The sequence below is a fragment of the Aulonocara stuartgranti genome, assembly GCF_965226115.1.
Source record: "Aulonocara stuartgranti genome assembly, chromosome: 8".
Classification (NCBI taxonomy): Eukaryota; Metazoa; Chordata; class Actinopteri; order Cichliformes; family Cichlidae; genus Aulonocara; species Aulonocara stuartgranti.
Window position 1 is genome coordinate 28,977,162 of NC_138959.1, and position 68,771 is coordinate 29,045,932.

The window sequence follows — 68,771 nt, forward strand, 5'->3', positions numbered from 1 at the left end:
ACGTAGACTGCTGGGAGATTCCCATGAGGTATTTATTATTTCCTTTTCAGGCACCTTTCTCACTCAACATGTGTTAACAGACCTCTCTGCTGAACCATACTTGTTATTAATCTCTGTCTCTCTTCCCACAGCATGTCTTTATCCTGTCCTCCTTCGCTCTCCCCAACAGCAGATGGTCCCGCCCCTCCCTGAGCCTGGTTCTACCGGAGTGGGCCCTAACAGTGGGCTAAGATTTTCTTTGCCGCTGTCGCCAAAGTGCTTGCTCACAGGGTTTTTTCTCTCTGTATGTATTATTGTAGGGTCTAACTTACAATATGAAGCGCCTTGAGGCAACTGTTGTTGCAATTTGGCGCTATATAAATAAAATTGAATTGAATAGGGAAGAAAACATGGCATCCCTGTGCCAATAAAAGCATGCTGCTGCGTTTTGTGAAAGAGGGATAGAGGGAAGAGAACCTGGAATCCTGGTGCCAGAAGGGCTCATTACTGCTTTGTAGTAATAAACCCTTCTGGCAGACAAACTGGCAACTCTGTGGTAGGAAGCTTGCTGCATATTGCGAATGATGGATAGAGAAGAACCTGGAATCCCAGTGCCAAACTTGCTTCTGCACTTTGCGGAAGGAGGGATAGAAAACATCAAACCGATTTTAGCCTAAACAAATGAAATGAAAATATGAACCTGTTTTGAAAATTGAAGTTGAGTAGAAAGTACAGATGTTTGTTTATAAAAGTAGGGAGTAAAAGTAAAAAGTGATCAGAAAAAACTCCTTACATAAAATAGAGATACCTGAAAATTATACTTCCCACCTCTGCATGTGAAGTTAGTGATTCAGACTTGGATGACATTGAAAATTAATATTCTATACATATTAATTTCAGAAGATCATTAAAAGTGTTGTTTATTAAGTAATTGATAACATGTATTTTAATACTTTAACACTGAAAAATGTACACGTTTTCTCCTTTTTCACACACTGAAATTTACATGTTTGAACAACACTAAAACACATTTTATCAGCTCTTTGCATCAAAATAACACATCTTTGTGTGTTAAAAAAGAGCCGTTTGGATCCAACTCAGCTTAAGAATTATAGGCCTATCTCTAAGCTTCCATTATTATCGAAAATTCTGGAAAAAGTAGTTGCAGATCAACTTACCACTTTTTTAGAAAAACATGATATGTATGACAAATTTCAGTCAGGTTTCCGTAAAAGTCACTCAACAGAAACCGCATTACTTAAAGTCTCTAGTGACATTATGATGTCAGCTGACTCAGGAGCATCCTCAGTCATGGTTTTGTTGGACTTGACATCTGCCTTTGACACCATTAACCATACCATCCTGATTAACAGGCTCCGGGACATAGTCGGTGTGTCCGGTCTGGCTCTGGAGTGGTTTCGGTCGTACCTCTCCAACAGATCTTTTAGTGTTTTTGTCTAAGGATCTGACATGTGGGGTACCACAGGGCTCAGTTCTGGGTCCTGTTCTTTTTCTTTTGTACATGTTACCTCTAGGACTTATAATTATTCAGTTCCCTGAGGTGTCTTATCAGCCGATGGAAGTCCATAAACTGTCCTCTTTAATTAAATGTTTAGCTTCCATTGAACAGTGGCTTGTTGACAACTACTTACAGTTGAACTCTGAGAAGTCAGAAACATTAATTATTGCCCCCGACAACCAGATATTTCTAATCAAACAGCATCTTGGTTCTCTTGGCTCATCTGTTCACCTGAGCCTCAGGTACCTTGGTGTGATGTTTGATTCTGCCATGTCCCTAGAACAACACTCTCGCCAGTTGATTAGGAATTGCCTTTTTCAGCTAAGAAACATCTCCAACTGCGAACTTTACTGTCTAAATCTGAGTTAGAAATGGTTATTCACGCTTTTATTTCTTCTCGCTTAGATTATTGTAACAGCCTTTTTCTGTGTTTGAGCAACAGGAATATTGACCGTCTCCAGTTAGTCCAGAATGCTGCTGCTGAAAGGCTTTTAACTAAGACACGAAAAAGAGAGCACATTACACCAGTGTTACGTTCATTACACTGGCTTCCGGTACATTTTAGAATTCATTTTAAAATCTTGGTACTGACTTTTAAAGCTTTGAAGTGTGATGCCCCTGACTACATTTCTGATCTTTTAGAACCCTACGCTCCCTCTCGCAGCCTGAGATCATCTAATCAAAGGCTGTTGGTAGTCCCACGAACTCGTTTTAAGACTAGAGGTGATAGATCTTCTAGAGCGGTGGCCCCCAGGTTGTGGAATGTTCTCCCTCCATCATTACGTTGCCTTGACTGTATTTATTCTTTTAAAAAGCAGTTTAAGACTCATTTATTTAGATTGGCTTTTAATTAGATTTGTGCTGTATGTTTGATTATTAATGTATTTTATGTATTTCTGCTTTATATTACTGTGAAGCACTTTGTGGTTTTATCCTGTGAAAAGTGCTATATAAATAAATTGATTTGATTTAATCTAATCCCACAAAAGAGATGAAAGTTAAAAGAGCACACAACATGCATTGTCCCTGAGCAGATGCAGCACATGTTAAAATTTAACACACTATGTAGTGTTTTAACACATCCAAGAGTGTAGATGAATTAAAAGACTTGGAATCATCCAAAGCAAGCAGACAGTGCAGAGAGAAAGACTAAAGAACAAAGCAAACTATGAGGAACACGAAAACAGAAGCTGAGGCAGTGCCTGCGTTGTTCTAAATATTGGTGGGGGGGGTGTCACGTTTTGTTGTACGTGTACAATAGTTTCTTGTTATATCAATAAAGGCTACCTGACACCCATCCGCCACCACGTTACCATAGCTGTATCGGAAGCTGTTGATTATGAGTTTATGGATGATAACACCATAACGTCTTCCTCCGCCTGCACTTTTGTTTTTTCACCGGCTCTTCCCCGCCTAGGCTCTCCACGTCACATGCGGCGCATCGTTGCAGGCGAATGGAGCCGAACCGCTATCTTCACTGACCTGGATTGTGGAGGGTCTCGATTCTGCCCAGCTCAGCGGAGAAGATAATACTGCAGGTAAACCCGGTATTTTCTTTTCATCAAATAACCACCTCAAATATTACATCTTATCTGTTTTTTGTTTTTGTTTATTTTGCGCATGGAAGGCTTCGGCTGTGGCAACAAATAAATTGTGTATGAATAATCACAGCATGAGCACACATGCACGCAAACACGTACAGTCCCGTCATTGTAATCGCCACGTTTTTAGGCAGAAGAAAACATTAGGACGCTGTATTGGTGCCTCTTTATAATATGTGCCGCCAGTGCCATTGCTGCTTTAAGATTCATCATTATTTATTTAAATAATCATTACATTTTTTTTAAACAACTGTTTTCATGATCGTCTTATATCTCACCGCCAACATTCGTGGTTACAAAAAGATGTAAAGGCAGATGAATCTTGTCTCTGATCTGCTCCGCCTCGCAGATGGAATCTTGACGTGAACGATGCCGCTGCAGGGCAGCGCTGTGCCAGGAGCGTCCGCCGAGCTGAAGGAGGAGCCGGCTTGAGAAATTCCAGTAATCGTAACACCCTTAACTACACCTGGATTACAGCAAACTCACCTCACTGTTTGCACATCGATCTTCTACATGGATATGGAGGGAGCAGGATAGCGGGAAGATGAGACCAGATCTTCGCAATTTAACGCACCAACGTAGCCAATGGTAAGTTTGTTTTTTTGTTTGTATTTTTTTCAGGTTCAGGTTACCACAAAGCACGTGCAACACGTACACTGTATACTGTATAGGTTAATCAGTGTGTAAACATACTCTGATTAAGCAAGATCATGTGTTTATGTCAGATGCAGAAAAAAATCCTTTAAATGCATTAATAATAAACAAGCTATTTTATTTACTGAATATGAGTACACTGAAAAATGAAGCAAGTAAATTTACTAATGTAATATCATCTTGAACATGCATATTTCCATTTTATATCACTAACAGAACTATCACACACTATACAGTACAATAAGAATGTAACTAAGCATGCACTGAATCTCCTTGTACTTTTTAAAAAGGCTAAACAATATGTTTTTAAGTTTTCAAAAAGGGACTCTGCCTCATACAGTAGTTTGGTACTCTGCCTACCATTCCCTAACGTGAAACAGAAACCGGATGCAAGTGGGTATGGACACTGAGCTGTTACAGGGCCTGTCATATTTTCTGGGTTGACCCATTGAGACTGATTTGGGTGATTTTCAGTGGAAAATATGTCAAGAGTCACACTCTGAATTTCCAACATGTTATCTTTCAGAATGTTGTTTGACATTAAGTGACTGAACCTCAATCTGTGAACACATTTTAACATAAAATGTTCAGAAACTGACTGTCTGCAGGCTGCATTTAAAACATCATTTAAAACACATTTAGTTCAATGTCAGAGTTCTAAAGTTATTTCACCCTCGTCTTCACTCAAATAGTCACATCAACCCCCAGCTCCAACTGTGACACACCTTTTTCGACAAATGACTGATCATTGATCAGTGTGTAACATACAGTAAATGTTTGCACTGGCAGTGCTGTTGTCCACAATGTCAATGCGTGGACTATAAATGTAATTCAGAGCTGATTATAAATCTGTGATGTTATTGCTGTCTGCAGTCCTTTTACACTGGTGACTGTAAAAATGTTCACGTCAAGTACGCAAAATATAAAAGTAATTGAAATTGGGGGCTTTATGAATGAGGAAATGAATCCAAGTGTCAGTCAAAGGTTCAGGTGTAGCAGGAGGGAGGGATGGAGGGTGGGAGGTCAGAGAAAAACTCTAGGTTTTGGTATCACAGAGTCTGTTAGGTTCACCCAGTCTGTTACTCTGTAACTGACTGTGTGAACTTAAGTCTATTCACAGATTGTTGCAAAAAGAGGCTGGAAAAATAAGCTATACTAAAAAAGAAATATTGTGGAAAATTCTGCAACTAAATAGATGAATTGGAGCAGGTCAGTAACATGGTTAAGTTAAGAAACACATATTAGACAGGGAAGAGATTCTCAGAGGTAAAGATGACCTGTGTGTGGAGATGAGAGAGATGGATGTGAATATTAACAAAAAACAAGCCTTTATTTAGGGCTACACACAACTATAAACAAAAGGCAAGGGAAGACTGAGGTAAACTAAACTAAACTAACAAAACAAAAGCAGAAACACCTAAACACCAGATATATCAAGGAAAACACAAAGACTGGAAACCCTGAAACTTGGAAACACAAGAGAAGACAGGCAGATGGGCCAACAACACACGGAGGAGAAGAACTAAATACACACAGGGACAGGAAACAGGAGGGAAACACAGCTGGGGCTAATCAGAAACAACGAGACAGAGAGGAAACAAAAGCTAATGCCCTCAAAGTTTGATTAATCCCCAACACTAACTTAGTCTAATACACTCAAATGACAAACTGTCATGAATGCTGGATTTAGCTTGTACATGTTACATATGTGAACAGCAGTATGCAAAATCCAAGTAATAAGAAAACATTAGTTATCTTATCCAGATGAATGTTTTGTATCTTTCCTAAAAAAAACACTTGACTCTGACACCCTGAAAAATTTTGTTTTTACATGCACAAAGGCAAAAAAAAAAGCTAAATTGCAATATCTTATGTAATGGCACAGTGTCTAGTTGGTCATCCGAGACAAGTGGAGTGTTATGCAGAGCTCTACTGCTGCTGTGTGTGCATGCCTGTGTGTGCATTTTTTCATATTATGGGATCTGCAAAGGATTTTATCAGTCATGCGCTGTCTAATAGATGGGTTGTTCAGTGGCGCGTAATGAGAGAGCATGCTGTCTGAGAGAGAGAGAGAGCGAGAGAGAGCGAGAGACAGAGGAAGAAAGATGAGAAGATGAATCATGACAGTGTCTCAAAAATATAAAGGTTTGGAAGGCAAAGAGAGAGCGAGTTGACACTGTCGTGAAGATGGGGCCAAATTAGCTTTTGATTTCTGTTTCTAAAGGACTTTTCAGTTTGAATTATACAAATGCAGGAGTGTATTCCAGTGAAAGAACATAGATGGTTTAAATGTTTGGAGCCATGTTTTTCCTCCTAACAGAGACGTGTGCTAAGCCTGCCCAGGACATGCACATCGCTTACTGTCTGTGAGTCACTTTTTCAAAGCCTCCTCCACATTCCTTGCTCCTCCAGGACTAAGTGATCTTAGCTTGGTTTAAATAACACCAGTATATTTGTTGGTCTGAAGTAATCTAAATGCGAAATGCGTTTTTTAATCAATCAGATTAAACGATGATACAGATATCATTTTGACTGATTGCACTCATCACATTTCTTATTGTCCAGATTCACTGTCCAGATCCCAGAAAACTGCACATCAATTACAAGACAATCAAACAGAACTTCTTTGGACTAAAATATTGTTTAAACTTGCCAACAGCATGCTAACATGCTAATGGCTCAACTAAGACCTCCATGTACACATAGTGAGATTATGACATGATTAGCATTTTTTTGCAGGTCATATTTGCAGTTGGGTTAGAAAATCAGCACTGCTCAGTGTTAGTCATTGTTAATCGTTAACATTGACTAGGTTACTGTTAGAAATATAACACTGTCAAAAGTATTAATTTAACACTCAAAAGAGTGGACACATATAGACACTTTCTAGTGTCAATTTAACACTGGAGATTTTGCAGTGTTTGTGTCAGATTTTATGAGGACTTTAGATTTCTCGTCTACCATGCAGGAACTGTAATGTTGTTTGTCAGTTCTGTGAATGTCTTTCTGTAGATATTGTGAGAAAATCTCAGTGTTAACACACTCATCTCCAAACATCCTCCAGGTCATTGGTTGTTCTAGCGTTAGTTGTGACATTAAAGTTAGATTCACTCGCTGGGCCCACGTCCTCATTTTAGGTTTGACAGCGTTTTAGTAGATAAAGGTGAATGCCAATCTCTTCACATTGGAAGCAAGCATAATCAACACGGTCCACATGTTATTTCAAAATATTATAGATTCAACTCATCAATCCCTATGGGGTTTGCTAAATTATGTTTATCTAGAACTCCTCTCTGTCTCTAAATTTTGGAGAATTTCATGCTTGGTGTCACAGTTTAGGAGTTTGACCATAGGTGACATTTATGGTGTTATCACCCCATCGGGGCTTACCTTTCCCACTTTTCGATGATATTCCTCCCTCGACCATTTGACATTACCCTCCTTTGGCGGCGAAAAACTGATGGTGTGGCCACGTGGGTGCTATGGGAAACAAAAGCTCAGGACAAAACAGTTATTAGTCACGTGCTTCATACAAATTTTGCATATATTTTGATTTCATGTTGATTCACTGAGTGTAATGGCACACTTTAATTTGAATTTAACAAAGTTCAACACAATGGCTTTTCTTTATTTTGCTTCTGTTCTTTTTGCAGTACCACATCCTAGCACATGCCCCTGTCGGTTGCATTCTACTTTTAATAATTGACTATTTTAACAGGAAAAGACCTCAGTCACGTGGACCAGTGTTTGTTATTACATAACTCTATTTTGAATGTGACAAATCTACCATTCCCCCTTGCTATTCATAAATATTGTTTTGGTTCTGGCTATTTTCCTCTATAAAATTTAATTGACTTTTTACAGTGGCCCGCTATGGTCAATAGTAACATATTCCAGTCATAAGTGATATCAAAGGTTTTCTCCACTGTAGCATTTGGCATTCCCAACAATAATGTGATTCCGTAATCAAAACACAGCCGATAAAACACAATTTTCCTAATGCAAACATCAGTAACTCAAAATTGGCAGCCAAAGGGTTAAGTCTGCAGCTCCACACTCTCATGTGAAGCTACAGTCTCCCCCTCTGGTCCCTCTTATCCTCCTGCTCCTGCAAAACAAAACAAAGCATCCTCCCTTTTCTTACCGGCTGGGTGAATTGTTTGTCAGCATTTACTAATCCTACGGTAGGTGCAGTCTCTCAGTATCAAGTCAGTCAAAACTTTAGTCCACATCGTCACTCCATCACAGTCCAGTCACACGCATTCATTCACACACATCCATACCAGATATTGCTGATAGTGGAGTCTCACGTGCAACCAACCTATTCCAGTCTCCATCAACAGCAAGATGATGTCATAATTTTTAAAAGGAAAACAATTCTTTATCATTTTGGACTGGATTGACTCGCTGCAATCCTTTTAGACTCAGGACTTACCATCTAATGTGGTCAGTGTCCCATATAAGTGAATTTCTCCAAAGCCCATTATAATCATGGAAAAGCACTTTGCACACCGGTGGGTCACACCTGTCAGATTTCTTATCTCAGTGCACTGTAACAAAAGCAAAAACAAAAGTAAACCATAAAATAATAATAAAATAACAAATACTAGGGCCAGTTCCAGACAAGTCCAAGCATAAAACCGTCTCTCTCTCTCTCATAGAGGAAGAAAACAACCCAAACCTCACTGATAAAATCAACCTACTGTTAAGAAAAATCAACAGATAACTCACAGGAGTTCCTCATGAAACAATATTGTTTGGGAATTAGAACCTCAGGTGCCGTAGCATGCAGAGTTGCATTCACTGCTCCTGGCTTTAATTAGTTATTAATTAGTTTCTGATACTTTCTTGGTCTGAACTCAGACTTAAGTGTCACTCCGTGACTCTCCAATTGCGAGCTCTGTTACAATCGTCCACAAATCTGCCCAGGTCTTTCCACCTGCTGTCACTAGACCTATCAAGGGGAAATGCACCTTCTTTTGTTCCTCCAGGAATTAAATCTCAATCATAGAAAATGCAGTGCCCCGAATTAAACACTACACAGTTAGTTTATCTTTTTCACTCTGTACCACTGCTCCTCATATCTCTCACCAGGCTGTGTGAGGCACAGTCCAGGCCTTAAGCAGCCATAAACATCCTGAGGCATGCAGTCACGTGCAAGAAACTCCACTCTCTCACTACACACAGACAGACACAGCAGAGAATTATAGACCTTGTTTGTTAAATGTACTCTCTGGATGTATATGTGCTCTCTGGATGGCATAAAATATATTATATTATATTAATATTATATTTATTCCCAACAGTTTACATTTTTGCAAAAACTCAAATCCTCGATTTACAATTCAATTCAATTCAATTCAATTTTATTTATATAGCGCCAAATCACAACATAAGTCGCCTCAAGGCGCTTCATAGATACAGAGAAAAACCCAACAATCATATGACCCCCTATGAGCAAGCACTTTGGCAACAGTGGGAAGGAAAAACTCCCTTTTAACAGGAAGAAACCTCCGGCAGAACCAGGCTCAGGGAGGGGCGGGGCCATCTGCTGCGACCGGTTGGGGTGAGAGAAGGAAGACAGGATAAAGACATGCTGTGGAAGAGAGACAGAGGTTAATAACAGATATGATTCAATGCAGAGAGGTCTGTTAATACATAGTGAGTGAGAAAGGTGACTGGAAAGGAAAAACTCAATGCATCATGGGAATCCCCCGGCAGCCTATGTCTATTGCAGCATAACTAAGGGAGGATTCAGGGTCACCTGGTCCAGCCCTAACTATATGCTTTAGCAAAAAGGAAAGTTTGAAGCCTAATCTTGAAAGTAGAGATAGTGTCTGTCTCCCGAATCCAAACTGGAAGCTGGTTCCACAGAAGAGGGGCCTGAAAACTGAAGGCTCTGCCTCCCATTCTACTTTTAAATACTCTAGGAACAACAAGTAGGCCTGCAGAGCAAGAGCGAAGTGCTCTAATAGGGTGATATGGTACTACAAGTTCATTACGATAAGATGTGGCCTGATTATTTAAGACCTTGTATGTGAGGAGCAGGATTTTGAATTCTGGATTTAACAGGAAGCCAATGAAGGGAAACCAATACAGGAGAAATCTGCTCTCTCTTTCTAGTCCCTGTCAGGACTCTTGCTGCAGCATTTTGGATTAGCTGAAGGCTTTTCAGTGAGTTTTTAGGACATCCTGATAATAATGAATTACAGTAGTCCAGCCTGGAAGTAATAAATGCATGAACTAGTTTTTCAGCGTCACTCTGAGACAGGATATTTCTAATTTTAGAGATGTTGCGCAAATGGAAGAACGCAGTCTTACATATTTGTTTAATATGTGCATTGAAGGACATGTCCTGGTCAAAAATGACTCCAAGGTTCCTCACAGCGTTACTGGAGGCCAATGTAATGCCATCCAGAGTAGGAATCTGGTTAGATACCATATTTCTAGGCTTTTCAGGGCCGAGTACAATAACCTCAGTTTTATCTGAATTAAGAAGCAGAAAGTTAGCGGCCATCCAGGTCTTTATGTCTTTAAGACATTCCTGCAGTTTAACTAATTGGTGTGTGTTATCTGGCTTCATGGACAGATAGAGCTGGGTGTCATCTGCAAAGCAGTGAAAATGTATGCTATGTCTTCTAATGATGCTGCCTAAGGGAAGCATGTATAATGTAAACAGAATTGGTCCTAGCACTGAACCCTGTGGAACTCCATAATTAACCTCAGTGTGTGAAGAGGACTCTCCATTTACATGAACAAACTGGAGTCTATTAGATAGATATGATACAAACCACTGCAGCACAGTACCTGTAATACCTACAGCATGTTCTAATCGCTCTAATAGGATATTATGGTCGACAGTATCGAATGCTGCACTGAGGTCTAGCAGGACAAGCACAGAGATGAGTCCACTGTCAGAGGCCATAAGAAGATCATTTGTAACCTTCACTAAAGCTGTTTCTGTGCTGTGATGAGCTCTGAAACCTGACTGAAACTCTTCAAATAAACCATTCCTCTGCAGATGATCTGTTAGCTGTTTGACAACTACTCTTTCAAGGATTTTTGATATGAAAGGAAGGTTGGAGATTGGCCTATAATTAGCTAAGACTGCTGGGTCTAGAGATGCTTTTTGAGTAAAGGTTTAACTACAGCCAGCTTGAAGGCCTGTGGTACATAGCCGATCATTAGAGATAGGTTGATCATATTTAAGATCGAAGAATTAATTAATGGCAGGACTTCTTTGAGCAGTTTTGTAGGAATGGGGTCTAAAAGACATGTTGATGGCTTGGAGGAAGTAATTATTGAAGTTAACTCAGAAAGATCAATTGGAGAAAAAGAGGCTAACTTAACATGAATGGTACTAAGAGTAGCTGTAGATAATATTACATCTGTGGGATGATTATTGGTAATTTTTTCTCTAATGATTAAAATTTTATTTGTGAAGAAGTTCATGAAGTCATTACTAGTTAACGTTAAAGGGATTGTTGGCTCAAAAGAGCTCTGACTGTTTGTCAGCCTGGCTACAGTGCTGAAGAGAAACCTGGGGTTGTTCTTATTTTCTTCAATCAGTGATGAATAGTAAGATGTTCTGGCTTTGCGGAGGGCTTTCTTATAAAGCAGCAAACTATTTCTCCAGGCTAAATGATGATCCTCTAAATTTGTGACACGCCATTTCCTCTCCAGCTTACGAGTCATCTGCTTTAGGGTACGTGTTTGAGAATTATACCACGGAGTCAGGTACTTCTGATTAGAGACCTTAGTTTTCACAGGAGCTACAGTATCCAGAGTCGTACGTAGTGAGGAGGTGAAATTATTAACAAGATAATCGACTTCTGTTGGGGTAGCGTTCAGATACCTGCTCTGCTCTATGTTGGTACAGGGCATTGAAGATGATAACAGTGGGTGGATTATATTCTTAAACTTAGTTACAGCGCTTTCAGAAAGACATCTACTTTGATAAAGTCTACTCTCCACCACTGTGTAATCAATTATTGTAAATGTAAATGTTATCAGGAAATGATCAGACAGGAGAGGGTTTTCAGGAAACACTGTTAAATGTTCAGTTTCTATGCCATATGTTAAAACAAGATCTAGAGTGTGATTAAAGTGGTGGGTGGGTTCTTTTACATTTTGAGAGAAACCAATTGAGTCTAATAACAGATTAAATGCCATGTTGAGGCTGTCATTTTTAGCGTCTACATGGATGTTAAAATCACCCACAATAATTATTTTATCTGAGCTGAGAACTAAATCAGATAAAAAGTCTGAGAAATCAGACAGAAACTCTGTGTAAGGCCCAGGTGGACGATAGATGATAACAAGTAAGACTGGTTTCTGAGTTTTACAGCTGGGGTGGACGAGGCTAAGCATCAGGCTTTCAAATGAATTAAAAGTCTGTCTTGGTCTTTCATTAATTAATAGGCTGGTGTGAAAAATTGCTGCCACACCTCCCCCTTGGCCTGTGCTTCAAGATTTCTGGTAGCTAGAATGACTCGGGGGTGTTGATTCATTTAAACTAACATAATCATCCTGCTGCAACCAGGTTTCTGTAAGGCAGAGTAAATCAATTTGTTGATCAATTATTAAGTCATGTACTAACAGAGACTTGGAGGAGAGAGACCTAATATTTAATAATCCACATTTCACTGTGTTACTCTTTGGTTCAGATGTGGATACTGTATTGTTCTTTCTTTGTAATTGTTTATGTTTAAGTTGTTTGTTGCTGGTTTTTAGTTTGTTATTTGTCTTTTTGGAAGCTGACACAGTCTCTATGGAGATGGGTTTTTGGGGGGGTAGCAGGAGGAGAGAAGCTGCAGAGAGGCGTGTAAGACTGCAACTCTGCTTCCTGGTCCCAACTCTGGATAGTCATATTTTGGGGGGTTTAATAAATTTGTCCATATTTCTAGAAATGAGAGCTGCTCCATCCAAAGTGGGATGGATGCCGTCTCTCCTAACAAGACCAGGTTTCCTCCAGAAGGTTTGCCAATTATCTATGAAGCCCACATCGTTTCTGGGACACCACTCAGACAGCCAGCAATTTAAGGAGAACATGCGGCTAAACATGTCACTCCTGGTCTGATTGGGGAGGGGACCAGAGAAAACTACAGAGTCCGACATTGTTTTGGCAAAGTTGCACACCGATTCAATATTGATTTTAGTGACCTCCGATTGGCGTAACCGGGTGTCATTACTGCCGACGTGAATTATGATCTTACTGAATTTACGTTTACCCTTAGCCAGCAGTTTTAAATTTCCTTCAATGTCGCCTGCTCTGGCCCCTGGAAGACAATTGACTATGGTTGCCGGTGTCTCTAGCTTCACATGTCTGAGAACAGAATCACCAATTACCAGAGTTTGACCCCCGGCGGGTGTGTCGCCGAGTGGGGAAAAACGGTTAGACACATGAACGGGTTGGTGGTGTACCTGGGGCTTCTGTTTAGGACTATGCTTCCTCCTCACCGTGACCCAGCCGCCCTCTTTCCCCAGCTGCTTGGGGTCTGCCGGGGAACAGCTAGCGAGGCCTACGCTATCTTCGGCTGCACCAGCTACAGGGGCCTGGCTAGCTACGGGTGAACGAAGGGTGCGAAGCCGAGTCTCCAATTCAGTAATCCTGGCCTCCAGCGCTGTAAATATGCTACATTTGTTACAGATATCATTACTGCTAAAGGAGGCCGAGGAGTAACTAAACATCTGACACAATGAGCAAGAAAGTGCAGGAGGGACAGGTGTAGCCATGGTGCTAACGAGTCGGCTACGAGATAAGCTAAGCTAGCGAAACAGTACAGAGACAGTGAGTGAATACTTTGGCTATAAATTAGGTAGTGAGTACACAGAAAGTGTGCTTCGGATGAAGCACGTGAAGATTATACTATGAAAGAAGAATGTATTTAAAAGTTGTTAATTAAATTGCTAAGCAAATAAGCTACTCAGAAACACCACTGTGTTTGAGCAGGAACAGGAAGTGATACTCTACCGCAGAGCGAGCGAACACCAAGTGACATTACTTTGCTTTGTGTAGGTTGAAGATGTGTAAAGTGTGAAGGTTGATCTATAGGCTCTGTAATCAGCAAACTGTGTCGTTGGCCACTTGCACAGCAAGATACAGATTCAGACCGGATCATATCCAGATCCAAAACTGTACTGAAGTATCCAAAATCTCTGAAAGTTGAGACATTTGTAATATATTCACCTTTTCCTGTGGTTGTCAGGAAGCCATTATCTACCATTGAAAGCTAATATTAAATATAATTATAAATGCGTATGTGGTGCCCTGAGTATTTTGCGCATTAAGAACAAGTCTCAGATGTGTTCCTTATGTGTTCGTGCCCACCCCCCATCATCATTTTTTGCTATTTGTTGTGACAATAGTTTGCATCATAACACAGAGCGAAAAGCTCATTTGCTCCCACCTGATGTGATGTTAGGGCGATATTTAGTTTCGCCAGTAGGTGGCAGTGGCGGCTCAGCCAAACGGGTAACTGGCAAAATAATCCTTCACAAAAGTAACGCAGGCCAGTTATTACAATGGAAGCCGCCAGTAACACTGAATTGTTTTGCTGTGTTTCAGGTGAGAGCAATATACGAGAACTACATACATTTATGTAAAGTTGATGCTTATTTAACATGTTTGGAGTGTAATTCTTGTTTATATGGTGTTTAATGTGAGCGAATAAGGGAGTTGTTTCACGTTATCTGTGGGTAAGGCTAGTAACATTTGTGCGTTAGCTAAGTCATGTTAGCCTCCTGCATTAATCTCTGTAACCGTGTTGTCCCATCAGTAAGGTGAAAGGAAACTATTAGCTGGTTTCAGTTAAAGTTATAGGAGATAGACCAGCCAGTACATGTTATGTTGTCTATTGTTACTGGTCATTTTCTCTGTGTGTTAAGGGCTGATTAATACGTGGCCATTACACGTAATGCCACAAAAGTAACGCAGGCCAGTTATTACAATGGAAGCCGCCAGTAACACTGAATTGTTTTGCTGTGTTTCAGCGCAATAAATCTTCATGTGCACCTGAATGAACCCTGTCGTCCTTCAGTGTGTAACACGTACAATGGGAACATTATATACGTAAACATTTTTAACCAATAATGGCAGAAATTATGGAATTTTTCATTATTTCTCATTATTTTTTATTTCTTTATTATTATGATTACTGGAATTGTAGAAAAAATGAAATGAGCAGTAGGAAACAGTTTTTTTATTTAATAAAAAACAGAGTTGAGGGAAAGTGTTGCTATCTGGGTAACTAATGTCAGAGGTCCATCTGTAACTGCATCTAAACTGTTTCTCCAGATTTTTTCACTTTCTGTCACTGACGTTTTGTCCCTTTCAGGTTACAGCTAAATAACTAATACTTATTTAAATCAAATAATGAATTTAAAATAAAATTAGGATTCAAGCTTCATTTAACGATAATGATAAATTCTAATTTATCATCTAATGATAAACTCAACTAATTCATGATAGCAGACACTGTAATAAAATATATATTTGATGACAAACCTGTGATCCAACTTTTTTTGGTGGATGTTGCTTGGAAAACATGGCTCTGTCCCGACTGTTTTCAGAGATGTGCGGCTGCCCTCAAATTCAAACAGTAAACATTTGATATGATTTCTATTTCTATGGTGAATAAAGTATGAGTTTATTAGTTTATCAAATCATTGCACTCTGTTTTTATTTACACTCAGTTTAAAGTCAGAGTTTTCAATGACACAAAGTTAATTTCCTTTTTAAAGATGGCTACATCATCAAGTTATGCTGAAAAGACATAACCAAGACCAAGTTATTTCTTACTTGCAGCACCAGTGTTGCTTTTTATTGTTTTATTTATCATATTCTATCTCTATCACCTGTTCCTCTCATGTCTGTGGCTGCAGTATGACACACCCATTTTATGTGGAAAAGGAGTCAAATGATGTGCTAAATGACACATTTATGTGAGCATGCACAGAGTCTGAAGCGGAGAGCATGGGTTAACAAAGAAAGTTGCCAAGCATCATTGTAATACCTGTTCTCTGTGAATGGGCTTTTAGGGTTGACAGTATCGCCGAGGCAAAGAAAGCCTGGCTGTTTTGAGCTTGCTTCCTATTAAGTTCTTCATATTTACTCTGCTCTATTTGCAATGTTGCGTCAGTGAAGCACGCAGTCAGAGTGGCCTTGTCATCCTAACAGACCAGCACATAGTTATGTACCATGAACGTGACATGAATAAAAGTGCAGTTTGCTATTGATGAAAAAATAACGTCTTTGTGTTAATTCGTTTTCATTTTTCAAAAGATACTGTTGCCATGTTGTACATGTTTCATGATGTTCACTGAGTTATTTTAAGGTAGTGATGTCAGTGCAGTCAGGCAGCACTGCAGCTACAGCAAGGAGCTGTGCAATGACTTAGAGACTTATAGTTGTTTCACATCTTATTGAATCAAAAAATAATAAACAAACTAGAACTCACAGAATCGTTTTTAATTAGTTTTGGTCAGGCTAAAAGAATTAGCATTAAATTAAAGACTAATTAATGTTCACAGCTTGACTCTGGATTTACTTAGTATTGAAACCAGCTCTACAGAGGTCACACACCTCAAATTCTTTAAGCAGTTAAACATACAAAATTTTCATTATTGATGAATATTAATCGTGTCGAATCAATCAATCATTTTTAATCTTTTATAAAAAATTTTGATCTGCAGAAGGTCCTTTTTCACAGATATGAGTTAATTGAGCTGTTAGAAGAATGATGGGTAAGACAGTCTATTCCATGTAAATGATGTTATTTATTTGAAAGACTCAAATTAGTCTTATAATCTCAATATTTCTAACTCTGACTTTGTGGACAATAATTCTCTCAGTCAGTTTCCTTGCTTCTGTCAGGACAAGCAGGGCCAAAGTAAAGTGATCTCCCTCCTTTCATCTCAGACAATGCTGTCATGAAGCTCATCACCTGTCAATTAATATCCTTGTGGTCACAGTTAGCTAGTCCGCTATTGTCACTCTGTGCTTATTTCGGTCCCATACGAAGCTGCAGATACTCTATGTTTTGTGGGCGTATCAAGCTCCTGTTAACAATGACTGGAGCTGGGCAAGCAACTGCAAAAGATGAGTCTGAATGCTGTGTTTCGCATACATGTATAAAGTTTGGCACACGCCTATAACTTCCCAAGATGCACAGATCTTTGAATGATGCCAAAAATCAGTGAGGAAGGCAGATGTTTTGAATTGAAAATGACATTACCAGATGTTATACTTTTGCAAACTCCTCCTACGGATTTTCTCAATTGTGATAATGTTCCGCCCCAGAACACATTTCGGTTGGAATATTTACACACAGTGTGACCTAGCAGGAAAACGGAATTACATATTTTACACTTTGAGGTATAGTTTCAAGGTGGCTGATCCGAGCAACCTTAAATTTCTGAATCCTGAAGGAGTTGTTCTTACTTTATCTTCAAAACTGTGAGTTTTCACCAAACGGTGTGAACCTGGCAACATAGTGAATTTAGATTTTTCACCATGAAGCAGGAAATTTCTACACAGTGGCTTGCAAAAGTATTCGGCCCCTTGAACTTTTCCACATTTTGTCACATTACAGCCACAAACATGAATCAATTTTATTGGAATTCCACGTGAAAGACCAACACAAAGTGGTGCACACGTGAGAAGTGGAACGAAAATCATTCATGATTCCAAACATGTTTTACAAATAAATAACTGAAAAGTGGGGTGTGTGTAATTATTCAGCCCCCTGAGTCAACACTTTGTAGAACCACCTTTTGCTGCAGTTACAGCTGCCAGTCTTTTAGGGTCTGTCTCTACCAGCTTTGCACATCTACAGACTGAAATCTTTGCCCATTCTTCTTTGAAACAGCTCCAGCTCAGTCAGATTAGATGGACAGCGTTTGTGAACAGCAGTTTTCAGATCTTGCCACAGATTCTCGATTGGATTTAGATCTGGACTTTGACTGGGCCATTCTAACACATGGATATGTTTTGTTTTAAACCATTCCATTGTTGCTCTGGCTTTATGTTTAGGGTCATTATCCTGCTGGAAGGTGAACCTCCGCCCCAGTCTCAAGTCTTTTTTAGACTTTTGCAATCTTTCTTCCAAGATTGCCCTGTATTTGGCTCCATGGTTTTCTGTTAACAATGGCTTTCTTCTTGCCACTCTTCCATAAAGGCCAACTTTGTGCAGTGCACGACTAATAGTTGTCCTGTGGACAGATTCCCCCACCTGAGCTGTAGATCTCTGCAGCTCGTCCAGAGTCACCATGGGCCTCTTGGCTGCATTTCTGATCAGCGCTCTCCTTGTTCGGCCTGTGAGTTTAGGTGGACAGCCTTGTCTTGGTAGGTTTACAGTTGTGCCATACTCCTTCCATTTCTGAATGATGGCTTGAACAGTGCTCCGTGGATGTTCAAGGCTTGGGAAATCTTTTTGTAGCCTAAGCCTGCTTTAAATTTCTCAATAACTTTATCCCTGACCTGTCTGGTGTGTTCTTTGGACTTCATGGTGTTGTTGCTCCCAGTATTCGCTTAGACAACCTCTGAGGCCGTCACAGAGCAGCTGTATTTGTACTGACGTTAGATTACACACAGGTGCACTCTATTTAGTCATTAGCACTCATCAGGCAACGTCTATGAGTGACTGACTGCACTCAGACCAATGGGGGCTGAATAATTACGCACACCCCACTTTGCAGTTATTTATTTGTAAAAAATGTTTGGAGTCATGTATGATTTTGTTCCACTTCTCACGTGTGCACCACTTTGTGTTGGTCTTTCACGTGGAATTCCAATAAAACTGATTCATGTTTGTGGCTGTAATGTGACAAAATGTGGGAAAGTTCAAGGGGGCCGAATACTTTTGCAAGCCACTGTAAGTCAAAGACACCTTGTCCAATCTCTCCCAAACTTCACAGTCCTGATGAGAGTGCTTGACAAATTGATATGCCAATTGTCAGCATTAGTTAATACCAAGTAGTGGGAACCAGAAATGTCATTTTTTAAATGGTTGACAACATCCACCTCAAAATCAATCTGAAAGAACATCAGACCTTGATGAGTTTAGTGGGAATTAAAAAAAAAAAAAGAGGTCTCTGTTCTGCCTGAGCCCGAGCCTGGTTTGTTCCAGCCAAAGGTCTCTATGCCGTCTGGTCCTGCTTCGTCCGCACCAGGATTCCTCCGCCACCAGCCTTCAGCCAAGCTGCAAACGGTGGTCACGCAGCCAGCCCCCTGACTTCCACCATCTCCATTGCTGTCCACGCGGGCAGCCCCCTGAGCTCCACCGTCGCTGCTGCTGGCTTCAGAACCTCAGAGTCTCTCCCTGTGGCCGAGTAGTCCCCTGGAACAGTTTTTTGAACCTTTGCTCCTTGTTATATTGTTTTGAACTTACTCTGATAAGCTCATCAGGAACAGGAAACTTGTTGCAGATCTCAGAGTTAGTAAACCCAGAGTTTATTTTCAAAGTGATTGGCCCTGATTTCAATTACTTTGTTTAGTTGTAGTTGCTGTTTTTAGATGTGTCCTTGATCCATCACAGCTGATTCAGATGGATAAATGACCTCCTCAACATGTCCTGAAGTTCTCCAGAGACCTGGTAATGAACTAATCATGTGATTCAGGTGTGTTGACCCAGGGTGAGATCTAAAACCTGCAGGGACACCGGCCCTTGTGGACTGGGATTGGGGACTCCTGATCTAAGACATCGAGATGGGGTGGTGATCTGAACCAGATCAGAGAGATATGGAGGAGAGAGATGATGAATAGCCTTAAATGTGTACAAGAATATTTTGAAATTGATGCGATATTTGACTGGGAGCCAATGAAGCTGCTGCAGGTGATGTGGTGGACAGAAGGGGTCCTGGTGATAATGCGGGCAGCAGAGTTCTGGATGCGTTGGAGCTTGTGGATGGATTTTTGAGTAAGACCAAAAAGAAGTGAATTACAATAATCAATCCAGGAAGTAACAAGGCTATGGACAAGAATGGCAGCGGCATGTGGGGTGAGAAAAGGACGGAGACGATTAATGTTGTGCAATTGAAAATATGCAGACCGAGTAACATTATTAATGTATGAATTGAAAGATAGAGTACTGTCAAGGATAGCACCCAAGCTTTTCACAGAGGAAGAAACGATAATAGTAAGTTATTGATAGTAACAGAGAAACTGTTGGTTCTGGATAATGTTGATTTAGTACCTACCAAGAGAAGCTCGGATTTATTACTATTGAGTTTGAGAAAATTAGAAGAGAACCATGAATTTAGTTCGGCTAAACAGAGGGTGAGGGAGGAGGGGGGAAGAGCAGAATCAGATTTTAGCTTGCACAGGTTGCAGGTTAAGGCAACTTGTGACCTACATCTACCATTTATATTATCAGAATCAGAATACTTTATTAATCCCGAAGGAAATTAGGAAATTATCTACCGTTTATATAGCGCTTTTCTAGTCACATGGCCACATAGTGCATTAGAATACAATAATAATACATTTTATTTAAAAGCGCCTTGCAAAACACTCAAGGTCGCTGTACGGGTCAGCCCCCGACTATGAGCATGTCAGAGCTTCTCCTCCAGCTCCGCGAGAACCACCTGCTCCCGTTCAGCGACGTCCCGAACAGTGATCTCTGGGGACATTTCCTCAGAGCCACAAAACACTGCAGACACGGACTCAGAGACAGCTTCGGCCAGCGGTTCCAGCCCAGGCAACTGCTCTGACGATACTCCTCTGGCTGTGCCGACGTGCGTCGGCGACGAGGGCGCCACTTTTTCCTAGCAGCGGCTGTTAATGCGACATTGATAGCTGTGACGGCTGGCTCCTCATCCTCCGACCACATCCTCACCAGAAATGAGGCTGGAGAAGTGAAGTCCGAACGGAATGGTGAGGGTGAGCAGCTTGTGCATGATGGAATTGATGGAGGCAGCTCAGTGAGCCAACCCTAATCGCCTCGGAGCCCCAAGACTGTGGAAACGGCGATGGGGAAGTTGCGTGACAGCGGGACGGTGGTGACACAGCGGCTGCTGCTGAGGACGGGGTTTGGAGGATGGTGCGGAGGTAATCAGAAATCAGGGGGGGTAACGCCTCCCATAACCAGGGAAACACAGTGACGCTCACCCGCAATGGGTGGAGTAACTCCTCCGTATCCTCCTCCCCAGAACGCTGCATCCACTTACAGCATAGCGCTTCCACTGTCTGAATAATCTCTCTTCTCTGTGTTGCTGGGTCCATACTGGTTGTGTCGTACTGTCACGATCTGAGGAGACAGACCGTGCGGTGGTGCGTGTGGTGAACCCAGGTGCGAACACAAGAGAGTAGACCGAAGTAACTTAAACTGAAAGCGAGCCTTTATTATGGCTGAAGACAGGTCTCAAACAAAGCAGAAATACCGTGACTAAACTGAACTAAACTAAACTGGGGAACGGATACTGATAAACTATGAAGACTCAGAAAGCTATGGCTAAGAATACGAAAGACTGGGCATGAAAACATGGAGGGTGGGAAACACAGATGACGCGACACAGACTGCATGAAACACAGAGACTAAATACACATGAGGGATGATCAGGATCACATCAGGGGAAGTGGCCACACATGGAGCACAGCTGACACACATGAACCTAACGACAGGACAGGAGAGGTGAAACTAAATACACTGACATTGAATACAGACTTTCAAAGTAAAACAGGAAACATGGAGATTAGACATGACATGAACTAAACATAACCACGCAGACATGACGCATGAACCAGGGAGACTTAGTACAGGGGGAGATGACATAAACAACTAAGAAACAAAGGGCTAAACAGCACCCTAGAAATTAACTAGACAAACTAAGCTAAAGCATAAATGAATACAAAAGATACATAAAACTCAACACTGGGTCACACGACCCAGGACCATGACACCACCGTTTGAGAAAGACTGTTGTAGAAGATCCTTTTTCTTCAAGGTCCTTTAATATGCTGATAGGGTGATACTGAATAAAACATTCAGCACCTTCCTATTCAAAGGATACTTTTTATGTAACATCACTCTCACTTAGTATGTGCAAAACAGAAGCAATTTAACTTTTTTTGCCATCTTTGACAAAACATAGATTGTGCACTTCTTTTTCAGGATCTAAAGAGAGTGCTATCCTTCCCCCCATACCCCGGGGATTACCTACATCCAGTGGTGTATGCCTGCACCGCAGTTATGCTGCTCTGTCTGCTTGTCTCCATCATGACTTACATTGTCCACCACAGGTGAGACCTTATTACAAGATAATTTCACACTTTTCATTGCACAAAATATTCACATGCCTATATGTATGTTGTGACTTTATATCATAAAGGTGTCTGTATATCTCATAATGTTTCTTTATCCTCATCTTGTGTCTGTTAAAAACACCCACCTTCATCCAGAATGAATGTGCAGAAGCAGACAGGTTTCAAGTACAAAGTAGAACTGTCCACTTCAATTTAAACCTCCCAAAACTTTTGTGTTGCTCTGCAAAAACAGCATATTAATTAAGATCAAGGAGCTGAAGCTGAAGGACAATCCATCTGCTCTGATACAAGGCTGGATTTTTCCGTTAGAAATTGATAGGGACTTTTAGAGATATTGAGTTATTTTATGAATGAACTGCACAGCCCATCCTGTTACAAAGGAGAAATTTATTACAAACACGTTTGGTTTATAAAACTAGTATTTGGTGCATTTGGTTCTGTCCTCATGACAGAAATGACTTTATTTTATATAAACATGTGCCATTACCTAATTCTAAAAGCTTGTGTTACACAATTAACATTTTTCTACCATAGAAAGCAATTATATGTGTCAAAAAAATTTATTCATTACAATAATTACTGATTTTTCTTTTTTCTTTTCTTTTTTTTTTTTTTTAGCACTAAAGCGCTAAATTACTTAAAATGTCATGTCCCAGGTCAGTTACCAATATCAAAAAATCAAAAAACTTTTTATGTTGTTTCTTACTATTGCATGTGTTTACTTATAATATTATGCACATGTTATTTTTTCCTCCCCAAATTTTGTCCCAGGTCAAAAAATAAATACATAAAAAAAAACCTCTAACTGACACCATTCAGTTCATCTTTAACACAATAAATCCCAACAGTACAGTCTCTTAATACCTAAAGAGGGTTTTGTGCTGGTACAGAATGTTGAAGGACCAGATTTACTAATAAAACTGAGAACTTGAGATATCAAATGGTCTTTGATGCAGTCTGCAAGCAGCCAAAGCAATGAAAAGGTGCTGTTTAGTACAAAGTTTTGTGATTGATTTCTCCTAATGACAGTCAGCAAAGAAGAAAATACATTTTTCCCTATTGACCAGATGTTATGTGGTGCTCACTGACCGGTCTTCAGACCTGTGAGACTGAAGCCTTAGTTAACATATTCTTTTATATGTGGATTTAATACTTTAATACTTCTAAATTATAGTCCAAAGGTGACAGTGTGACTCCTGTGTTCATTCCCACAACCTTCTACCTAATTTAAGCTAAGACACTATCTTTCTGATGTTTAAATTTTCTCCTTGTTTACAGTGTGATCAGAATCAGCAGGAATGGCTGGCACACACTCCTCAACTTCCTCTTTCACACAGGACTGACATTTGGTATTTTTGCTGGTGGAATCAATCAAATCAACTTACCTTTTGTGTGTCAGATTGTAAGTGTTGTGTTCTTGGTTTCTTATTGTGGTGATGTTTCAAAGTTCTGTTAAGGGCACTTAACTCTTAAAAGAATGTTAGCTTTTATTATTTTTTTGAATCTGAAGATATTGGTTATTTTATATTAGACTGGCTTCCAAATTGTGTGACTGAGTATAACATGAAAAGCCCTCTAGTCGGTTAAAGTCAGGTTAAATGTAAACACTTCACTTTATTAGGTACACATTGCTAGCACTGGCTTGGATCCCCATTTTACCCTGGGAACTTCCTTAATTCTTCATGATTTCACAAAGTACTGTAATTATTCCTCAGAAATATTGGTCTCCATAGACATGTCAGCAATACACAGTTGCTGCAGACTTCTTGGCTACACAACCGTAATGTAAATCTCCTGTGTTCAGAGATGCTCTTCTGTATAACGTGGATGTAATGAAAATAATTGTACTGGTTTTTGCGTTACTGTACTTGGAGCTGATAGGAAGGCACACCTGTTCTATAAACCTCAGGGATGGTTTTATGGAAAAATAGACACATTGGCTGTAGCTTGCCAAGTGTTACGATCATCTCTCCAAAACTTTTATGGTTGAAAGATACAATAAAAGGGCGGCTTTATAGTTCCACCTCTGGTACTGAATATTTTTTACATTCAATATGAATGTAACTTTTTTTGAATAAGTAGCATAATTTAAAAGATTGTAGCTGATATAACAATGCCTCCCATTTAACGGCACACACACATAAACAAAGTTATTTTTAGATCATATGTTTTCATGAACCTTCAAAGGTTCTGCTTCTGCACCGTTTTGCTGTTTTATCACCAAAGTGAATCATGAATTAATTATAATCACAATATGACTGAAGCTCAGTGCACGCTTTTGGAGCTTTTAATTTATTCAGTCCTTAGACATTGGAACTGTTCAGTGTGCAGCATATTGAACACCTAATAGAGTGCATTTTTGTTCTATGATGATTCCCAACTACACTCTTAAACTTACTCCAGTTCACTCAATTTTTATGATGTCTATTTCAACCTGTGTTAGGTTGGCATTGTGCTCCACTATGCTTCTCTGTCTACCATGCTGTGGCTGACCTTCACTGCTAGAAACATCTGTAAAGATGTTTCCAAAGACCCACTTCAGGCACAGGAGAGGAATAGGGCTTCCCAGACTCGTACCAAACCAGCCATCCTCAGGTAAGCTGTAAACAGGTGCCTGCGGGTACAAGCAGGGCTGAGCAGTGTTCATCAGTCATCAGTATGTGAATGAATCACGACTGTCCTTGGGTCATTTTCTCACTTTTATATTTTTCTGACTTTTATCATAGCTAATTACTAATTTTTACAGTGTTGAGTCAATTGCTTCTTATCTGCTCTTGCATATTTGAGAATACTGTTGACAGCAAGAGCACTCAGAGAGTGCAACTCCCCCCAAAGGGCAAAGGCTTTACTAAAACTTCTATGTCTTATGATGTTTTTATTACAACATGCTGCCTGTTATGGCATCGCTGTGACATCACAGGGTGTCGTATTGAAAAAAGCTCTCTTTCACTTGATACATTATTCAAAAAATTTCTTGAAATTTTTCTTGAAATTTTGACCTGATTAAAATAAAAAAAATAAATAAAAATTAAATAAGCTCTAGTTGTTAGTGGTATCTAGCTTCACACAGTATTTGAGGATACCAGCAGCACAGAATATTTGAAAATGATATTTTCTACCCCTCAATTTTATCTGCACCTCAGACATTGAGGGTTTTGTCCAGCAGTTAGGTGCTCGTGTCACATATGTGACATGCTCGCCTGCACTATGGAGAGGGGATCGATATGTGTGCATCTGTGACTTTGTTAGTGGGTGGGTATGAATGAGTGAATGGCCTGTGTGGTGTGTGTGTGTGTGTGTGTGTGTGTGTGTGCCAGGCCCAGACACACACACACACACACACACACACACACACACACACACACACACACACACACACACAATTATAAACATATATAATTTCTCTCTCTCTCTCTTGCTCTGTCTTTATAGAATACATATACATATTCAATTCACTTCAGTTTTATTCATACAGCACTAAATCACAACAATAGTGGCCTCAAAGTGCAAATATTGTTGATCCTACAATAATACATGCAGAGAAAAACCCAACAATCATCAACAATCAATATGACCCCCTATGAGCAAGCACTTTGGCGACAGTGGGAAGGAAAAACTCCTTTTTAACAGGAAGAAACCTCCAGCAGAACCAGGCTCAGGGAGGGGCGGGGCCATCTGCTGCGACCGGTTGGGGTGAGAGAAGGAAGACAGGATGAAAGACATGCTGTGGAAGAGAACCAGAGGTTACAGTTTTTTACAGACACTAGGACACATGTCTCAATACTTAGGTCACTTTTGCAAAACTCTTCACACAATCCTCCTAACTGACCGTCAGCTTGGCAAAGCAGTTCATTTCACATTCAAAATGCACTACAACTACCAAAACACTTTATTCAGGTCTCAAATAAACTCATTCTTCCAGAACACTAGCAAAGGTTGACAGCCGACAAACACACTTTGTCACCCACAAAACAATGACCTAAAAAACACTAACAACATGTAGCATTACACAGTGTTTTCTTGTGTAAAACAAGGACACATCTCTGTTTATAATTTCAATATATGTTACTGGAATGAATCAGACATCATGCAGAATTCGTTAATATTTGTTTATGTATTTTTATTTTTTTGCACTAAGTAATCCCAAAATACAAGAATTTGTATACACACCATCCACTGATACACATACAATAGTAATGCTAATCTACTCGGTCTTCTCCATTTGGCCACAGGTTCTCATCCACATCACATCTTATGTCATCTAGGGCAACACACCTAGGAAAGAATCTTCTGGCTGCCAGAATTGAAGGAGTTGAAAAATTGAAGGAGTAACACCTGTGCAGATGTTCATCTACAATGAGAATCAGCTGTGGCTGGTTAAACTGCATTTTTAGATTTAAAATATGTTTCAATAAAATATTGCTGTTGCATTTTGCTGTCTTTTTAAGTTTTGCATTGTGTTATTGTTTTGGCCATAAGTTTAACAGTTTTGAAAACAGTATGTAAGCACATGCAAAATGTCCTGTACGTACAAAGATTTTTGGCAGTTGTTGTGTCTGAGTGAGAAGATAATTCATGAAATTTGAGAGATGTAGTCATTGAATGCATTTTGTGCCAAAACAATGATAACTGGTTCTCAGTTTAGCCCACATAGACTTCTGTTGTGCTCACTGTGTGAGGAGTTTTGCAAAAGTGACCTAAGTATTGAGACATGTGTCCTAGCATCTGTAAAAAACTGTAATAACAAGTGCGATTTAATGCAGAGAGGTCTGTTAACACATAGTGAGTGAGAAATGTTCAGTTTCTATGCCATATGTTAAAACAAGCTCTAATTCTTCATGGTGAAATTTTTTTCAGATTTTATCTTGTAAGTGATGGAATCCCTATCATAATAGTTGGAGTTACAGCAGCATTTGGTATGGATAACTATGGCAGCAGAGATGATGCACTGTAGTAAGTATACTCAGATTATTATTTGTTGTTAAATATAGAACATTAAAAAAAAAACTTTCTTTTTTCATTTTTTTAGTTGCTGGATGGCATGGGAACCAAGTCTGGGTGGTTTCTATGCTCCCATGAGTCTTCTGGTCTTAGTCATGTGTGTGTACTTCTTGTGGACTTACGTCCAGCTGAAGCGCCACCCAGAAAGGAAGTATGAGCTGCGGGTTTTAAGTGAAGAGCAGCAACAGCTGTCATCAAATGAGTCGCACCATCACTGCCACACGGACACTGGGTCTGCTGGGGACTGCCAGCCCTTTGCTGCTGGCGTGTCAGTTCTGGCCAATGAGCACTCTTTTAAATCTCAACTCCGGGCCACAGTCTTCACCCTCTTCCTGTTCCTGGCTACCTGGACTTTGGGAGCATTGGCTGTTTCACTGGGACATTTCCTGGACATGATATTCAGTTGTCTCTATGGTGCTTTTTGTGTCACTCTGGGACTCTTCCTTCTCATCCAGCACTGTGCTAAGCGTGATGACGTGTGGCACCGTTGGTGGGCTTGTTGCCCATCCAGATCAAAGACAGAGGATGGGCCTGGAGAAGGACAGAGCCAGAGGCAGGAAGTCCATCAGCCACACTGCCATTTGAATTCCCCACTCTCAGTGAAGCAGCAGGTGCTTTCTCCTTACCCTATTCAGAGTTCTCACCACAGAACAACACCACCTCCCCAAAGCCCAACATTAAATCACACAGGTCCATGCTGTGTGGCTGTAATGACTCCTGTTAGCCCTTCCCCCATCTCACCTCATGCTGACCAAATGCCTTCACCACGTCCACAGTCACTTCCTGATGAGCTCCCTCATCCAGCTCTTCCCCTGCAGAGTTGCATTGCTGATAGGACAAAGACACGCTCTTTCAACCGTCCACGCCAATGCTTCCAGGATTACCGGTCTCATATCACTTCCACCAGTATGGATGGGAGTGTGCACAGTACTCACCTGGACAGTCCTCATAATGTGCACCACATTGAAGCCTCACCACTGGTTTCTAATAGTCCACACCCAGATCTCCAGCTTCCGTACATCAGCCCTCATTTAGATAGCCAACTTGTAGTGTCCTGTCACAGCTTGGAACGCCAGACCTCCTGCCACAGTGTGCAAGACTCGGTTGCTTCCTGTCACAGTCATGCCCACAACATGCATGACAGTATCTCTTCCTGCCACAGCCTTCTTATGCCTTCTCATGGGGTCGACACCAGCCAGTGGCACATGTACTGCTCAGTCGATGACTCTTCCAGCACAAACTGTTGTGAGAGAGCTGATCCCGTCACCTTGCAGTATGAACAAGACCCTGACAATTTGAGCTGGATGTCAAAGACGGCAGACAAAGAAAAGATCTGTCTAGAGCTGGAACAGAAAGGTTTCCCAAGGAACACCCTACCTCGGCAGCATGGCACTGTGAACCGACGGGGACCCATTGGTAGAAACAGGAGTCTGCAGGAAGATAGCCTGTTTGGTTCAGATGCCACAGGAAACATACGGACAGGCCCCTGGAAGAATGAAACCACCGTATAGTCTTGAAATCCTTGGAGCAGTCAAACCTTCCAGCAAATGACTTTTTGTTTGGGTCCCTTTGCCTTCCAGGCCCTAAGACCACAGGTTGAGTTTTTACATCCCAGTAACATTTCAGATCTCTTTATGTCAAAGTTAACATTTTATTGTTTCAAAAATCAGATCTGAATAAACACACACACACACACACACACACACACACACACACACACACACACACACACACACACACACACACACACAAAATGATCAGTTAATGTTAAATATTTTTTCTGCTCCATGAAATTTAAATTGCAATCAGTATTATATATTGATCCTAAGGAGCAGCCTGAAAACATATCAGTGTTACTGAAAGAAGTTCACATTCCTCCTATAGTCCAAGGATATGCAGACAGGCAAGAAAAACTCAGAAAGGCCAGTGACAGTCATGCATCGACTAGACGTGATCAAAAAAGAACTGAAGGGTTATTTTTTGAATGAAACAGACCCAAACTTTGATACAAGACAGCGGTAATAGTAAGATTTATTGGATAAGTTCATTTACCACAGATATTAATTAAGAGAACTGATACAAGCAAAAATTTAAAAAGTGAAAATCCTTAGAATTCTTACCACTCAACAGATACTGTGAAATGTTTCAGAGCATAAAAACTTACTTTTCTTAAAAAACAAACTCTGGAAGGTGTACATCTCTCAGTAACTTTACTGTTTGAGAATTCAACAATCTTGTTATCTTGTTATCGTGTATGCCCTGCCCTTCCCAGGCGCCTCTAATCCTCCTATTGCTCTTGAACAGTTCAACTTTATTTATACAGTGCCAATTCACAACAACAGCTGGCTTAAGTCACTTTATATTGTTGTGTCTTACAATACAGATGTTTTTAATATTTTCCTTGTGATTGCTTTGGTTGCTACCAGATTGCTGTGGTCGCCTGTAGTTTGCATGCATCAGAGGTGAATTGTCTCCATTTCCAACGTGTGTTGCACTTTTCACAGTTTTACTACCACTTATATCAAGTACTTAGCAAGTGTTGTCAGACAGGTCTGGCTGTTTGGCGACTGTGGCAATCTGTTACTGAATAAAACATTTGCAAGGAGGCTTTTTTGTGCAGCACTGTATACCTCTTTGTGACCAATTTTAGCTTGTGAGAGCAAATTAGTTCCCGCATTTGCCAAGTGGTCGGGCAATACACGACTGCGAATAACCTCTACTGGGAAATTTTGTCTAACAACCAAGGGATGAAAGGCAGCTTCCAATCATTCACTAGTGGTGTGTGACAGGGGCCTAAAGATGTGCAGGTTTGCATGGACACAGATATTAGTGCATATTGTGTTAGAAGGAGCTTGTTTTTCAGAGTGCAAAGTGTTGTGAGAAAATATTTATTTGAATTAAGGTTGACTTGCAGAATTCTATTAATTTCATTCTAAAAAAGCACATAGTATTTCACTACTGATGTGGTGAAATAAACTCAATAATAATAATAATAATACTAATAATGATAATAATGAATAATGATAATGTGTCTGTGAGTGTTCATTCCTTTGGAATAGAGTATAACTTCCCTGAAATGAAATGTCTTTTCTCAGCAGTGCGCTTGCACAAAACCCTTTTTTCACTTTTCAATTAGGATATTTTGGATTCATATATCCAATACCAGACAGAAGTTGTTGTTTTTTTAAGTACAGCTGTTACTGAGACTTTGTTGAGACTGTCTAATGTTCTTCTAATTAGTGTTCTTCTAATACAGGTCAGCTCTTACGCACAGATTTCAGGTTTGCAGGATGGAATATGGTTTGCAGTTTTATAAATCCTGGGATTCACCCAAGTCTTAACCTATAGGACCACACGCAGTCCTCAGCAATTTCCATCAGAAAAGTTATTCCTTATATTATAAACATCCTTCAGCAGCTGTGGCTCACGAGGTAGGGTAGGTCATCTACCAATCAGAAGGTCAGTACCTTAATCGTCAGCTCCTCCTGTCTGCATGTTGAAGTAGGCAAAATAAGGAACTTCAAGATGTCCCCTATACATCTGTGCGAGTGTGTGCGTGAATGTTAGACAGATTCTGGGTTAGATTCTGGGTTACAATCCCTGGATCTCCATGCATTCTGCATGGGGTTTCTCCCACAGTCGAAAAAACATGCTGTTTCCCTTGGCTTGCCTAATACAGTCCCAGTGTGGGGCGTTCATAAGGAAAGCCAAAGCCCTCAGTGTTTGTGGGGGCAAATGTTATTATAAAACCAAACTAAAGAAACTCTTTAAGATTCTTACCATTCTAAATTCTTTACAGGCAAATCACTCTGGAATTTGGAGAGGCTATCATCCACATCTTCAAACAAAGTGCAATATACAGTTTTATGCAAAAAGGCAGTAGATGGTCAGTGATTGCACCTTTAAATACTTGGATCACTGGACAATTTTTTAAAGTTATATATTTGTTAATGTTATATTTCTTATTGCATTTACAAGATATTTACACGTGGAAACCCATGGAATCAGAGTGAGCATGTGTGTTTTCATGTGTGCAACAGTGCATGAGTAGGTACATAGAAATTTAGTGTGTTTTTGCTACATCTGTTTATAGGACCACCCTTGCAGAATGAGTTTAGTGAATATCTTGGTGAAGATTCATTTATAAAGTCTATGGGTTTTTTATTGAGACATTTTATTTATACTGCCAAACAGAGTCAAACAGACTCTGGCCTGACAAGTATTGCACTAATGTGTGACCCTCACATTGTGAGATAATGATTCCAAAAAGTACAATGTGCTACAAAGCACAAACTTTGTGCCAGAATTATGTGCCAATTTTCACTGTGATGATAAACTACACACAACACCTTCTCAAAGAGTGATTACATAGTTTGTAGCACCATATCAACTCAGGTTTTAAAAGATCATCAGCAATCCTTTAAAGCAGAACACAGACTTCTTTCTATATGATTCCCCAGTGAGGTGTTTCATAAAGTAGTGTTGGCAGTTGAGCAAAGCCTTCTTCAGTAATTCAGGTTCCGTTTGAGTTTCACAGAACAGATAAAATAACCCTCCAGAACAGTCCAGTTCTGGCAAAATAAGTTTTAACCCCTAATTCACCACTGGTGCTGTGTAAATACCTTATTAAGAGGTATGATTCTACAATATGACCGAGAACATTCCAAAAATCAGGAAGTCCACTTGGTGACACTTGGTGAAACTAGATTCAGAGTGGGGCACTAGTCATCTGCATGACCGATTTGGAGTGAGGGGGAAAGGAAAAGAATGAACAATTTGGACACTGCAATGGGAAAAGAAAAGAGAGAGAGAGAGCATACAGACCATGAATTAAATAAATGAAAAAACACAAACTATGGGTGGCAGTACCTGAGACAACCAGGTGGGGTTACATGAGTGTTCTCCAGAAGTACAGCTGATTTCTTTCTGAGTAAGAGTTGAAAAGATAGTTTTAACCCAATGTCCATATTAAATATGAGCTAGAGTCCAGATGATTTACAGCCTTGGTTAGAATTTGTAATGACTGTCATTTTTGTCTATCAAGGGACAGAAATGACAATATATGTAATAGCCTGTGTTTCCTTGACTCATTACCGAGTGGTGAGAGGTGTGTCTTTTAGAATTTAGACTGCATATAAAAGGTGGACTTGAAGCCTCAAGGTTAGTTTTGGTGCAGCAGCCATCTTTGTTTTTTGGAGCGAAAATAACTATTTGTAAGAGAGGGCAGAGTGCCAAGTTGACAGTGACAACATTTTGTGTCCTTTGTGTATACTTGGTTTCATTTTTTAGTTTGCACTTGCACTTTTACTGTTTCAGTGTGTTTTAGTTTATTTTAGTGTTCCATTATATTTTTTTGTCGTCTTCTTTCTCTCTGTTAGTTACTTGCTTTTCTATTTTGATAGCATTTTCTCTCTGTTGCTTTGTAGTTTTACGTGCTTTGTCTCGTTGTTCCTTTTCCTACTGCATTCCCCACCTGTTTCTTCTCCCCTCATTATCTTCATATTGTGTCACTCTCCCCTTGTCCTCTGTTGCATTGTGTATATAGCTGTGTCTTCCTAGTGTTCCTGGATGTTTGGATATCCTGGCTTAGTGCCTTACAGATCCCAAGATTTCTGGACTTTTTCATTCCTGGGCTTAGAAGCTTAATGTTTTTCCTGTCTTCTGCATTTGTGTTTGTAAATTTTCAAGACACACAATGGGTCATGATAAAAAAAAGCCATAAGGCCTGCTTTTTTAAAACCAAATTTTTATCTATGAAACACCTCTCTGGCTTGTGTTATTTAGGATGTGGCACATTGTGTAGAAATTAGAGCGCATAGATCTTTTCAGTTTTATCCAGTGAAGATCATTTCACTCATATTCTGGTTTTGGGGTGAAACTGGTGTTGATTTGAAGAATTTGAGTCATACCACTCATAATGTCACATGTTGAAGATTAAACACATTTTCACTTTTATGGCACCATATCCCACTCTGATCGAGTGACACTAACTTTTAGCCTGATGTCGATCACTGTGCATGTGTTGTGTTGTCCTGTCCCAGTGTTTCAACAGCTTTAAGTGTCTTCCCGGGTGGGGTAGGAGGATAGTCAATGTTAAAACGCCACTGACACCAGCTGTCAAATGTGAGATCCTTTTAATGTCACATGAAATAAAAAATAAACAAATGGATAAAAGGGGATGCCAATCTGAGCACTGAGTGTTGCCTGAAATAAAGATTTACTGTGACATGCCTTACGAGTAATTGTTCTTATTTTGTGCAGGGTTCTCCCACTGAGGATCCTGTGCTCATCTTCTCATTATTTTGTATTAACTTTTAAAGGTTAAAAAAAAAGACATGACACATGAGGGATGCTTCAGACAAAGCTGACTTGATAAAACAACTGATGCTAGATCCATGTTGCACAACCAAGCTATCCAGCTCATTGCCCCATATTGGCTTTTACTGCAGAAAACAAATGCAATACAATGTGCTTTGTGTAGTTAAATTATTATGGCACAAAAACACTACCGTCTCAAACTATACATAATTTACAATGGTGAGTCAGATTATCTAATGAAGTAGTCTGACAAGTCAGCTTGTTTGCATCTCCACTAAGTTATGAGTTTACTAAAATATGGTTGCATGTTGTAACCATGAATTTTATCACTGTATCTTGATTTTGGTCACTACATCTCAAACACATTTCTGGATGTAGAAAAGCATAACACAGGTGTGGACCCATCAATGTGTGTCTGAATACAGCAATGTTTTACAATAATGTCTGAATATAATAATGATTTTCTTTTTAAAAGCACTTATTTAGGTCTGTGAATAAGCTGTAAGTTTTATATTTAGCACAAGAGTTAGGAGAAAAGGAGATAGCAATAGTGTTCTTCAATATTTAGGGGGCACTGCTTGTCAAATCAAATGCACAGCAATAATTATTTATTAATTATTATAAAATATTTATATTGTGAAGAAATATCTTATTTATGATGTTGCGTTGTAAATGACAATCAGTTGAGATTTTTTAAAAAGCCCTCACCTAACTCCTGTGTTTGTCTCAGCATCTCTGATACATAATGTATCATCATCGTCTTCATCCATCACATCCCCCACACAGAGCGCTCCTCTACAGCCGTAGCTGGACTGGACTGACCCACTCCAGCAGCAGAGAAGTCAAAAAAAATTATGCGCATGTCTCTGATGTGAACATGACCTATTTTGATGTCCTACTGAGATCTGCAGACATGGCTTTCTTCCTGCTACCCTGTTCTACTACCTACACCTGCCTGGACAGCCTGGTATGTGTACAGCAGCTCTTTCTGGGTGTGATGCGGCTTATAAGCATACATTTTTAGCTAATTCTAACAAATCTGCTGGACAAATGTCCAGTCTTTCTGTTGCCAGCTTGGAAAATAAAGCAGTCCTAGTATCATCAGAGCTGGGGTTAATTGTCTCTAGGGTGAAAGCCACAGCTTTAACAGACTCTGGGATAGCTGATACGGGGTTAACAGGCTCAGAGAGAGTTAATCCAGGCTCAGAAGAAGCAGAAGAAACACAGCCCTTTGTTTTGTCAGAAGTCTTAAAAATACCAACCTGGGAGAGGCCAGTTACGACAAAGCTAGATAAGCTACGCGTATTAGCTCTCATCGACACACCCTGAACAACCCCAGAAGAAAAAGTCTCAAAGTTCAAACCAGTAATATTGTCCTTTTTACTCACCACAGTCGGCCGCTCTGATATCCCGAGGTCCGACTGTGGTGAGGGGCGTTGACGGCGTGAGCGCCATTTCCTTTGGAAGGCTGGGCAGAACAGCCTCCGTCGGGCCAGGCAGCGAAGCATTAGTTGCTGGGTGGGTGGTACCAGCTGGGGGGTGAATGCGAAGCTCGTTCAGAATGACATTCTGTGCGGGTGAAGAGAGCTGAAAAGCCAGGGGAGACCGGAAACCAATCGCTGTAGCCAGTTAGCCACAGCTTGGCAAAATTCTTTCTCCTCATGCTCCAGCCACAAATTAATCAATTTGTCCACAGAGTACACAATATCCTCACGGATCTCCTTGGGCGGGTCGAATGCTGCTTGGTCCATGGATGGCTGGTTCATACTGTCAAGGCCAGCGGGGCAAGCCGTTTGTAAATGATTAAAGGACCCAAAATGCAAGCACTGTTTCTGATGAGAGTGAGCTTTATTGACTGGGGCTCGGTCACTCAGGCACGGCTGGCTGCCGGCGGAGCTCACGGGCGCGTCACTGCAACTCCCCCTGGCTTCTGCTCCGCGGCTGCTGAGTGAGCCCTCATCTGGGACTCTCCTCAGCTCTTACTGGGACAGTGGCGCGTCCATGCTCACAGGTGTACACACGGGTGATCACACCCACAAACTACACCCTTTTTGGCTCCTACCTCAAAGCACACTGTGTTCTGTTGATCTTATGTGCTGCACAATAATGTTTAATATTTAGTATTTACTGTCATATTCCCATATATCATTGTGATGTTGTTTATTCTATTACTCTTGTTCTCTTCTGCTTGTTTTCTTTTTTCTTTCTCAGCAGGTGATCCAGGTGATTGATATATGCATTTTTTTTTCTCTGCCCGTTCTGTTGGTTTTTGTCTTTTGCCCTTCTCCCCCGTCCCTCTTCTCAGCTGTTTCTCTTTCCCTCTTTCTTTCTCCCCTTCTTTCCCCCAGTCAAGTCTGTCCCGTATTCAGTAAGTGAAAATAAAATAAACAATAAAAGGTGAATCAAATGGACCATTACGGCAAGGCTGGGATGGTCAATTTGGTAAAGTAAATCCGTTGGGCATCTTTCTTTGCCTTTAGACAACAATTCTGATGCAAAAGAGCCAAACGGGACAGGCAAAAAAAAGAAAAAAAAAAGACAAACAACAAAAAAAAGGGTGAGGGTGGCGAGAACAGAACTGACAAACCTAAACTGGGAAAACTAACAAAACTAACCCGAAACCAGAACAGAGATGACACAGACCAGAGAACAAAACACCATATAACACAGACAAACCAGCAACTAACAGAGGCAGACACAAGGCTTAAATACACAGAAGGATAACGAGGGAATGAGACACAGAAGGAGGGCACAGCTGGGAGTAATTAGACATGACGGGACAGGGGAAACGAAAACTGAACACACTGACATCAGACACGGACCTTCAAAGTAAAACAGGAAAACACACACAAGCAAAGACACAGACTCAGAGACGCGGGCTTAACACAGAGACCTGACTACACTAGAAGGGATATACAGGCAGGGATGACACAAAACAGAGGGAGCAAAGAATAAACACTGGGAAACCAAAACACAAACAGTCATAATTCATAATAAAATCAAAAGTAAAATTACAAAACCAAAAACACATGGTCACCGACCCAGGACCGTGACAAAACCTATTATCCTGATTGGATCACATCCTGTTACTCCTGTTTGCCCAGTGATCCATTGACCACCTGGAGGGCCTGTAGAAGTCTGTACTGAGTTGTGGGTGTGGGTGCTGCAGGGACCCGTCAAAAGTCTACCACATCCAGCTGATGGAGAGGCATGCTTATGTAACCCAACCAGTGCAGGGGCCTCCCTACACCCCGGACTCTGCGTTGTGTTAAATTGTGTTGGATTGGGGTGCACCGCAGAGAGACCAGTCGGACACAGGTGTTCAATTTGTGGCTCGGACCGCGCCGTTTATTCGGAAGCAGGGGCAAACACCACTCCAACTCTGCTGCTGGCCCTTCGCAAATCACAGCAAACACTCCGTGACTATCAACATTGCAAAATACAACAACACATATACACAGAATACACATTAAGTAACAATAACCGTGCCTTCTACAACATTCCACGGTCTCCGCGATGAATACAACACAAAACTGATGCAGTTCGCCACTGGCAGTGCTTACCTTCGCAAATCACAGCAAACACTGACCCAAGATGGCGCCCGCGCGAACAAGAAATCTAAAGTACGGTGTCCTGCAGAGGACGAATGGCCAAAATTGCTAACATTTACACCATATATGCAGCTCAACAGCGACACCTTGTGACTTATTCCAGTCACTACCTTACACTTACACTCGTCTTTCATTACACAGACACCAGAGCTCTACAAAAAAGCTAAACAGCTCCTGTACAAAATGAGACAACTACGAGCTACTGGAGGATTTGAGATACAGCAGTGGGCCAGTAATGTGCCGGAGGTGGTGTCCCACCTGCCTAGTACCACCGGGTCTGACAGTTGTGAGCTCTGGCTGACTTTTAACCAAGCTGATCCACAAGAGTTGATGTTTGGGTTACGTTGGCATTGCCCTACTAATACCTTGGGGTAGAAGCATTGCCCAGTCTTCTGCATGGCACCAACTCTCCGCAATGTGTACAAGGTGCTTGCTAGCCAATATGACTCTCTAGGGTTTATCATTTCCTATACCACGAGAGGGAAGATTCTTGTACAGTCTATGTGGCAAAAGGAGATAGGGTTGGGATGAACCTGTCACCGGTGTCCTTCTTCTCACCTCGTTAGAATGGGAGAAGGGACTACCTTACCTGCAGAACATTACCTTACCAAGATGCTATATCCCCCCTGCTACAGACTCTCAAAGTTTCACCTTTGAGCTGCATCTGTTCTGTGACGCCTCAGAGAAAGCATATGTATCTGTAGCTTATCTGAGGACCACAGATTGCCACAGAAATGTCAGCACTTCATTTCTGATGGTGAGATCCCGAGTCGCTCCTTGGAACAGATTGCCCATGCCCCATCTGGAGCTCAGTGGTGCTCTCACTGGAGCGCAGCTTGCTAAGACTCCCCAAACCAAGCTTACTCTACCACTGCAGAACACCATCTTGTGGACGGACTCTACTATGGTGCTGACTTGGTTACAGTTTCAGTCTTGCCATTACAAGGTCTTTGCTGGGACTCAAATTGCTGAAATCCAGGAGCTCACCAGTTTTCACCAATGAAGGTATGTCACGTCAGTGGAAAACCTGGCTTATGACATCTCAAGGGAGAAGGAAACCAAAGTACAGAGGTAAGCTCTCAAAAGATGGCGCCGGTGTGTATGGCTGGCCGTCTTCCTCCTCCCTGCTTTAGACTCCTTTTTCTCGACTTTTGCATAGTACTACTCATTCTTTTAACATTATGTTCATCTGGGGGGTTTTCTGCTCTTGCTCTTGACGAAGGCGGACGCACTTTTCTCCTCTCCTCCTCTCCCTTAGCTTCCCTGTTTAGCCTCTTATGTCCTTGTCTAGTCTCGTGTTTTTTTGTATTACTTTTCCCTGGAACACTCTCTCACAGTCTGTTCTCTAAAACCTAAAAGAGGAATTATGGATTTGATCAACTGGTCCCTAAATGCAATTGACACCCCTTTCTCAAGCTTGGGTGAGCCTGAGTGCTGAAGATATCTACCTATTCGGAACCATGATAACAGGGTCCTTGCTGATCGGAGCTGGCTTGGCCCTGACTTATCGAAGAATTAAGAAAGCGGAACCGGCTGTTCAAACCCCCACAAGGCTGCCTGCTGGGATTGAAACGATGGGAAGAGGCGTGAGTTTCTCAAAATGGGCTCATTGAGTGCAGCACGGATAAGATCTTGGAGAGGCTCCGGCTGCCATGAATACTCAGAATAAGATCTCTGAGTGCAGACTGGATTACATCTTGGAGGGGCTTGCTCGGAATAACATCTCTGAGCGCAAATTGGATGACATCTTGGGGAGGCACACTGTCGTGAGTTCTCAGAATTGGCTCTTTGAGCACAAGAATGACAACATCACAGAGCGTAAGTTTGATAACATCATGGCGAAGCTCGCGGTGTTGGACTGTTAGAACTGTTTTGAAATTCATATGAGTTGTTCACACTAAAGTAAAAAGCACCATCACTTCATGCGGATACCCTTTCGGCGCCAGTTGCAAGGCTGGAGCCGAACAAAAAAACACCCTGATAACGACTGTGTTTAGTCTGTTCCTTCCCATTTCATGCAAGGCCACCTGGGTTGGCTAAAAGACTGTTTACTTAGCCTAGCAGGGCGAAGGACACTGTCTCAGCTGAATTCTGGACACGCACACACATACATATACACTAATATGCACACACTCATCCCCCCTCCCTTTCCAAACGCCTTCGATGCTTGTTCCCTCCTGGGAACACGGCGGGTCTGAGCCCGCGCTGGAATGGTAGCACTGGGCAGGATGGCTGCTGTGTTTGCTTTGGATTACTCCTCACCCCCCACCCGACCCTGTGGCTTGTGTCATGTAATTAATATCCTTAGTATCCTTATTTTCTTATTATATTGTTTTATGTACTTTAATAATGAAGGCTTGTAGAGCAAGGCCACTTTTGACTCACAAACTAAGTGCACAGCCAGACTGAAAAACAGGAAGTTTTAGTGCACAGCCATATTAATAGATAAGACACAGAAAAAAGGAACTTTGCCATATAAGCAATGTTTGAAACTGTGTGACGTGTAAAGTACCAAAATAAACCTATATGAGGCACAGTTTATGATTCTAATGTCAGAGATCCTGCAACTGGCGTTTGGGCTGTGCAGGGGTCTCTCTTCCGGAAGATGATTGAATAAAAAGAAATATAAAATGTTTTGACCACTATGACTCGGGTTTTCTCTGTTCTATCATGGGGACAAAAGAATCGGGGTTTAATACTTGTCACGTGTTCCATAATGTTGTGTTGTGTGCCTTGATTGATTGATTGATTGATTGATTGATTGATTGATTGATTGATTGCAACGCACTAATTACCTATGACCGGCAAATGCTTTTGGACCTTCGTTTTTCTCAATCTCATGACTCGGACCCACGATGGACCTTGGGAGGCGCCAGATTGATGCGCTCGGTCTCCTCCACCAGCATATCCTGCCTGCCTTTACCCACCCTACACAAGAAACGCTAAAAGAAGCGGGGTAAACGGAGCGGCATTTGTGTCCGCCTTAAGGCTTATTTTCGAGCTCAGGCTATGGCTGATCCATATGCTACCACGGACCTTCTACCTACCTCTTCCTGCTCCCGGCACCGGCTTTCTGTTCGATCACTCAGCCGTTGGTGGATTTCGTCGGGCAGCAAGACTACCCCGCCCTCCCATTGGCATGCCTACCCGTTCGGACCTGGATATCGTCTTCCAGAGGTGGTGTGTGCCGCAACAATCTAAGTCATCTGCGCCGCGCTATGAGCAGAGACGCAACTATGACGCGGATGGCTCTGCTGAATATAAAGTCACTCGTGAACAAGACTTTTATTTTAAATGACTTCTTCCTCTCTTCGGGGCTTGATATCTTGTTCCTGACAGAGACATGGATTCCCCCTGATGATTCCTTCTCCTTCTTGGAGCTTCTTCCCCCTGACTGTTCCTTCTTTAGCTCACCAAGGCTTACGGGTAGAGGTGGTGGCTTAGCCTCAGTTTTTAAAAATATACATAAAGCTCGGCAGCTACCTTCTCCTACCTATGGTAGCTTTGAAGTTCAATTGGTGGAACTGGTCAATTCTTCTAAAACCTTGTGTGCCCTGGTTTATCGACCGCTGAAGTATAATACATTTTTTTATTCATGATTTTACTGCTCTGTTAGGATCTATTTTTGTTGACTATGACTGTGTTCTTATTACTGGTGATTTTAACATTCATATTTGCTGTAAGGATGACCTTTTAGCCACAAACTTTCTTACCTTAACTGACTCTTTTAACCTTGTTCAGTGGGTTAATGAGCCAACCCACTTCAAAGGCCATACCCTCGATTTGGTTTTCTCATATGGCTTGGATTTGTATTAAGCATATTGATAACGTTGGGATCTCTGATCACTTCCCAGTTATCTTTGATATTGATTTGTGTAAGATTGAACTGTATCCTGAGAATCCCCGACGCCCTATGCGTATTATTAATCATGAATCTGTGACAAATTTTTCTTTGGCTTTCCTCAACTCTGCCTCTACTTAACCAGCTTTGACTGCTCCAAACATGCTACGATTGACGACATCGCTAATTCTTTGCTGTCCATGTGTTCTTCCATCCTTGATACTGTAGCTCCGATCAAAATGAAATCTCCTAGAACTAATTCTCAACATTGGTTTAATGATTCTACGCGTGCCCTGCGGCGTGTATGCCACCGAGCCGAGAGGAAATGGAAGAAAGATAATCTCCAGGTATCTTTTGATACTTTGCGTTCTAGCCGCCTGGAGTTTCAAAATGCTGCTAAACGTGCTAAAGCGGCCTTTTTCTCTGATATTATTGTGACCAATGGCCATAACCCTCGATTGCTATTTAAAATCTTTAATTCAATTAATTCAATTAATCCCTGCCTTGATATGCCGATGGTCCCATCCTCAGCAATTTCTAAAATACTTTACTGATAAAATTCTATCTCTCAAATCCTCGCTCCCCCTAGTGGTGAGCCCTGCTCTCACTTGAGAATGTGCTTCAACTTTTCATCAGTTTGAGCCAGTGTCACTCTGTACAGTTTCCTGTCAGCCTGTGACCTAGTCTCAAAGCTGCCCTTGTTCTATACATAAAACAATCTAATGAGCAGATACGCATTAAAACATATTTTTCTATTTCATAACATAGTGCAGGTGGAGCCCTGATGACTTTGGCTAAGAAAATTGTCAGGAGGTGGAAGGATTACTTCGAGGACATTCTTAATCCCAGTGGCACGTCTTGGGTAATGATGAATTAATGATGAGTTTTTATGGACAGAATTTCTAGGTGCAGCCAAGTGGTGGAAGGCTTTCACTTAGGTGTCTCAGAATCTCATCTCTGCTTTTCGCAGATGATGTGGTCCTGTTGGCTTCATCAGGTGGTGGCCTCCAGCTCGCATTGGAACGGTTTGCAGCCAAGTGTGAAGCGGCGGGAATGAGGATCAGCACTGCCAAATCTGAGGCCACGGTTGTCAGCCGGAAAAGGGTGGAGTGTCCACTCTGAGTCGGGGAGGAGTTCTTGACCCAAGTGGAGGAGTTTAAATATCTCGGGGTCTTGTTCATGAGTGACGGGAGAAGGGAGCCGGAGATTGACAGACGGATTGGTGCTGTGGCTGCAATGATGTGGATGCTATACTGGTCCGTCGTGGTGAAGATAGAGCTGAGCGTAAAAGTGCAGCTGTCAATTTAATGGTGAACCTACGTCCTTACCCTAACCTATGGTTAAGAGCTGTGGGTAGTGACCGAAAGAACGAGGTCGTGGATACAAGCAGTAAAAATGGCTTCCTGCGAAGGGTGGCGGGCCTCTCCCTTAGAGATAGGGTGTGAAGTTCAGCCATCTGGGAGGGGCTTAGAGTAGAGCCGCTGCTGCTCCATATCGAAAGGAGCCAGTTGAGGTGGTTCGGGCATCTAACAAGGATGCCTCCTGGGCGCCTCTTGGCTGAGGTGTTCTGGGCCTGTCCCACTGGGAGGAGGCCCCGGGGCAGACCCAGGACACGCTGGAGAGATTATATCTCTTGGCTGGCCTGGGAACGCCTTGGTGTTCCCCTGGACAAGCTGGAGGAGGTGGCTGTGGAGAGGGAGGCCAGGGCTTCTCTCCGTAACCCAGCCCCAGATAAGCAGAAGAAAATGGATGGATGGATGGATATCAGAAAAAGAGAATTGCACATGGACTGACTGATTCTTATATAGCCCGTTTCTTCTCTCCTGGAGTACTGAAAGCGCTTTATACAACACGTAGCATTCACCCATTCACACAAGCACTGTTTTCTATACTTTTCAGTGCTTTCTAACTAACATTAGACATTCATACACATATATACTCCAATCGATGCTTCGGAGAGCAAGTCCGGGGTTAGGGGATTAATTATTTCACATGTGTGTGTTTGGTCAGCTATGAAGTCCTTTTTGTGGAGTCTGACAGCAGTAGGAAGGAAAGACCTGCGGAATCTCTCTGTCCCACATCGTGGGTACCGCAGCCTGCCACTGAAGGAGCTGTTAAGTGCTGTCGGGGTATCCTGCATGGGATGGGAAATGTTGTCAAACAGGGATGACAGTTTAGCCACCATTCTCCTGTCACTGACCACCTCCACTGGGTCCAGAGAGCATCCTAGAACAGAGCTGCCCCTCTGGGTCATTCTGTTCAGTCTCTTCCTGTCCCCAGCAGAGAAGCTGCCACCCCAGCAGACCACACCGTAAAAGGTGGCTGAGGCCACCACAGAGTCATAGAGGGTCTTCAGGAGTGGGCCCTTCACTCAAAAAGACCTGCGTCTAGAGGGTTTCTGAATTGTGAGTCCAGTCCACTTCAGATAAACACCAAGGTACCTGTAGCTATCCACAGCCTCAACGTCCATACCTTGAATGTTCAGTGGAGGATGTTTGTGTCTGCGGAGGTCTACCACCAGCTCCTTGGTTTTTCTAGTTTTTATCTGGAGGTAATTTAGCTGGCACTAGTCCACAAAGTCTTGGGTCAGTTCTCTGTACTCCCTGTCCTCCCCATCAGTGATGAGGTTGACTATTGAAGAGTCATCAGAGAACTTCTGAAGGAAGCACTAGATGGAGTTGTGGGAGAAGTCTGCAGTGTAGATGGTGAAGTCTTCATCAGGTGGGATGTCAGAGCCACCGGCCTGTAGCTGTTGAGGTCCTTGGGGCGTGAAGTCTTTGGCACTGGTGCAACACAGGAGATTTTCCAGAGCTGTGGAACTTTCCCCAGCCTCAGGCTCAGGTTGAAGATGTGCTCCGTTACCCCATGGATGATAGACTAAAGGCAGTGAGTGTTAGAAGTAACACATGTGGACTGTGGTAGCAGGTCACTCAGACTTGGTAGTAGTAAAACAGATTCATTTACAGTTCAAATAATGCAACCACAATACAAGGACGAGGGAGCATGTTGACAGAGACAATCAAGTGTTCTTTGGGGACGGAGAGACTTAGAAGAAGTTAATATAAAGGCAACAGTCAAAGAGGAGATGAGAGTTACACGAGGAATTAAATCGCAGACCTTCCTTGTCACATTTACTGAGGACTCAGACTGGGTGCGTGTAGCTGGTGGCTACTGAATATGGGGTTGGCGCAGGTTAGTGAAGGTGTAATCAGGCAGGGTAACTGAAATCCAAGGGAGGTAAATCAAAGAACCACAGTAAGGCAAACTGGCATGCGTGCTTCTCAGGCTGTGGATGGCCGGGTTAAGTGCAAAGCAAGCTGGTAGGGAAACACGTGAGAATGACTCCCATAAACACTTTAATTACCGCAGATTTTATACATGAAACATGACTGACTTGTTACCACCTGTGCCTGAGACCATATTCCGACACCAGACATCTGCCATGCTGCTCCTTAAATAGCCTAGCTCATGACGCCTGATGCACCACAGTTGTGTGAGTGCAACTTCGATCGTACGATTACAGTTTATGACAACGTGGATGACAAAAGGACCTAGGGAGCATGGGGCCAGTTTTTTGGACATCCACTTGAGAGGAATATTCATTGTTGATAACCAAACCTGTTGACCGATGGTGTAGTGTGGAGACAGGGTTCTTCTCCGATCTCCGAGATGACGGGTTCTTTTCATAGTCCAGAGCAGTGCCAGAGTAGCCTGAAGACAGATTTACTTTAGCTCCCAAGGCAATGCAGAATGCCTTCCAAATGTCAGAAACTAACTGGGGACCTCTGTCAGACACAATGTCCAGGGGGATCCTGTGCTGTCTAAAAACGTGATTAACAAGCAGAGTGGTGGTTTCTAGGGCCGATGGAAGCTTAGAGAGAGGCACGAAGAACCTGTCGACTATAGTTAATATGACTGAATGATTTAAGGAGAGTCTAAAGCTATGTGTGACCATGAACAACTTAGAACCAGAAAGTAATGTAAAAAACCAGGAGGCACTTGATTAAGGCTCTTGTAGCGTGCAAAGGTCTCACGTTGAGGTTAGTGTTGCATAAGCCGGGCTGGTAGGATATAAAGAGTGGAAAATACATTATTAGATAATAGGGCTTTTATCAGCAGTGTTGGGAGTAACGGAATACATGTACCGCCGTTACGTATTTAAAATACAAAATATGAGTAACTGTATTCCGTTACAGTTACCGTTTAAAAAGGTGGTATTTAGAATACAGTTACTTTGTTGAAATAAATGGATTACACTGCGGTACTTTCCTGTTTCATTTTGTCGCGGGTCAGGACTGTTTGGTTTTGTTTGACAGCTACGTTCTTTTGTTCCAGGCGGCAGCGTTACGGTTGCCATGGTTACAGGGCGACGCTCTCTCTCTCTCTCTGCGACTGTGTGTTTCCTGGGTGAGAGAGCGCCTTTTCGTTGTTGTTGTTGTTGTGCTAAGCTAACAGGCAGAATGCTACAAGCATAGCTCTAAAGAATGTAGCATCATGGGCAGTGTAGTCCGTGTTGCAGGGAGAATGGACTGCCATACACGTTATGTGTCTGTGAGCGAGGAGGGAGGAAAAGGGGAGTGGAAAGGTACGAGTTGTCATCGAGCAAAAACGGGAGCTGGAAGCATGTAAATATAATAATAACCACTTCAGCCAAGAAGAGTGCCTGACGAGCCCAGTTGTAAGTAAGCTATTAAGACTCGACTGTACGCTGTGTTCATGTTTTCCTCCGAAAACAATAAGTTCCGTTGGAGCAGCCTTTCAACGCCTCTCTCTGTCTCTGCTAGCAAAGTTGACCCACACAACAAAGTAAAGCTATTTTTCGGCTACAAGCCGACAGGGACCCCGCCGTATTAGTCAGAGGTCCCTTTACTACAGTTCGGAGTCGCGGACCTTCAGTAATAGTAATAAATCACACAGCAATAGTACATTCACATTGTTGTAAAAAGCATGATAATATATTAAGTAATCCAAAGTATTCAGAATATGTTACTGTCATTGAGTAACGTAACGGAATACGTTACAGAATACATTTTGGGGCATGTATTCTGTATTCTGTAATGGAATACATTTTAAAAGTAACCTTCCCAACACTGTTTATCAGTTAATCTAGAAGCTATTGGATGTGCAGGGCCTTAGAAAAAGTATTCTGCTTGTAACTTGTAGATGTGCCTGCTTAGCTGTAGTTAAGTACAAGATGTGCTCCAGATGGGCCCCAGACGGGTACGAAAAGAATAGAGCAACAGGAAACATTTGCAGTCTAAGACGACTGAAATAGTTCTTTAAGCGGGCGATCGTGGCTCAAGAGTTGGGAGTTCGCCTTGTAATCGGAAGGTTGCCGGTTCGAGCCCCGGCTTGGACAGTCTCGGTCGTTGTGTCCTTGGGCAAGACGCTTCACCCGTTGCCTACTGGTGGTGGTCAGAGGGCCCGGTGGCGCCAGTGTCCGGCAGCCTCGCCTCTGTCAGTGCGCCCCAGGGTGGCTGTGGCTACAATGTAGCTGCCATCACCAGTGTGTGAATGGGTGGATGACTGGATGTGTAAAGCGCTTTGGTGTCCTTAGGGACTAGTAAAGCGCTATATAAATACAGGCCATTTACCATTTAAGACATACAGACAGGAAGTGTCTAAAGGTCACTAACTGTAATAGGCATATGATATGATAGGTTATTTGCTTACGCACAAAGAGGCTGAACCTAATATACAAAAGCAGTGTGGTGTGTTTTTTAGTTGAGATCTATGCAGACGGTGACGTTGTGTACTTCTCCCACACGTGTTTAATAAATCATTTTTGACTTTACTTGGCTGGTGTATTGGTGGTTTTGTTCTCAACCCCACATCAAAGAATCAGAACAGAAGTTAAACCGGTGGAAAAACAACTGCAACCCAGTCTCCCTGGAGTTCAGTCCCTTGGCTGTAAGGGTAAGGGTTATTGTGATCAGTCCAGACTATAAATGGCTGTTCAGATCTCCCCAACCAATGCCTCCACTCTTATAGGTCTTATTAAATTGCTAGGAGTTCCCGGATACCTGTGTCTCCAAAATAAACTGCTTGAAGGTGTCGGGATGGATAAGAATAGGAGAGGTGCTGAAAAGCTCTTTTAATTTTGAAAATGCTTGATGGGCCTCAGGTGATCACTGGAAGGTTTCCCCCTCTAGGGGCAAGGGTACCTAGACCTGGGGTATAGAGTACGCGTGGGGAATGTGATTGTGTGTACAGTGTCTATTTATGTCTGTCTCCACATTGGGTGAGTGTTGAGTATTTGCATATGAGAGCATGAGGGTGTGAATGGATGTTCGTATCTGTGTGTGCTTGTTTGTCTATGTCTATATGTCAGGTCGGGTATCAGACGCCACCTCTCTGGGGACATCTCAGGACCTCCAAGGTATGGAGGCCTATCTCCCCCCACCACTCCCCCTGCTGGTCGCAGACGCCCTCAGACATCAGTGCATTGGTGGTTCTTGGTGTCCGGGGATGGGTGTTCAGATACGCACCGGCTCACTCCTGGTGGCTGCTTGTCGGGGTCTGGAGAACTGGGCCTCGCTGGGGCCCCTTCGGGGGGTGGGGTACCCTCGTCCTCTGGCCCTGGGGCTTGGTCCACTCTGGCAACACTCGGTGGGGACAACACTCGGTGTATAAATGCTCAATCAACAATCATTTTAATCCATACAATTCTCATTATTCCATACAACACTGTTGCGCACAAACCATCTGGATGGGGAGATATGCATGAAGAGGGTCACAGCAAATCTCAAAAGCATTACTCAGACTCTTATAGCCTCTGGTGGCCCCCACCTAGTCATAAAAGCCTAAACATCCACATACTTTCTAACTCTCAGTGAGCCTAAGTTATGACCTTGGCTTCCTGTGCAGTATGTTCTGTTCTTTCTTATCATAAATGATATATGATTAAAATTTCGATTATTAAATTTAAGTACCTGGGACACTTTATGTGACTCTTAAAGGATAGTATTGGGTCTAGAATGACCCCAAGATATTTAAATTCTGGAGCTAATTCAAGCTCTACTCCATCCAGAAATATGTTTGATTGCTTCAAATTTAAGGGACATTTTGTGAAGTACATGCAAACAGTTTTTGAGGTGTTCAACATTAGGCATGAGTTCTCCAGCCAGCTATGCATTAATGCCAAAGCAGCAGTAAGGTCCTTTGCCACCTGCTGGACACTTTTGGCTTGCGTATATATAACTGCATCAAGCCCCACAAGCCGACACTGACCGTGCACTCAGGGAACTGTACAGCGCGATCAGCAGCGAGGAAACCGCACACCCAGAGGCAGCGTTTATCACAGCCGGAGACTTTAATAAGGGAAACCTGAAGAAAGTCTCACCAAAACTCCATCAACACATCCTTTTCAACACATGTGGAAACCGGCTACTCGACCACTGCTACACCTCTTTCCGGGATGCGTACAAAGCCCTCCCCCGTGCCCCATTCGGCCAATCAGATCACTGCTCCATCCTGCTCCTGCCCGCCTACAGGCAGAAGCTGAAACAGGAAGCTCCAACCCGGAGGGCGGTGCACTGTTGGACGGACCAATCGGAGTCTGCGCTGCGGGACTGTTTTGATCACGCGGACTGGGAAATGTTTCACGTGGCCGCCAGAGACATTGATGAATACACAGACTCAGTCTGTGGATTTATGTCGTCCCATCCAGAACAGTCAAATCCTTCCCAAATCAAAAACCCTGGATTAACGGAGATGTTCGCGCTGCACGGAACACCGCCTTTGCCTCCGCGAACACATCGGACTACAAACACGCACATTACCAACTCCGGAAGACGATCAAAGCAGCCAAACGTGAGTACAGGGACAGGGTGGAGCAACAGTTTGACAACCCTCGGAGTATGTGGCAGGAACTAAACACGATCACAGACTTTAGAGGGAAAACCAGCACACCGCAGACCACGGCCTCTCTGTGTGAGGATCTAAACGTATTCTACGCTAGATTCGACACAGCGAACACCATGAAACCGGACAGTGTGCGCACCGCGGATGACGTCAGTGCGCACACTGTGTCTGAGGAGGATGTGCGGAAGTGCTTCAGGAAGGTGAACGCACGCAAAGCTACTGGTCCGGACGGGATTCCCGGCCGCGTCCTCAGGTCATGCGCGGCTCAGCTGGCTGGAGTGTTCACGCACATCTTCAACCTTTCCCTCTCTCTGTCTGTAGTCCCAGCCTGCTTCAAAATGGCCACCATCGTCCCTGTACCCAAATCCTCCACCATCTCCTCATTGAACGACTGGCGACCTGTAGCCCTGACCCCCATCGTAAGCAAATGCTTCGAGAAGCTGGTCAGGGACTTCATCTTCTCTGCACTACCCGACTCACTGGACCCTCTACAGTTCGCATACCGTCACAACAGGTCCACTGATGATGCCATAGCCCTGACACTACATACTGCCCTGTGACACCTGGAGAAGAGAGACACGTATGTGAGAATGCTGTTTGTAGATTACAGCTCAGCATTCAATACCATCGTTCCCTCGAAGCTGGACAGGAAACTGCAGGATCTAGGACTGAGCAGCTCCCTCTGCAGCTGGATCCTTAGCTTCCTGTCTGACAGACGCCAAGTGGTCAGACTGGGCAGCATCACCTCATCCCCCATCACACTGAACACTGGTGCTCCACAGGGGTGTGTACTGAGCCCTCTCCTGTACTCACTCTACACCTACGACTGCACAGCCACTAACAGCTCCAACATCATTGTGAAGTTTGCGGACGACACTACAGTGGTGGGTCTTATCACCAACGGTGATGAGATGGCTTACAGGGAGGAGGTCAGTGCCCTGACCCACTGGTGTCAAGACAACCATCTCACCCTCAACGTCGCAAAGACAAAGGAGTTGATAGTGGACTTCCGGAGGTGCAGAGAAGTACACACCCCCATCACCATCAACGGCGCTGCTGTGGAGAGAGTGAGCAGCTTCCGGTTCCTTGGAGTACACCTGGCTGAGGATCTTACGTGGTCAGTACACATAAACAAAACAGTGAAGAAGGCGCAGCAGCGCCTCTTCTTTCTCAGGAGACTGAAAAGATTCGGCATGAGCCCCCTCATCCTCAGGACCTTCTATCACTGTGCCATTGAGAGCATCCTCACTGGATGCATCACCACCTGGTATGGCAACAGCACCGCCTACAACTGCAAAGCTCTCCAGCGAGTAGTGCGGTGCTCTGAACGGATAATTGGAGGTGAGCTTCCCTCCCTCCAAGACATCTACAGGAAGCGCTGCCTGAGGAAAGCGGGGAGGATCATCAAGGACTCCAGTCACCCCAGCCATAAACTGTTCAGACTGCTTCCATCAGGAAGGAGGTTCTGCAGCATCCGGTCCCGTACCAGCAGACTGAGAGACAGCTTTTTCCATCAGGCCATCAGACTGCTGAACACGTCATAGACACCTCAGCTTCACTACTGGAACTTCAACATTATGCACTCCACACTGTATATAAATGCCACTTGTTCTGCACATATTCAACTCTGTATATTTTATATATTTTATTATTATTATTATTTTTTTTTTTTTTACTATTTAATTTGTAAAAATGTGTGTATACTGTAACACTCATGTGCGTGTCTCAAATACTCCCAGATCAAAACAAGAGTATGTCACCCAATTTTGACACCAAAGAGCTCAAAGATTTGGACCAGTAGGTTCGGCTACGTACAGGAGAGGCGAACTGAATGAGACTCAGACAACCGCGAGTTTTGAAAAAAATAGCCGGAATTGTGTTTTTCTTTTCAATTAGAAATAACAGGACATTATGACAAACACACAAAACACTTACAAATGAAATTATTCCCTTTCGGTACCGGTACTCTCTCAATAATACCTTTTGGCAAAATCACAGTGATCACTCGATGAAAACAAAACAAAAAAAAAAAGAAATCTTACCTGGGTGCACCCTTTCTAGAGGTACAGTTCACATCTAACAATGAACCACAATGTCAATCATCAGCATATAAATGTTAACACTTATTTGCATTTTCACAGACTTCGTTTACAAATAGCAACAGTTAATCAGCTGGAGGGTTATTTCCGACCGCTCACACTCACTTTTGTCCACATTCATGGAATGTACAGAGTCCGTAAAACGTGTCCTTAAAACAACCCGCCCGTGAGTCCAGGGGGATGTGTGTGAAAAAGGGGGACTACGAGTACAAAATGGCGTGGTGTGTCTCTGTTTTGTTGCATCTGGCCTACCACACTCTGATGTGCAGGACAGAACAAAGTCATTTGGTCCTTCAACGGGGTTGGCTCGCCATCAATCTCAGGATCCGTTGGAATGCACCAGGAAGATACAAACCAAAGAAACAAAAAAAACAAAACCAAACAAAAGAAAAGAAAAAACCTGACCTGTCAACGACAGTGTCATGGGACATATTGAGTTCCTCATAAAAATCACAATTCACACATTCACTTCAACTGCTGGGTTTCAGTAAATTGAACAAAGTTTCCTACAGAACATTCCTAAACAATTATCATTAAACACTGGAACATTTTACTTGCAAGGCATTCATGAAACACAGATAAATAATGAACAAGTAAAACACTTTGCTCACCGATCTCAGAATTAGAAAGACGGAGCAGCGCGAGATGGCGCACGACCGATGAAATGGCGTCGTCTCTAACTCCCGACCTTTCTCGACTAAGCAATGTAAAAAGAACCAGCTAATTACTCATCTTAGCAATATACATACAGTAAAACAATCTTTCGTAAACGGCGAGTGCTAGCTCTCCGTCCATATTACTCTTTTTTCATACCTCGTCTCAGTAAATCGCTGTGTCTCGTTTCCTCACTAGCTTGCTCATGGAAAGTTCGCGAGCGGAAGAGAGAAAAGAAAAATCTGTGTCCTCCTAGGCAGGGGCGGCAGGCGGAGCCTGTACCACATTTCAGCAGCTCATTGGCCTAGAGTAGCACGTGTCTAAACCAGAACAGTTAACTCCTTAACTGCTGCACCTATGGTTTATTCATTACAAATGAAGTGTGCTGCTTAGATTAATGATTCTTTTATTCTGGTGTATTCTAGTTAAGCCATACTCAAATATGGGTTACAATACACACACACACACACACACACACACACACACACACACACACACACACACGTAGGAAAATATTTAGTATACACATCCAGAAATGCATACACTATTATATATTGTACATATATTTATTAGTTTCAGGTTGGCCATTCTTGTATTTTGCTCGTTTGTGTTGTTGTGTTTGCACATCTCTGTTGCTTGTGGGGCTCGCACACAAGAATTTCACTCGCATGTGCTGTACCAATGTACCTGCACATGTGATGTGACAATAAAAGTGATTTGATTTGATTTGATTTGATCATCCGCATACATTTGAGCAAATATATTTGGACAAACTTCAGGTAAGTTATTGATGAAAAGAGAAAACAAAGGCCCAAGAACGGATCCTTGAGGGACCCCTGTATCGCAGTCTGAATATGGAGATTTAACCCCGTCCAACACTACACACTGTTTCCGCTGTGAGAGATATGAGGCAAACCACTGAAGAGCCTGACTGGAGATATTAAACTGAGTCAATCTGGAGAACAATATCTGATGGTTTACAGAGTCGAAAGCCTTCTTCAGATCTAAAAATACAGCTCCAACACAGGGACTCTTGTCCAGCAAGCTCTTCAAGTTCTCCACTAACAGACACAGGGAACTATCTGTGGAGTGATGGGCCCGAAAGCTGAACTGCAATGGATGTAATGAGGGTTGGGTGTTTTCTAGGTGAGCAGTGAGACCACTTTTCAGCTTTTTTAGATATAACCGGAGTATGCTTATGGGGCGATAATTAGACATATTCAAAACATGAGTTGTTGGACGTACAAGCAGATCCATATGTTCCTTTAGGAAATTTGTATTAATACCAAATGCATCAAGTGCTTTGGAATTTTTTAAACCTGTAATTAGTTTAACAACTTCAGTGTCTGAAATATGAGTGATGGTGAACAAATTTTGACCAGCATCATTCACATTATCAGAGCATATGACTGGGTCTCCTTAGCAGATGAGATAAAGAAAGTGTTTAAGTTACTGGCAATAGATAGAGGCTCTCTAACAATGGAGTTATTTACATAAAGTTCAATTGTATTTTTGTTTTTGTTTGAATGATGGCCAAGTAATTTATTTAGATGTTGCCAGCTAACTTTACAATTACCTTTGCCTCTTTAAATTGTATTTATAAAAAATTTAGCTTTGGCCTGTCTCAAAGTTGTTGTTACCTTATTCCGCATTGAAGTAAATCTCTGTCTATCCAGAGTTAGACCTGTTTTCAGAACTGTTTTAGTAATTGATCTCTTGTTTTCATTAGATTCTTGCACTCTTTGTTTAACCAGGGCAAATTAAATGTTTTCTTTATTTTTTTGTCGACCTCTAGTGGAGGATGTTGATATAACATCCTTGACAATGTCAGTAAAATGACTGCTACAGAATTGTGGATCATCACTACTCAAGGCTCCCAGTTAACTGATGCTAATGCTTCTGCTACATTTTGTCGCTGACTTCTTGGTATAAATTCATAAAAGGATCTCCTATTAGATGAACTATAAAAATGATGATTCTTAACCCGTGATTTTATAAGTTTTCTAGAAAATAATATGAAATTGTGATCTGAAATACCAGTGATGAGATTATAAGATTTAATAATTCGCTCTGGCTTATTACTGAAGACCAAGTCTATTTTAGTTTTAGAGTGTCTCGTTATTCTTGTGGGTTGTTCAATGTGTTGAGTATAGTTTAAAGTCTCCATTATATCCGTGAGTGTTTTTCTGTCCTTTTCACAGTCCCAGTTGACATTAAAATCTCCCATTGTATTTAAGTAATATCTGTAGTTGTTCATAAAAAATTTTTTTTGCTGAAGGAGGGTGATATAAACAAATCAGCGTAAATGACATTTCTGCAGAAAGAGTGATTTTAACAGAAATGTGTTCTATGTCAACATCTTTTGGTGAACCAAGTAAAGAAGAATCCAGATGTTTTTTTTATATACACAAGTATTCCTCCTCCTCTTGTTCCAATTCTATCCCTTCTGAATACTGTGTACTCTGGAAAGACAACCGCAGACTCTGGAGAAGAACTTGTGAGCCAAGATTCAGAAATACCCAAAATGGAAATATTGGAATTGCTTAGAATATGTTCCAGTTGCTCATGCTTTGGTATCAAACTGCGGATGTTAAAATGTCCACATAGAAGCCCCTTTGGTTTATTTTTGATGTCCCAAATTACTTTAGCCTGATTAAAAGTCTTGCAGACCTTTGTTCCTCTGTAACTTTTAATAGCAGGATTTCTTGCCTATTTACTGACAATGCCATGAGCATTTAATGATGGAAAACCCTTTACCGGAGACTGTGGTTGAGGCACAGCAACTGAAGTGGAGACCCAGGCAGCCAAAGTGGAAGCCCAGGCAGTTAAGGTGGAGGCCCAAGCAGCTGAAACGAAGGCCAAAGCAGCGGAGGTGGAAACCCAAATGGCAGAAGCGGAGGCCCGGAAAACAGGGGCGCATACTCTATATCACCAGCCAAAAGTAGCATAAAAGCAAGTTTCAGAATCTCCAGGGACAATTGTGATGTATTTAATTGTTCATGTTTACCTGGGGGTGGTCAAGCATGACCAAAATCCAAGAATCTTGTGAACAAAAGATGTTGACTCCATTTGGCTGGGAAAACGATATTATTTTCCAATTTTCTTGGATATGTCGAACTCCATAGAAGATAAAAATGTATAAAAACAAAAAGACAAGTTGATGTCAAGATCCAGGGGTTTTTAGATGTTTTTTCTGTGATTTTTTTGGCAAAAGCTTAGGGCCTACCAAGCTGCGTGTCTGCACCCTAGCTGCCATCTTTGGAAAGATGTAAGCTCATGAATTAAAATACATATTACTTTGCATCTTTTTCTGCCTCACAACACCAATGAATCCTGAACATGATTTGGTTTCTATCACTTTCACATCTGGTCTGTCACATGTGTTACGTTCTTAGTCTAGGCGAGTAATTAAACGCAACAAGACGTTGGCCCACTCACACACCACCCAAGCAAGAACACCAACAACGATACCTTTTAAAGTGCTAAGCAGCCATTTATTTTCTTCAGCAGTGAGCAGTGCCAAAAACAACAAACAAAACTCCCTAGTGGTCCCTACGCTTTCCTACACAAAATGAAAACCAAACAAAAGACAATTCACTTACCTAACTTTCTAAATGAAAAACAGGAGAAAGCTTAGTCAACAAAAATGGCTTCTCACGCCTACTAAGCTGCTGCAGTGAAGGATATATACAAGGTGAACAAAACGTACGATCGCTACTTGACAAATCTATTTACAGCTATTTACAAAATTGACATAATAACGCCAGACACACACACACACGAGGTTATACTGGCTAGTGATGTGTCCTGTGTGTCGAAGCTTCGAATCGTGCGTCGGGTAATCGCGGGGGCGTTTTTCTGAAGCGCGTATCGAGGCTTGCTTTGATTACGTAGGCAGTGACGTTCGAGGCCTCGCGGGCAGTCCGTACCACGTGACTGATTCAGGGACTGGTTCACCGGTTCGCGCCAGATTCGAAATAACATGGGCAGGAAAACAGCTGATTCCCCATCACACCGTGTTGTGGAATTGGATTACGTACGTGCTACATAGTTACTTGTGCATTTCTTCTTCGATGGAACCAGCAAGGAAGAGATGTTTTTTTTTTTTTTTTTTAATTTTGTCTCTCCTAATAAAGTATGCACACAGTAATAAATATCACAAATGATAAACACCAAAATATAAATAAACAACACTACACATCCTATAATCTGATTTCTGTCTTTTAGTTTATTAAAAAGTGAAGCACCAAACACTATTGTGTCATTATCCAGATGTACATAAGGTTTACACATCATTATAATCAAAGAGCCCGCTTCACTTGAATTGTCCACTTGATGGCGCAGTAGAGCAAATGAATCATCACAATGCTTCGAACCATGAGTCGACCAATTGGATGGAAAGCTTCAGTTCATCATGAGGCTTCATCTCACCATCACTAATACTGGCTAACCACTTTGTCAAAGAAAACTCTACACTGCAACAAATCAACACACAGGTTCTTGGTTGAGTGGTGGAGGTTAGGAGAGAGGGGGGCCAGGTGGCTGTCATCCGATAGTTAAGTACTGGAGGTGATCAACCAATTATCCAATCCGAGGATAGGCAGAGACTCCACCCAGATACCTAGCAGGCACGCCCAGGTGTCCACCTCCTAAGAGAGAAAAGGGGAAAAAACCCACAGCCATTCTCTGGTGGGAGGAGTAACACAAAAGAAACACAACACTGGATCATAACACATGATTGTCTCCTCAAAACACTTCCGGTGTGTTTGATCGGATCATGGCCAAGCTTGAAACCTGGACCCCCTGTAGCCAGTTACCAAGATTACATGAAGTACCCTCAGAAGGTCTGCTAGATGATGTTAATGCAGCACTACGGATGATACCTACAGCTACACTAACAAGCTGATCTATATCTACAATACGGCAGCAGTGATCAGTGAGATGTTTGGCTACAAGTTGAACAGCCACAAGGGGCAGTACCCTCCATGGAGAAGGAGGCTAGAGGGCAAGATCAAAGTAGCACGGAGGGAGGTTAGCCAACTACCGGAGTTGCAGAAAGGCGCGATGAGGAAGGTGCCTAAGAAGTACAGGAAGCTGTCCATACCTGAGGCCTTGGAAACTGCCAAGCAACGACTCACAGCCTTGGCCAGCCGCTTGAGGAGGTACAGATTGCCAAGATGGCGCCGAGTATGGCAGCCTCGTCGCGAGCTCCCCCAAGCAACAGCTTTTTTCTGTGTTTAATTTTACTTTTCCTTCATTTTTTCGCGAGTAGCACATGTCTCCTTGTGTACGACCGACAAACCTTACTGGACATAAAAGACGGTTTTTCTTATAACTTTCCGGAGTTCAAGTTTTGCAACACGGACCCTCCGTTCGCAGACCCCCCATTCATCTCACCTGAGACGCCTTTGTTCTCTGGCCCTGGAAGCCGCAAACGCCGACGCAGAGGGAGAAGATCTGGCGTTCTGGTTCGACTGAGACGGCACACTAACAGACCACCGTTACCCAGTTTATTATTGGCTAATGTGCAGTCTCTGGAGAACAAGCTGTGCGATCTTCGGGCACGGATCTCATTCCAGCGAGAGATGCGGGACTGCTGCGTGATCTGCCTCACAGAAACCTGGCTATCGGACAAGGTACCGGACTCCGCAATACAACTACCGGGGTTCTCCGTGCATTAATCGGAGCACTAGGTGCGGTGACTCCCAAGCTAGGCGAGTGGCTCCAGCAGATCCCGGGAACAACATCGGAGATCTCTGTCCAGAGGAGCGCCGTCCTGGGAACAGCTAAGATACTGCGCAGGACCCTCAAGCTCCCAGGCCTCTGGTAGAGGACCGAGCTTGAAGGATAAACTGCCCGCAGGGGACGAGCGTTGATTTTTAAAAAAATATGTACATTTGTATATATATATTTATATATAAAGAAAAATGTGGTATTACTTTGAATTAAGACTCACTTTATTTAGAACAGAGCTGTGTTTTTTTTAAGGTCCTTTGCTGCCCTCCAGTGACTTATAGAAAATACTGGGAGACTGATGTTGTCAAGCATTTTTGCTGAAGTCAAATTCAATATAACCATAAAAAACCCCAAAACAACAAAAGCTAATATGTTTTTTATACTCTATTATAGATACAATATAGGTTCATGAGATTTACTAATCATTGCATTCTGTTATCATTTATGTTTTACACAGTATCCAAGCTTTGTTGGAACTGGGGTTGTAATTTAAAGACCAGGACCAAATGCTCAGAAAAACCATAATATGAATACTGAAAATCTGTGTGATCTATGCTATTAAAATTATTAGTAATATAATAAGCAAGTCAACCTATAAAGCCACAACTGACACTTCAGTGGATATATGCCACGATTGCTTTCTGTTTATATGGGCATTTTTTTCATTGAGTTAACACTTGTTCTGCTACCTGATGTGTTTTGAGTATGTCAAACCAGAAGGACTAAATCATGGCCGGCTGGACAGATTGTGTCTTTTGGTTGGCTTAGAAATGCCTCATGCTGCAAAAATAAATATGCACTTAAAGGTGCAAGTCATGTCAGAAGTATGGGGACAATTTCACAGCACACAACTGGGGGAACCATTGATCCAGCATGATTTAAATTCATATAAAAGCAATAAAATACCATCTGCAGTGTCTGTGCAGAATGTAATAATTTCTGTTAATTGAGGAAAAGTTTGTTAATCAAACACAGTAAATCACAGGGAACATTGCCATCATCTTAACAGCTGAAAGACTGCAGTAGCTGGTTACAGTTAGATGCTGTTTTAGACTTCTTGTCTTGATGCATGCACAATCATCCAGGTATGGAAATCCCAAAAAGTTAATTCTGTTCATCTGTACGTAGCGTTTTAGTGGGAGAAAGCTTTCCTGACTCATCCAAGTGACTTCTTCAGTCTCAGCTGACCACAGGTTTCCCCAACCTTTAGACAGTACATTTACATAATGACTGAAGTCAAGTTATCTTTATTTATATAGCACATTTAAAAGACATCAAGTGTCGGCCAAAGTGCTCAACAGAGGGATAATATAATAAAAAGAATTAAAATAAGTAAAAGGAAAACATTATAGAAAACACTGTAAGACATCCATATGTTTGTAAAAAATATGTGTACAGGCAAATATGAACATACATATACAAAAATGTACACATTCACACACAATGACACATACGTGAACATAAAATACATGTATAACAATGGGCTGTGAGCTTTCCGCTCTTCAGGAACTCTCTCTGCAGGAGGGGGAGATACAGGAGAGGTGGAGGAAGATCTCAGCCTGGGCGTCCATTCAGAATCAGAGAATCAGAATCAGAAACTTTATTGTCATTGTCACGAGAACAACGAAATGAAGAATGGTCCCCGATCATTGCATCATCCCTAGCAATATCAAAATATAAATAAAATAATAATAATAATAAATAAAATTTATAATAAATAAAACAATAAAATTCAATAAATAAAATAGATAGAATACTTAAAATACTAATAAGATGTAACAGTAAAACATTTACATACGTTCCCACACACATGCTTCAGACCGTGCATAGATTAACACAAGAGTGGCGTGATGGACATTTTTTTGTAGTATTCAGATGTGTTATTGCAGTTGGATAACAGCTGTGTTTGAGTCTATTAGTCCTTGCTCTGATTGCCCTGTACCGTCTGCCTGAGGGCAACAGTTCGAACAGGGAGTGGCCAGGATGTGAGGTGTCTTTTATGATGTTTTGGGCCTTTTTAAAACAGTGGGCGTTGTGTAGAACTTCCAGTGTGGGGAGAGGGCAGCCAGTGATCTTTTGGGCGGTGTTAATGATCCCTTGGAGTGCTTTCCTCTGAGCCCCTGTGCAGCTAGTGTACTAGATGCATATGCAGTAAGTTAGAACACTCTCAATGGTGGCTCTGTAGAAGGACACCAGCAGTCTCTGTGTGATGTTATTCCTCCTGAGAATTCTCAGGAAGTACAGTCTCTGTTGGGCCTTTTTCAGCAGCTCGGAGGTGTTCACACTCCAGGAAAGGTTCTCCTCTATATTGACTCCCAGGAAGCGGAAGCTTGCCACCCTTTCTACACAGTCCCCATTTATGAATAGTGGTTGGATCTCTGCCTTTTTCCTTCTGAAATCTATTATGAGTTCTTTGGTTTTTGAAGTGTTGAGGAGGAGGTTATTGGCCTTACACCATGACGTCAGCTGCTCCACCTCGTCTCTGTACGTAGACTCGTCTCCCTTGGAAATGAGCCCCACCACTGTGGTGTCATCTGCAAATTTCACAAAGATGTTGCTGTGGTGGTGAGGAGTGCAGTCGTGTGTGTAGAGAGAGTAGAGCAGTGGACTGAGCACACAGCCCTGGGGTGAGCCAGTGCTGAGACTCAGGGCTGAGGATGTGTGATGGCCAACTCTGACTCTCTGTCTACGGCCCGAGAGGAAGCTGTTGATCCACATGCAGGTGCTGTATGGAAGCCCCAGGTCTTGTAGCTTGGCCACCAGTTTGTGTGGAAGGATGGTGTTAAAAGCTGAGCAGTAATCCACGAAGAGCATCCGCACATAGCTACCATGCTCTTCCAGGTGAGTTAATGCAGCATGGAGTGCTGTGGCTACAGCGTCTTCCGTGGACCGGTTTGCTCTGTAGGCAAACTGGTGTGGATCCAGGCTGCGGGGCAGGGCTGCTGTGATGTGTCTGCGGACCAGCTTCTCAAAGCATTTCATTACCACTGGGGTGAGTGCCACCGGTCTGTAGTCATTCAGGCCGGTGATGTGGGGCTTCTTACACAGCAAATTCAAAAGTGTTAAATGTTTGGTGTTAATAGTCTTCTTGCAAAAGTAGAGTTAATTTTACTCTAAGAGACGAGGTGGAGCAGCTGACGTCATGGTGTAAGGCCAATAACCTCCTCCTCAACACTTCAAAAACCAAAGAACTCATAATAGACTTCAGAAGGAAAAAGGCAGAGATCCAACCACTATTCATAAATGGGGACTGTGTAGAAAGGGTGGCAAGCTTCCGCTTCCTGGGAGTCAATATAGAGGAGAACCTTTCCTGGAGTGTGAACACCTCCGAGCTGCTGAAAAAGGCCCAACAGAGACTGTACTTCCTGAGAATTCTCAGGAGGAATAACATCACACAGAGACTGCTGGTGTCCTTCTACAGAGCCACCATTGAGAGTGTTCTAACTTACTGCATATGCATCTGGTACACTAGCTGCACAGGGGCTCAGAGGAAAGCACTCCAAGGGATCATTAACACCGCCCAAAAGATCACTGGCTGCCCTCTCCCCACACTGGAAGTTCTACACAACGCCCACTGTTTTAAAAAGGCCCAAAACATCATAAAAGACACCTCACATCCTGGCCACTCCCTGTTCGAACTGTTGCCCTCAGGCAGACGGTACAGGGCAATCAGAGCAAGGACTAATAGACTCAAACACAGCTGTTATCCAACTGCAATAACACATCTGAATACTACAAAAAAATGTCCATCACGCCACTCTTGTGTTAATCTATGCACGGTCTGAAGCATGTGTGTGGGAATGTATGTGAATGTTTTACTGTTATATCTTATTAGTATTTTAAGTATTCTATCTATTTTATTTATTGAATTTTATTGTTTTATTTATATTTTGATATTGCTAGGGATGATGCAATGATCGGGGACCATTCTTAATTTCGTTGTTCTCATGACAATGACAATAAAGTTTCTGATTCTGATGATTCTAAGCAGAGTCACATTCTTTTAATGTAACTCTGAGGTGTAAAATGATAGTAGTTAAAATCGAGTGTTAAAAATTAGTGTTTCTCTGTCAAATCTGGAGGTGTTACAATGGAAACATTAACTCTTGACCTCTTAACTCTGAACTCCTAGAGGGGCTATGCCACCAACAGAGTAAATTCACAGACTCCGCCCCCAGCACGGCTCCAATCGAAGCTGAAGTGAAGCCGTTTCAGAACATTTTGCTCTACATATTCGAGTTGTTTGCCATGCTTGGTAAGTCATTTTTTCAAATATTGTTTCAATTATTATTATGAGCTTTTACTTCTGTGGCTCTTTGGAGTTGAGACAAAGCTGTGTGGAAGGCAGTAGCCATGTTGCTCGGTGATAGCATAATATTCTGTTTTAGCTAGCTGAAAGGTATTGTTTGCAGGCAAATACCACAGCCTTGGAAAAAAAGCTTGCATGTGAATTTTCAGTCAAACTTTTGGTCAAATACACCTAAAACAATGTCTAGAATGTGAAATGTTGGTATAATGGTGCTACTTGAAGCCTGAAAACGATCGCCCATAAAAAAAAACGAGCAAACAGCAGTAGCAGACGTCCTGACTGGATTCCACGTTAGCATAGATCCCTCCAGAGTTTTGTGCACACGGTTTAGGTAAAAATGAAAAAGGTTGAGGTTTTACATTTAGTTCAGTATTACCTGTTGCCTGTGTCCTTGTCTTTTGGGAAAATACTTTACACAAGTAATGGCTCAAAGAGGATTCCTTTTTTTTTTTTTTTTACTGTGCTGCAATTGTTTACTGGATTATTTGTGCCGTTAATTAGTGTCAACTAATTTGTATTCAATCTCCGCACAGGATATGCTTGTGAAGATGGAATATGAGGGAGAGCAGAAGTGCGTTGAAGTTCCACAAAGGGATGAATGAAGGACATGCATATTGTATTGAAGAAATAAGTGATGAGAATGCTGTTTTTTGCATTTACCAGTTCGCCTATGTCAGACCTTTTGATAAACAAAATTCTAATGAAAGTGAGAACATGTATACTGTTACATCTTTCAGAAAATGTTTTGAAATTGTGGTGCACAGTTCAGAATAAATGTTTTTCAAAAACCATTGCATCTTTTTAGCAAATGTTTATTTCCAAAAGAAATTTCTAGAAGTTCAGAACAGTAAAATTCCTGCTTTTTAGAATGAATTAGAAGATAACTCTTACATAGTTAAACTAAAATACTCTTTGAGAGTTAATATATAAACTCTTAACACCCAGTGTTAAATTATCAACTCCAGACAGATTTGGTGTTTAACACTAAATCAGAGTTAACGTACCAACTCTCCAAAAAGAGTTAAATTAACACTCTCTGGTGTGGACCCATATAGACACTTTAAAAGTGTTGAAATCAAATCCGACAGTGTTAATTTGGACATGCTGGATTTGCTGTGTAGGCAAGGGGACTATGGTGGAGGACTTCAGGCAGAGTGGGACAGTCGCCTGTGCGAGGGATTTGTTGAAGATCCTGGTGAAGATCCCAGCCAGCTGTTCTGCACAATCCCTCAATATTCGACCTGGCACACCATCAGGACCCGCCGCCTTCCTCGGGTTAACAGCCTGCAGCATGCGCCTCACCTCGTGCTCTTCCAGGGTGAGGGTGGTGCTGCTATGGGTGGCGTGTTGCTGCTGTGGCTCCAATACCTCCGGTACCCTGGTCTCAAAGCGGGCGAAGAAGATATTCAGCTCCTCTGCCAGCTCCAGGTCACCGTCCGCAGCTCCGAGATTGATCTCATAATTATATAGTGTCTTATGTAGTCTGGAAGATGAGTGGATGGTGGGGTGGGTGCAGTTTTCTCTGTGGTGGGGTTGGGTGGACTGTCCCGGGCTCTGTGGGGCCGGGCGGCGCTGCTGCACTGGGCCCCGGTCTGGATGGGCCTGGGCCCCCTTTCCCTGGCGGGTCGCGGAGTATGGGGGTGCCTACTGGGGTCAGCGGGGGAGCTGGCCCCAGGGAAGGGTCACTTGCCCCTCCCTTCCTTCCCTCCCTATCTCCAGCTGCCTCCCTCTTCCCGCTCCACCACAACCACCCACACATGCAGGGCCTTGGAGTAGGGGTGTGTCACCAGGGTGCAGAGGAGGCTACCCCCCCTCTGTCCCCTTCTGGCTGCCCCTGCCTCAATTTTATCCCACAACTTAGACATTCACATTACTCACACTCTCATTACACATACATATAGGATCTTGGGGGTGGGCACGATGCACGGAGTCCAAAGTACCATCAGGGTGTACACCCCACCCCTGGCGTCGTTGCCCACCTCTCAATGTTAAATACACGTAGACATTGAGGGCTAGCAGGAGGGACCATGCGCTTACCTGCTGCTCTCTGGCAGGTAGCTCCATGCCCTCCTGGGTTTTAAATGCACCTTAGAACACACATGCATCAACACTACATATGAGCGGGCGGAGGGAGGTTTGGAGTCTTCTCTCACTAGGAGGAGGAGTTGGCTGTCCGACTGCGGTCTGGAGTGTGGGGCCTCCCTGCTGCTGCGGAGTCGGGGCAGTCTGCCTCCCCCCACCGCAGGGAAAAGGGTAACACTACCTGGGTCTGGGTGCAGTTCCCCCCTCCAGGGGCAAGGGTACCTAGACCCGGTTCGTAGAGTACGCTTGGGGAGTGTGATCGTGTGTACAGCGTCTCTTCATGTCTGTCTCCACGTTGGTTGAGTGTGGAGTAAGTGCATATGAGAGCATGAGGGTGGGAATGGATGTTTGTATCTGTGTGTGCCTGTATGTCTGTGTCTATATGTCAGGTTGGGTATCAGACGCCACCTCTCTGGGGACATCTCAGGCCCTCCAAGGTTTGGAGGCCTATCTCCCACCACCACCACTCCCCCTGCCAGTGGCGGACTCCCTCAGACATCGGTGCGTTGGTGGTTCTTTGTGTCCGGGGATGGGCGTCCAGGTACACACCGGCTCACTCCTTGGTGGCTGCTTGTTGGGGCCTGGAGCCTGGGGCTCGCTCGGGCCACTTCGGAGGTGGGGTGACCCCGGCCTCTCGGCCTGGGGCTCGGTCACTCAGGCACAGCTGGCTGCCGGCGGAGCTCACGGGCGCGTCACTGCAACTCCCCCTGGCTTCTGCTCCGCGGCTGCTGAGTGAGCCCTCATCTGGGACTCTCCTCAGCTCTTTCTGGGACAGTGGCGCGGCTGCCCCTCTGTTGGTCTTCCTTGGTCTCTTGTGTTCTGGGGGCCTCTGGATGTCTGGAGTTTTGATCTCCTCCATACCTGCTTCATGCCCTGGAGGACGGGGCTCTGGCCCCCCCACACCCTCTATCAGATCATTACATGAAGGAACCTTTTATTTATTTATTTATTTATTTTTTTTACCTTTTAAAAACAAGCGCGTCCATGCTCACAGGTGTACACACGGGTGATCACACCCACAAACTACACCCTTTTTGGCTCCTACCTCAAAGCACACTGTGTTCTGTTGATCTTATGTGCTGCAACAGTGATCACAAAACGGTGTATAACTGAACACAATAGTGCAATTTTTAACCAGGTCTTCCCATTAACACCTGACCTGCCCAGAGGGTCAGTCAATGAGCTCGTCAATAGCTTCAATGCTAACATGTTAAATGTAATGGACACTATTGCTCCCATTAAGGTGAAGGTTATCTCTGGAAGGAAAAAGTCTCCATGGAGAAACTCCACACTGGTGAAAAATGAAAAAAGAGAGTGTAGGAAAGCTGAGCGCAGATGGAGAAAAACAAACCTCCAGGTTCATTATGACATTTATAAAGAGAAACTTCACAATTATAATTTACAACTGAGGAATGCAAGGAGGTCCTACTTCTCTGACATCATCACTAAAAACAGCCATAATGCTCGGGTCTTATTTTCTACAGTTGACAGGCTAACAAACCCTCCTGTGTCAGTGGCAGCTGAACTTCATTCGACCATGGCCTGCAATGACTTTGCCAAATTCTTCACTGAAAAAATCCAAAAAATTAGACAAGCAATTGGTACATCAACAGCAGATCCAGGATATGTACTGTGTCCACCAAAAAACTGTTTAAACACCATGAAACAGTTTCAACCTATTAACAGCAAAGACCTGGAGGACATCTTAGGTCAACTGAACTCCTCCTCCTGCTGTTTAGATGTCCTGCCAACAAGTTTTTTCAAAAAGGTCTCAAAGACTTTAGAGTCAGACCTGTTACAGATCGTCAACTTTTCTTTATTATCAGGTGTGTTTCCAGAATCACTAAAAACTGCTGTAATCAAACCTATACTGAAAAAGGACAATCTTGACAAGACACAAATGAACAACTACAGGCCGATCTCAAATCTCCCATTTTTAAGTAAGATCATTGAAAAAGCAGTTTCTCAACAGCTCAGTTACTTCTTAAAACAGAATAACTGCTACGATGCCTTCCAGTCAGGTTTTAGACAGAACCACAGCACTGAAACTGCTCTGACCAAAGTGTTTAATGACATATGTCTGAATACAGACAGTGGAAAAATGTCAGTCCTAGTTTTACTGGATCTCAGTGCAGCATTTGATACAGTTGACCACAACATATTACTCAAACGACTGGAGAACTGGACAGGTCTTTCAGGAACTGTACTAAACTGGTTCAAAACATACGTAGAAAACAGGAAATACTTTGTATCAATAGGTAACTTCACATCTGAGCAGACAAGTATCACATGTGGAGTTCCCCAAGGTTCCATCTTGGGACCCCTTCTGTTTAACATCTACATGCTCCCACTGGCACAGATTATAAACAACAACAAAATAAACTATCACAGCTATGCAGATGACACACAAATATATATCACAATGTCACCAGGAGACCGAGGCCCTGTACAGGCTCTTGGTAAATGCATTGAGGAAATCAATGACTGGTTGTGCCACAATTTTCTCCAGCTAAACAAAAACAAAACTGAGGTAATAGTCTTTGGCGCCAAAGAAAAACGATTACAGGTCACCAGAGAACTTCAATCTATACATCTAAAAACCACAAACCAGGCGAGAAATTTGGGTGTAGTGATGGATGCAGACCTAAACTTAGAAAAACACATTAAGACAATAACAAAGTCAGCTTACTATCACCTCAAGAATATATCAAGGATAAAAGATCTGATGTCTCAACAGGACCTGGAAAAACTAGTCCATGCATTCATCTTTAGTAGGCTTGATTACTGTAACAGCATCTTTACAGGTCTACCTAAAAAATCAGTCAGACAACTACAGCTCATTCAGAACTCTGCTGCTCGAGTCCTCACTAAGACCAAAAAAGTGGACCACATCAGTCCAGCTCTGAGGTCCTTACACTGGCTGCCTGTCCGTCAGAGGATAGACTTTAAAGTCCTGATGCTGGCCTATAAAGCTCTGAATGGTTTAGGACCAAAATACATCAATGACCTCCTGACCCAGTATGAACCATCCAGATCCCTCAGGTCATCTGGATCCGGTCTTTTATCAGTTCCCAGAGTCAGAACCAGACACGGAGAAGCTGCATTCAGCTTTTATGCTCCTTATATCTGGAACAAACTCCCAGAAAACCTCAGATCAGCTGAAACACTCAGTTTATTTAAATCCAGGTTGAAGACTCACCTGTTCTCAGCTGCATTTGAATAAAGCACCAAATCCACACTTTAAGCTTAAATTTCAAAACTTACATTTAACTACTGATTTTATCTACTGTTCTGATTTTATCTGTTTTGATTTTATATACTGTTGTTTGTTTGTTTGTTAATTAGTTAGTTAGTTTATTTGCTTGTTTTATTCAATTTTAAATCATGCTTTTTATTTGTTCTTGTTTCTAATGTCTCTGTAAAGCACTTTGAATCACCTTGTTGTTGAATTGTGCTATACAAATAAACTTGCCTTGCCTTGCCTTGCCTTGCACAATAATGTTTAATATTTAGTATTTACTGTCATATTCCCATATATCATTGTGATGTTGTTTATTCTATTACTCTTGTTCTCTTCTGCTTGTTCTCTTTTTTCTTTCTCAACAGGTGATCGATATATGCATTTTTTTTCTTTTCTGCTCATTCTGTTGGTTTTTGTCTTTTGCCCTTCTCCCCCGTCCCTCTTCTCAGCTGTTTCTCTTTCCCTCTTTCTTTCTCCCCTTCTTTCCCCCAGTCAAGTCTGTCCCGTATTCAGCAAGTGAAAATAAAATAAACAATAAAAGGTGAATCAAATGGACCATTACGGCAAGGCTGGGATGGTCAATTTGGTAAAGTAAATCCGTTGGGCATCTTTCTTTGCCTTTAGACAACAATTCTGATGGCAAAAGAGCCAAACGGGACAGGTGCAAGAAAAAAAAAAAAGGGCTGTGAGGTCAGTTTCTTGATCAACAACCACTGATTAAAGACCACCTTTACAACCAATTGTCTGTATGATCAACTCAGTCACCTATAACATCTCAAAATGTCGGGCTTCGATCCTCAGTCTGTTAGTAGGCAGGTCTAAACACCACATCCAGAACACCTTGGATTTTGTTGAGAAGGTGAGAAATGTTATTATGGAGACAGATGAAACAATGGTCTTGTATGAGATTACATCTCTCTTCACTTGTGTTCCAGTCACTGAAGTAGTGGAGGAAGTTCGTAAGGGTCTTGAGTCATGCTCAATCATCCAGTAACTAAATTCCAAAACGTTGATTCTGTTCATCTGGATGTAGTGTTTTCAGTGGGAGAAACGTTTTGTCCAGATGAACAGAACCAACTTTTTGGGATAGTTTGTAAGAGATTACAGAATTACCCAGACCTCAGCAACAGGACCACTCTCAGTACTGACCAAGTGTTTTTTCTCTCGTGAACTGTTGTCAGAACTGTTCCCATACAAGGGTCAGTACTACAGGCAGAAATATGGGTGTACAATAGTTTCCCCAGTTTCACCCATTGTGGCCAACTTGTACATGGAAGAAGTGGAAATGTTTGTTCTGTTATCCTGAAACACCGCCAAGTCATTATTTCAGGTCTGTGGATGACATACCTGGATGGAAATCAAATCTCAGGACGTACCATAATTCAATAATCACAATAACGCGGCAGACCAATACATCAACTTCACCAAGGAGGATATGTAAAATGACAGGTTAGTCTGCGACTGTCAGATCTCCATCAGTAATGTGAGACATTTAAAAATGATGTGTACTGTAAACTAACACATACGGAGGAGTATTTAAGGTTTGACTGTCATCACAAACTGGGTGTCATCAGGACACTACAACACAGAGCAAACACCATCCCCACAGACACTGTGGCCAGAGAAGCAGAATAAGATCATATCAAAAAGACCCAGAGTAAATGTGGTTATCCAAGCTGGATATTTGTCAAAGCTGGGAAGGCACCAAAAGAATGCTCTTGGCGATCCAGGAAAGAAGGAAAACTTCTGTACAGCCTTTAGTGATCCCTTATGTGTCAGGAGTATTGGAACAACTGAGACACATTTTCTCTCAACGCCACATCTCTGTGGTTTTCAAACCCCAAAACAGGCTGCACCAAAAATGAGTCCCAAGGATCAGGTGGGGCACCCTGTGGCTCCTTGTCAAAAACGGCAAAAATATTCTCTGCTCAGGGAATTGAAGGGGAATGATAAAACAGGAAATGCTAACACTGTGGTACACTCAAACCCAGGCCTGGTCAC

At 42.4% G+C, this 68,771-nt stretch overlaps 1 protein-coding gene and 2 long non-coding RNA genes across 8 annotated transcripts; 2 read left to right on the forward strand and 1 right to left on the reverse strand.

The window, feature by feature from the left end:
- Window positions 1-2,422: 2,422 nt before the first annotated feature.
- adgra1a (adhesion G protein-coupled receptor A1a) lies at window positions 2,423-33,238 on the forward strand. 5 transcript variants are annotated; one of them, XM_082545364.1, is made up of 7 exons: window positions 2,423-3,036; window positions 3,449-3,687; window positions 21,864-21,991; window positions 23,294-23,417; window positions 24,459-24,610; window positions 26,873-26,968; window positions 27,045-33,238. In XM_082545364.1, the coding sequence occupies exons 2-7, from the start codon at window positions 3,685-3,687 to the stop codon at window positions 28,525-28,527; spliced, it is 1,986 nt and encodes a 661-aa protein (XP_082401490.1). In that variant the 5' UTR covers window positions 2,423-3,036; window positions 3,449-3,684; the 3' UTR covers window positions 28,528-33,238. The 5 variants fall into 5 exon arrangements, with proteins under 5 accessions (XP_082401490.1, XP_082401489.1, XP_082401491.1 ...); XM_082545363.1 differs by lacking the exons at window positions 2,423-3,036; window positions 3,449-3,687 and adding an exon at window positions 19,412-19,751; XM_082545365.1 differs by lacking the exons at window positions 2,423-3,036; window positions 3,449-3,687 and adding an exon at window positions 20,380-20,800.
- Window positions 33,239-36,655: 3,417 nt separating this feature from the next.
- Window positions 36,656-37,054, reverse strand: LOC309713624. 2 transcript variants are annotated; one of them, XR_014278622.1, is made up of 2 exons: window positions 36,898-37,054; window positions 36,656-36,728 (listed from the first exon to the last, which is right to left on the reverse strand). It is a non-coding gene; the product is annotated as an uncharacterized lncRNA (long non-coding RNA). The 2 variants fall into 2 exon arrangements; XR_014278623.1 differs by having other exon boundaries at window positions 36,824-37,054.
- A 24,233-nt stretch (window positions 37,055-61,287) lies between these two features.
- Window positions 61,288-62,238, forward strand: LOC309713479. The gene is made up of 2 exons (XR_014278591.1): window positions 61,288-61,393; window positions 61,981-62,238. It is a non-coding gene; the product is annotated as an uncharacterized lncRNA (long non-coding RNA).
- The last annotated feature ends 6,533 nt before the right edge of the window (window positions 62,239-68,771 follow it).

What these genes read in the sequence shown, in the direction of transcription:
- adgra1a (XM_082545362.1), top strand. Translation starts at nt 21,297, where the DNA reads ATGAGGGATGATCAGGATCACATCAGGGGAAGTGGCCACACATGGAGC. An exon ending in CTAACGACAGGACAGGAGAG is followed by an intron (nt 21,384 to 21,863) that starts GTGAAACTAAAT and finishes CTTCTTTTTCAG; the next exon opens with GATCTAAAGAGAGTGCTATC. An exon ending in AGCAGAGATGATGCACTGTA is followed by an intron (nt 26,969 to 27,044) that starts GTAAGTATACTC and finishes TCATTTTTTTAG; the next exon opens with TTGCTGGATGGCATGGGAAC.